This window comes from Chinchilla lanigera, unplaced genomic scaffold (genome assembly GCF_000276665.1).
Source record: "Chinchilla lanigera isolate Chin_1 unplaced genomic scaffold, ChiLan1.0 scaffold00081, whole genome shotgun sequence".
In the NCBI taxonomy this organism is placed as follows: domain Eukaryota; kingdom Metazoa; phylum Chordata; class Mammalia; order Rodentia; family Chinchillidae; genus Chinchilla; species Chinchilla lanigera.
Genome location: NW_004955482.1, coordinates 1,559,314 through 1,620,259, shown reverse-complemented (window position 1 = coordinate 1,620,259; position 60,946 = coordinate 1,559,314). Strand labels below are relative to the sequence as shown.

The window sequence follows — 60,946 nt, the reverse complement described above, 5'->3', positions numbered from 1 at the left end:
ACCTTCACTTCCATCACCGTTATAATCACCATCATTGCATCCCCACCATCATCATGACTATCACTTCTTCACCATCACCATCCTCACCACAACCACCACCACCACCTCTTCACCTCCTCCTCACCATTGCCATTGCTATCATCATCATCACCACTATGACTGAAGCTGTGAAGAAGAGAACACAATGAAGCCAAATTTTCCCATAAACGCCTTTCTCCTAGAAGCAGTTAATTTTTCCTTACCACCAACAATCAAATTTGCAAAAAGCAATACCAGCTCACAACCACATTCTATTTGCTCCACACAATGCAGCTATTCTTTAAAAAACATAATATTTCACAACTGAGAGATTTTGCATAAAATCCCAGCTTCTCTTGACACCGGAAGATGGAGCCACGTGAACTCCCACTTGGCAGCAGTTGGCTCCTCCTGAGGAATCATCTTCTCTCTCTTCAGATGAAATCCTGCTTCACCACAGACCCCGGCACACTCCCTGTTGCCCAAGGTCTGTGGGCTTAAAGAATTCATTTTGCCCGAGTCATTCTTGTTGGAGCATGGGTTTGCTACCCTCTATTTCAAAATTACTCAATTTAGAATTTTCTACTTGGCCAATGTCTCTGTTAAACGGAATCAGTGCTGCGAATACAAATAGCATTTAATATTTGAATAAGTTTTCAAATCAATCATCCTGAATACTTCAAGAATATATTTTTATATATTTAATATTTTATTCTATGTATTTTTAATTGTACGGCATTCAGAACTCAAGGTATTTGTTTTTCCCTCTGCCTCCCAGAGATAGGTGTCTCTGGAAGCCAATACAGCACTAATATTTAGAGGACAAAATACTCAGTGATTCTGGGGAAGAGCTGAATAGCTGTGCGGATGTGAAGGGGACTGGCTGTGGTAGTTCTGTGTCCTCAGAGTAGCGTGACCTTTCCAGTTTAGGCAACACATTGACCTGAGGTTGTGGACAACATCAAAAGGCAAATGAAGAAATGGGAGAAATTTATATTTTACAGATACAGACATAAGACTCATTTTTCCATACAGAAATATCTCCTACAAATCAGGAAGAAGAAAGGACAAAAAGCCCGATGAGGCTTCCTCACGGTGATGATTTAAAGGGGGTACATGTTCTTCATGACGACAGGTGCGCAACTCAGGCAAGTGTGTGCAGACACACACACACACACACAAACACACACACGGCAACTCTTGGCTTTGTGCCTTTGGACCTCTGGTTGTTCCAGCAATGACCGATCTCCCCTGGAACCATGGGGAGATGCAGAGCTGGAGCTGGAGTCCAGGACTGCAGGGTTAGCCAGGCTGTCCAAAGCCCAATTAAGACCGTGTCTCCGCCTGATGCAGATGCCGTGCGTGGAGACCGAGTCTGCGCCTGTGGGCGGAGGCGGGGAGGTGGTCTTCCACAGGCACAAAGCCAGAGCTGGCAGCAAGCCTCAGGAATTTGTCCTAAGATGTCCCAGTCCAACGTTCTGGACCTAAGCCGAGACGCAAACTGCTGGGTCCCTCTCCATTCCCTGTCACATGGAAGAAGTCAACAGACGTCAACAGCCAAATGCTGGCGCCAGGTGCTTTGTGTGACTCCATCTTACGGCCTTCTCGTCACCACCCGGGAGGTGGCTGCACCCATGACCCCCGCTTCCAGCTACAAACACAGACGACCTAGCAAGAGGCAGGATTTGGACTGAGCCTGCCTGGTCAAGGAGTCAGTGTCGCCAGAGATCTGACAGACGCCCACCCCCGTGGTGTCCGCAACTCTTTCTACACAGAACATTGAAACCCAGAGAGAACTTCCCACAGAGCGATGCTGCAACAAAATCTCCCCGGCGCAGACTGCCCCGACACACGCTGAGTGGGGCTGAGAGATCTTCACTCTACACACATCGCCCATGAACACACGCGCGGCATCCGTCCACACAAACGCACCCCGCAGCACTGGCCCCAGCGTAGACGAGGCTACCGTAAGGTGTCACAAGGCAAGTCCCAGAGCGTTAAGGGCCACTGTCCTCCACGTTATGATCCAAGCAGGATCCAAGCTGTTTTCCACAGCGCAGGCAGTTTTCAGGCTTGCAGAAACAGAGAGAAAAAGGAGTGCAGAACTCAAGTGTTTTTCTGGCCAAGCCAAATGATCAAGTCATGTCCACTCAAGCCCCTGGACAGGATTCGCCCTCTGTGCCCCCCCGCTGGGACAGAGAAGTGCGAAGACGCGCGGGCCTTTGATGCCCAGTGATGCAACTCGGGGAAGATGCGGGTCACAGCACTTGCTCTGCCTCCCAACGTGTGGAGGGCATGTGGGGAGGGCGGTGCTCTATCAGAGTCTCACCTGGGATTCTGGGTCCGAATGACCCAGAGAGCTGTCACAAAATCCAGATTCCAGTGTGCCACCCTGAAGTGTGGAACCGAAGTCACCACCAGGGCTGGAGCCTGTGCAATTCTGATCTTCAGCACGGGGCTCACCCCTCCCAGGCTGAGCCTGATCCTGCCAGGTGATTTCTACACCTTGCATCATTTACGGTCCTTAATTCTGCGGTCCCCCCTTTTAGTTTACAGCTAGAAAAACACAGAGAGGACCCATGCCCAGAGACAGAGCCACTCCTGCCCACCACATTCCAGTGTTTGAGATGAGGCCTAGGATCAGGAAACATCACTGAAGTTTCCCCCCGGGGCTCCTGGAATGACCTTGTCTTGACCTTGTCCTGCCTTTACTTTTTGCTTGGATCATCGGCTCTCTGTCCAGTGTCTCCCTGCCAGCGCCCCGACACCCTCAACCCCCAGAGCACCCTAAATCAATGCGCCTCCCTCCGTCCCCTCGCTCGGCTCCGCGATCATCAATGCGCATTTATCCCTCTGCATCTAAAATATTGGGATGTCGATAGCGTCTGGCTCCATGAAGCACGAGGAGCACTTTCCTATTATGCAGGTTCATAAACTGCTCGGACTGATAGATGCCCGTCATAAAACAGAGAAGGACGTCAGCGCTGAGTCAGAGGGGAACTGTGGCTTTCTATTGACCTGAAACTTTCTTCCTTTCCTCAAGAATCTCGCCGGTTCTCTTTGAAATCTTTCGTTAAACCATAGGCGATAAATAAACGAAGCGAGTGGGGCACCTTCAGGAAGGGGACTGCAGGCTGACGTGGAGCCATTTAGTCAGGGGTGCCCACCCCATGTTCTGGGGAGCACAGAAATTCAACCTGAGGACCTGCGGCGAGAGGGGGCCGGCAGGGGGCAGGCGCTGGGGCACTGGCCTGGTAGATCTCAGCCATCGACGCTGTGTGCCCCGCCAGCACTGCGCTGGAAACTCCACCCACCCCGCACCCGCCCTGCCGCCAGGCCGCCCCCCTGGGACACTGAGGGGCTGCAGGGCAGGCAGACGGGGGGCAGGAGGGGGCTCCTCTCTCCCTCTGCTTCTCTGGCTCGGCAGTGGCCCTGGACGGAGCCCACAGCAACATCGGCAACGTCGCAGCACAGGTGCCCGTGGGCGCAAGGCTGCGCAAGGGAGCCCAAGGATGGGAGCGGAAGACGCGGCCCTCCCTGGACTTGCACGGCACCCCCACTGGCCTGTGTCCTGTGGCCCTGGACCTGCAGCCCGGTGGGTGCTGCTCCTGCTCCGTGCTTCCCTGCCAGTCCACAGAGGTCACGTCTCCGTCTCAGACGGCGTTACGTCTCCGTGGTCACCCCAGAACCCCTCCATGTGTCGACTTCCCCAGTGACGTGTCAGTCAGTGGCACCCAGAGGAGACCACGGCCACTTCCCTGACTGCCCCACCTGGGTCCCCTTCCTCCCCTGTGATTCGGTGTCTCTGGGAGGAGGAAAGCTAGGCCCGCCCCACGAGAACCTCGGGGAGGCGTCACAGACTCTGCTTGTGGGGCCCTGCGCCCCGGACGGGAGCCCAGCAGGAGGTGGGCGCAGGCCTGTGGGGGCCAGGACGAGCGGGGAGATTCTGGGAAGCCCCCAGCGGGCAGCTCCCGTGGACTCCGCCTCAGACCCGGAGCCCAGAGCGCCCGGGGGTGAGGTCAGAGAAGAGCAAACGGGCGCCCCAACCCCTGAACCTGAGCAGGGCTTTGTGCAGGCAGAGCTCCGCACGAGACACCGCTGGTGTCCTGCTCCTGTGACCTCGCTCAGGAGCACAGAGCCGCCTCCCACGTGACCAGAGCCCATGTCCAAATGCCTGTGAATGCCAGCACCAGGTGGGGGACGCAGGCATGGCCCAGAGGAGAGACCACCGACCTCACAGCACGCCTCGTGGTCTGTCCGAGCAGGAGACAGGTCCGGAATCCCCCCACCACACCAGTTTGTTTCCTGAGACAGGGTCTCACTGTGTAGCCCAGACTGGCCTTGAACTCCTGATAATCCTCCTGCTTCAGCCTCCCAAGTGCCAGGATTATCAACACACACCACCACGCTGGGCTCGGAGAGGTGATTCTTCCCATGATGTGGACATCATTGAAGCCAGAAGACACCTCAGCAAGAAGCTTTGCTGCTCGGCACACCCTAGCCGCAGGCGACAGTCCCAAACAAAAGTGGCTCAGGGAATAAAATGAACAGAAAGGAAGTGCTGTGCCCCAGTCCTGCAGAGCCTTGGCCAGAGCCACCCAGCAGGGGCCCCCAGGACTCCTCCCTCCCGCTCCCCGCCCATCACCTGGGGCCTGAGGGCCCTCGTGTCATTTCAGTGTCACTCGCAGTCACAGGATCGCGGCCACATCTCCAGCTCACAGGGAAATGAGCTTCTGCAGAGGAAGATGGCGCAGGGCCTGCTTCCCGGGACAGAGTGGCCGCCTCCCCGAGCATGCACATCCCGCAGCACATGGCTCGAGCTTGGCCGAATGTCCACCCCGAGGGGGGACAGGACCGTGAGTGGCTGGGCGCCGCCCACCCCGAGCTATATGTAATTGAGGGAGGCTCTGTCTTCCAGCAGTGTTGGACAAAAGCACTTAAACATGAAATTAATACTATTAAATATTACAGTTCATGTTACTCTGAGGAAACCCCTCGATTTATCCTGTAAGCGTGGTACAGGAGCTACACTGACTTTCTCTTCCTGAGCACACAAAAACAAGGTTGAAAGCCGGACGTCTGAGAAGCCGTGCAGTGGGTCTGTGTAAACTAAAGGGTCCTTGAGGGGTGTGGTCTCCCTCCGAGCTCCGGGAGGCTCCTGAGTGACGGCACCCGAGTTCAGGGGCCCTCAGGCCTGCACCCTCGTCTCCTCCAGGAACCGTGCACGTTAGTGGCCAAGCGCCACAGACACGGCACAGTGGGCTGCGAGTCTCCCCTGCACGCCCGCCTCACGCCCTCCCTACCTGCTCGAGCCCCAGAAAGCCACCTGCGAACAGCCAGCGCCCTGGACCCACGCTCTGCGGCTGGTGGCTTGGCCAACGCGGTCACCAGCCTGAGAGTCCCGGAGGACAGAAAAGCTAGCTTGGGGCCCCTCTCCTGGCTCAGGAAGCAGGCACTCGGGGACCCCAGCCTGCCGGCGGAAGCTCCCACCGGTGCTGTCTGCGGGGATTTCACCGGCTCATCCCTTCCGCTCTCCTTGCTCAACTCCAGAGGTGAGAGCGGTCACAGGGCCAGCGGTCACAGGGCCAGCGGTCACAGGGCCAGCGGTCACAGGGCCGGCGGGCACGAGCAGCAGGGCTCTCACCCCCCCCACCCCCGAGAATGCGTCTCCGGGCTCTGCTGCTCCTCCCACCCGAATCTACAGCTGGGCTTGCACTTGGGAGGGTCTTACACGCCAGGTCCCGAATGTCCCCCTTCAGGGCCATTTTACACACACAACTGAAGCAATGGCCACAGTGGGAATGGACATTTTCCATCAATGACCGGAGAGAGCTGGAATCCCGGAAACACGTGGAATGTCCAGAAACAAGGGGCTTCGTAGTCCCAGCTGCTGAAGGGCCACACACCGCCTGTGGCCCCCCAGGGCCCCACTCCCCGGCTCCAGGGCTGCATGGTGCTCAGACACGAGCAGAACCAGACCCAGACCCCAAACACCCACCAGTCAGGGCCAGGGTGCCACCGCCTTCCCCGGGACCTTCTGGAAGTCACGCTCTTTCTCCATCTTGGTCTCCCTCCCCGGCCAGGGGCCCACAGCTATGGAGTCAGCCAAGGGCAGACACAGCCAGACCCGTTCCTTACTCCCGAACCACGCATCGCAGGCCATTCAGTCCCCTTGCTCTGGGTGTTGAAACTCACCCAAGCCAACCAGAAGCTGTGGCGGGTGAATGTGGGTCGTGGGTGGACCCTGCGCATCTAATATGAGGGCCTTGAGCACCCTCCAGCCCAGGTCCCTCCGGATCCTGGTCAGCCCCTGTGAACGCTGTGGGACAGCTGACCCTGAGCCCCGCCCTGGAAGCCTGGCACTCAAGGAGCAGCAGGCAGCCACTTTGGGGTTAGGAGGAACTGGGGGAGACTCTGAGTCCGAGACACAGAGGTGGGTCAGGGTGTCCTGGACTGCGCACTCACACCTGCCTTCCACTTGCATCCCAGAACCTCCTGCAGGGACCCAGGACCAGGAATGGAGAGTAAAGCACCAGGAGTGGAGAGTAAAGCACCAGGAGTGGAGCTGGGTCAGGACTCTGCGGGTCTCCAGCCCGGGGAGGGAGTGGTGAAAGCACGTCGGTGCTCGCACTCACGGGAGACAGCACCATGCAGTGCCACGTGGACCGAGGGCACCAGGGCGACTGCGAGGGACGGCAGTCATGTGCCTCAGAGCCAGGGGAGCTCAGCGTGGGCCGCAGACCTGGCCGGGCTGCTTGGTGCCAACCCCGGGCGGTGGTGACTCCTCCCTGACCCTGGCCCTCCCACCCCGGGGCCTTTCTGTGTGACACACAGTGGTCCCCATGTCCTAGGCTGGGAGGCACAGTTGTCATTGTGAGGATGGAGAGCCACGTCCCAGTCCGTCTCCCCAGGAAGGGAGAGCCCACCCTGCGGGTGACTGTGACCCGTCCACTCTCCCCTCCAGCACGGCCCGGGCCGGCCGGGAGCAGCCCTTCTCCTCCGAAGCTTTGGGTCTCGCCCGGCCCTGCCCTGCCCATGCTGTCCCTCGGAGTGGCCCCGTCTGCTGCTCCCATGCCAGCCTCCTGGGCCCTGAGGCACCTGCCACCCTGACCTGCTCGGCCAGTTGGTGCTGTAGTTATTCACCGTTTCCTACAGACCAGACCTCCAGCCCCACGCCCGGGCTTCTCCCTCACCCACTCCCGGGAGGATGGCTCTGCCGCCGGCTCGGCCACTGCCCCACCCCGTGCACATGGAGGCCGCGGCGTGGACGGCACTGTGCAGCCGCCTGGGGCCACGGGGACAGCAGCGTGGAGAACACTGTCTGGCTACACCGTGAGGGGAAGGCTGGAGGAGGAGAAGGCAGCAAACCTCGTGTGTCCAGAACAGAAGGACATCGCAGGTCCACCCTGGGCAGCGGATAGGTCCTGGCACTGCCCATCCAGCCCCCAGGAGCTCTCCTTGGGGCCAGGGCTACTAGGGGTGGCATTCTGGGACATGGCCCTGAAGCGACGCTTACTACATCCGTGTGAGCGGCCCCGGCACAGCCCTGATCCCCACGGATCTCCTCCTGAAGAGTGGGAAAGCAGCTCGGCTCTGCTGCCCCACACCCATGCCCACTTGCTGCTGCCCTAGCGGTGCTGGGGTCTGGAAGACCATGTCATCCTGACCGTCCCCGAGAGCACAGCGCCCGGTTTCCCTGCGGCCAGCGATGCCTACGCTAACGGTGTGGGCTGCATGAGGTCCCCGGCTCCAGGTGTGAGCCCGGCCTTGCAGGGCCCACACTGTCCATCCGCCTGGACCGTGGTGTCCAGGAAGGGGCCGCCCTGGACAATAGCCCACAGTGGAACTGGACGGGGAGAACTGGCAGCCGTGGCACCCGCAGGCCTCAAGTGTCGACCCCCGACCCGTTCAGGGCTCCCTGCCTGCTTTCCCCTAACCGGTTCCCCTGGGCTTTGTACCGGAAACCAAGGGAGTCTCAATTACACATTGATGGGTGCAGGGAGAGACCAAGGTCAGTACCCACCCGGAGCACGGGACAGGCCAAACCCTTCCCTCCTAAGCCACCTCCTCACGGGGACCTGGGCGCCCACATTCCCTCTGGTGTCTGTCCAGCCCATCCCCCTGGGTTCAGACCAGGCGCGAGTGCCGGGCCTGTGGCCCAGGCTGGGTGAAGCCCAGGGACACTGGGACAAGCTCGCCAGGTCCCCGCCCTGCCATCAGGCTTCGATAACTTGGCAGAGGCGCTTGGCGCCCAAGGCCCAATCAGCACCCTTTCTTGGGAAGAATGCTTCAAGTTCTCCTCTGTGGAGGGGAGAGCGGCCCGCAGCCGCCTCCACTGCCAAGCGCCTCATCAAAACTTAACTTCCTGCTTTGCATGCCAGGAATCGGGCAGCAGACAGGAGTCGTGCCCTCCCCAGAGCGCCTGGGACCCCGCGGGGCTCTCAGTGTGGAGAGGAGGAGAGGAGGGGTGCGGGTGGGGACCACCCCGGCCAGCCCAAACACAGGCTCAGGAAGAACCTGCAGGGACAGAGAGCCCGGCCGGGGGTGGGGGGCACCTGCAGGCCAGGACATGGGGCAGGGTGACCTGCAGGCCGGGAGGGAGGCAGACTTCCTCCTCCGGAGACCTGGGCTGTCCTTCTCAGAGCTGGAGCTGCCCGGACAGGCCCACGGGTCATGGGGCCGTCGGGTTACAGCGGCCCCTCGCGCCCGCCCAGTGTGTGGCCACAGCTGGCCTCTCCAGCCAGGGATGCGGACGGGCCATCCCTGCCCACCGCAGAGCGCAGTGTCCGGCCCGGAGTGGGCTATAGTTCCAACAAGAGGAAGGGCAAGCAGAGAGGCTGACGGCGCCTCCAGCCGGGCTCAGGAGGACAGCGTGGGGAGGGGCGCGATGCCCATCCCGCAGCACCAGGCGCCCTGCCCGAGGGGTCGGGTGCTGGTCCGAGGGAAGCCAGGGCTCCGGAGACCACCGGCCTCACACCTTCCGGTCTCCAGACTCCAATACCCGCTTTGGGCCGGGGCTGGGGAGAGGAGGAGACAGAGAGAAAGGCAGAGATGGTATCGTGGAGGACAAGGGCACTTCAAGGTCAGGACCAAACAGAACAGCTTGGGAAATAGCCAGACTGTCCAGGCACCAAAGGGGCCTCTGCACGGAGACCAGCACAGTGTTGAGAGGACGCGGTGCGCTGCTGCCCCCTCTTGGCCATGAAGGACATTGCTGCTGCCCGGTTTCCTGTAACTACAGTATGTAACGGGCTTGTCCACCCACCCATTCACCCATCATTAACTATCCACACACCCCTCTACCCACCCACCACCCAGACACTACCCACCACTGGGTACCCATCCCCCCATCCGCTCATCCTGTCCCATTCATACATCCATCCTCCCACCCATGTGACCTCTCCTAACAGCTCTCTGGATAGGCCAAAGGCACATCACAAACTAAAAATGTAAGAACGAAATGACAACCAAAGGCAGAAATACAGAGATGATGCCAGCTGGCATTGCTACCTCCTGCTGGCACCATGTCAGCCCTCTTCCCCGTAGTCCCTGTCCACTCAGTGTCAGGACCACAGAAACGCCACACCGTCAACACAGCAGGCCCTGAGGCAGGCGGGTCCCAGGGACCCTCTCACAGATGACAGAAGGGCAGCTCTGCCCGAGGTCTACACCCGGGTTTCCATGAACTCAAGCCAGTGTGTCACCAGTACCTGCTGCCTCCCCCTCCACACTGCCTCTCTGCTGGAGACCAGCGCTGCCCTTGGGAACATGGCAGGAGCTACATCTGGACACTGAACTTCCCATCCCCTTGCTTAACCTGGTCTGTCCCAACTACCACCGGGCCAGTGCGGAGTGGTTGTCAGCGGTGTTTCCCATGATGTCTCTCGAGGCTGAGCTTGTCTCACACAGAAGGCACCCAGCTGTGGACTGGCCTCATCTGCAGCACCCCTGTGATGCCCATTGGGAGCATCGAATGTGCCCGGGGCCCTTGACCTCAGCACCGTAGCTCCTGGGCCACATCATCCACCTCTGAGCACCAGTAGGACGCCTCCCGGCATCCCTGGGCTCCGTCCGCGGCAGGACAGTAATACCACCCGGCCCTCCTGTGACAGCCGGAAATGCCTCCAAGAGGCCACGTGTCCCCTGGGGGCCGCACCGCCCCAGTTGAGAGAGAGCCGCTGGCCTAAGGGGACACACAGCCCAGAGGCCTCGGCAACCGCGTGCCCAAGGCGCTGGGTCACCCGTGCCTGCCACCGTCAGTGTGCAGATCAAACCTGGGAAAGAGAAACAAGAAGGAAGCTGCCCATGCATTTCCTGTGCATGAAAACTAGACCCGAAACCCTTCGGCAGGCACAGCTGTTGCCTACGCAGCACGGGAGTCCCCTCTGTCTCCTCACCCGAGGCCGTCTGCCCCATGCATCGCCTGCAGTGACTGGACCCTAGCACTTCCATCCATGGACGCCTTCGCCCACTGGTCACTACTACTGCATCCAGTGTGGTGAGGAGAGGCCCTGGGCGCGAGGTGCCGGATTAAAGGTAAAGCAGCACAAACGGAAAGATGTGTGGAACAGACCCTCGAGCCCATCTCAGGAGGTGATACGGGGCCGAGGCCTGGTCCCCGGCCTTATCTACACAGGCAGCTGCTTCTCCGCCAGCCTCCTTCAGCCAAGCGGGAGGAGGGACCTGGTTTGTGGGATTGTCCCACTTTTCTAAGTGAATGTAGGATGCCTTGAAGCTTTAAGTGTTATGAAGTTGTTCCAAATTTGCCCGGACCCTGGACAGACCAAATAAGCCGCTTGCAGGCTGGACTTGGAATAAGAAATGCAAGTGCCCGCAGGACTAGATGGCATTCTGTCCACGCCGACTCCCTCGGACCCTGCTCCCTGAGCAGAGAGGGATGGGCTCCCTTCCAGGAAGACCCTGCTGCCCCTCACATCCCTTCCCCGCCCAGCTCTCTCGTCTCTGGCACGAGCAACAGGTGACAGCCTGGGCTCTGGGGAGAGCGCTGAGGTGGTGGACGTTGGGCCAGGCGTGGTGGACATCAGGCCCCGCCAACAAGGCGGCTGAGACCTAGCTCCGTGCACAAATGTGTGCTCAAGGCCTGCTGGGTCTTCTTCATTTTCAAGAGGCAGGAAGTGGATTTTCAGTCTAACATCCCTGATTTTCAAATCTTATCATAAAAACTGTTTAAACACCACAGGAGCCAAGCAGAGCGCCTCTGAGGTGTGAACCTGGCCTGGGGGCGGCGGGGTCCAGCCTCGGTGGCCTCTTTGTGCTGGTGTCGGGAGACGGGGTGCAGGGAGGGATGGGAAGCCTTTAGCAACCCACTCTCCTAGCAGGGCACACGCGTGGGGGACATTCCAGGTCCACAGAGGCCCAGTGCGACTGTCGAGGTGATCCTACTGAACACGAGCGGGCGGTGGCTGGCCACAGTGACACACTCTGTGTTTCCCAGGGAAGGAGTCGGGACAGTCACTTGACTCAGATGACAAATGCATTTGTTGAGGCAGAACACAAAATAAACGGGCTGAGATACCAGTGATAGAAAAAATAAAGGCAAAACACGGTCGTTCTGCAGCCCTGCTACAGAGCTCAGAGCAACGTTAACGATCATAATGCAACAGACCGCAGGCTGCATCTGTCCCCGACACGGCTCTAAATATTTAATACAATACAAATATCAGCGTCGTACTAACGGTGCGGTGCTCCCCATGTCCCGGTGCAGACCCAGGCTTCTTCACGCAGGTGGCTCACAGCTGCCTCAGAAGCCGGTGCTGTCTCTGGCTCAGGGTCAGATGGGAAAGTGGAGGAGCGGAGAGAGAGGTCGCTTGCCCACCTGCAGCAGGGAGCGGCAGAGCTGGGGCCGGAGCCCAGGGTGGGTCCCGAGCTCCACACTGGTCCCCGCGGTCACCCTCGGACACACCAGTGTGAGCAGGGGGGGGCGACTGGGGACACGAGGGAAGGACACGGAGAGGTGGCCCGGGCGCCCCTACCCGCCACCCCTGGGTCCGTGGAGCTGCCCCCCACGTGTCACCTTCGCTTTACCCAGGCAGCCTGCAGTGACTGCCCCCACACGCCAGTCCGACTCCGGCAGACTCTGGCCCTGGAGATGCAACCAAGGGCCACCCAGGGAGGACTTGGAGGACCGGGAAGTGGATGGCGTGACAAGGGACCCAGAGCTGCAGGACGCTGAGAAGCAAGGAAGGCCACTGCCTTGTCGCGCTGTTACACCACCGCCTCCTGCACACCACCCGCGGGGTTCCCTGTCCCTACCGCCCGGTGAGTCCCAAGGCTCCACCTGGCTCACCTGCGAGGAAGGGGGTGCAGTTCCCGCGATGGCCAGAGGGGGCAGCAGTCAGCAAGAAAGCCCTAGGTGCACACTTCCCAGCATGCCGTGGGAGCGTCCACGCTGAAGGACACCAGGAATTGCAGGTGCGGTTTGAAACGCAGCCCGGGCTCTAGGGCCCCCCGGAAGTCCACGCAGGCTCACTCTTCCGGCAGCTGTCCGTGGCCAGCGTGTTTAGCCAGAGCTCACACACAGCGTCAGCCAGAGAGGACTAGCGAAATCAGCAGCAGCGCGGGGCTGAAATGTAATCATCAATTTTTATTTGTCAATTAAAAATACATGAATAAAAATGTTTTAAAGCGTATGGTAATCGGCCTTGTTAGATCACAGAAGAAATCGACTCTTTTGCGACAGTAACCTTTCAAATTAATGCACACAGAACAAAATTTTGTAAAACATTGCCCAACCAAGATTATAATATCAATTGAAAATTTAAGATTTCAATGTGATCAACACGTTTTGGCTTGGCGTGGATATCCAGGGCAAGATGAAAGGACATTTTCATTTTTAAAAGACGAGACAAGCCTGTTCTGTAAAAGTTTTTTGTACAAAAAGTAGTCAGAGGAAATAAAATTATTCTCTCCAAAATTTCTATCCACATTCTCCTCTCAGAGGCAACTCAAAATAACAGATGCTGCGGTGCTGGGGACTGAACTCATAGTCTTTGTGCCAAGCTACATCTCCAGTCCTTTTTCATTTTTTATTTGGAGAGACAGGGTCTCACTAAATTGCCAGATTGCTCAGGCTTGGCTGAGATCCTGGGCTTAAGATCCTCCTGTCTCAGCCTTCCAGAGTGTTGGGATTACAGACATGTGCCACTATGCCTGGCTACTAGTAGATTCCTATAGATATTTCTAGATATATTCTACACGTATTAACATACAGTTCCCTTTTGCCCAAAATAAGTGCACTGCATATGACTGCACACCTGCTCTGCACACCTGGACATGCCAGCGTCCCCTGGAGACAGCGACGGTCTCCAGGCGTGACCTCCTTTGGAGGATGTGCTCTGCCCCACACACGCACCAGTGTGCAGCTTGACCCCTGTGGTTGGTGATTCCGGTGGTTTCCAGTAATTTGCTACCTCCGATAGGGCTGCAGTCCATGTCCTTGGATGGGTGTCTGTGATCCTGCCGGAAGCTATTGGTAGCGTAAATTCCTAGGGGTAGGATTTCTGGAACCAGTGTGAATGGTGCAGCATGCCTGAGGGGAGCTGTGCCCTGGGATCTGGGTGCGGCCAGGCTGACGGGTGAAGGAGGCAGATTGCGCCTGAGGTCCTGCCATCGTGCGTGATCAGAGCGGCTGGAGGAGCTGCGCTCAGCAGGACTCGTTTCTGCCAGCCCGGAAGAGCCCTTGCCAGGCGGGGGGCAAGCCATGGGCCTCCACTCCCTGGGCACGGAGCAGGTGGACAGAGAGCAGTTCTGGGGTGGGAGGAGCCTCTCCCAGGATGGACAGGTGCTGCTGGGCCTCCCAGAGACCACGAGAGGGACAGCTTCCCAGGGAGGCGACCTCAGCCCCTCCGAGGTCAAAGGCATGGAGCATAATTCCCAGAGCCGGGGGGCAGGAGCCAGCCAGGAGGAACCTGGCCTCCCCGACCTCCCAGGCCTCCGGGGGCAGCACTGCCCCCCACCCGAGGGCAGTGGGCAGCATTTCTGGTTGTCACAAATTGGGGGCCGGTTTGCTGTCGGCGTCTGACGGATACGGGGTGGGAGGGTGACGAGTCAGGGTCACAGCCGGGCCCGCACCACCTCCGCCCTCCACTCCTTTCTCCTGAGTGCGACAACAGCGTCACCAAAAGGCCCCTCTCAGCACTGCGCGTGGCTCAGAGACCTCTGAACAGAGGGGTCACAGAGACACGATAAAAGCCTGTGTTTGGACCTCAGGCTATGCTCAAGGCTTACGCGCAGCCCTACTAGTGCCCCAGCTGCCACCCAGCCCCAACCTGAAGCCGGGGCTGGCCAGTGGGGCACGCATGGTGGAGGGGGGCCCTGGCCCAGGACGGAGGCCTGCGACACAGGGAAGGCGAGGCTGCCTGCTGGGAAATAAACCCAGTCACGCTCTGGACTGCGAGCAGATTTCCCTCTCCCCCGAAGTAGGGTTTGGGAGAAACTGTGCCCCGCACCCTGCCTCCCCACAGCTGGGCCTCCAGAGCCACCCCGCCCCCACCCTCAGCACCCGGGCCCAGCGCAGGCACCTGAGTTCAGGGGCCAGGATGGCAGAAAGCAGGAAAAAAGCAAATCCAGGGGCTCCAGAGGCCCGATGGCTGGGCTTGGGGCTCTCATTTTGAACTGCAAAATTTTAAAACAGGTGAGGCTTCAACCCAGCAATGCGATTTGGACTGTCCTGTAAAATTAAAGGCATTTCAGAAGCTGAAGAGTGGGGCCAGGGATATAGCTCAGTGGCGTAAGTGCCTGCCTGGCAAGCGCAAGGTCCTGAGTTCAATTCCTGGTACCAAAAAAAAAAAAGAAGAAGCTGAAGAGTGAAGTTGTAAAGATGAGCCTATTCTAATTGCACATGGGGGTGAGAATACGGGATGGGATGTAATTAACAACACCGCACAATTACGTAAAGTGTCAGGTTTGGCTTACTAGACTCACAGATGAAAATGTTCGCAATGTTTGTAAGAGGAACTTGGAAAAGGTGATGGAGGAATTAGTCCTTCTGTGCCTTTGCCTATTCTTAATTTACAATGTAAGTCAGAAGGCGCCTCGGGGACGGACAGCCCCTGAAGCTCAGACCAGGCCGCATCCTGTCCTCCGTCCTGACCCCTCACTTCCAGTTCCAAAGGATCAGCCGGGTTCGGTCCCAGAGCGTGGCGGGCAGCTGCGGAGCTCAGGGCTGGCACCTCGGACCCCGCAGATTTTGAGGCTGCTGCTCCGCGCCTGGCCCCACCCTCCCCCAGCTTCCCCTGCTGTCTGTGGACGCTCAGCCTCCACACAGATCCTAAAGTAGCTTCATCTACTTCTTCAAGCTGTGATTCCCCAGACGCCACTGCCCACGGCCTGCCAATCGAAGCGATTCTGGGAGAAGTGCATTAAGCTCAGTGCCCCAGCATCCTCAGGGCTCCCCACGTTGGCGCCCTCCTTACCAGAGCCCAAACGCACCCTACAGGAGGCCGGTTCTCAACTCAGCACCCTCCAACTTCGACAGCTCTTTGCACAGTATGGGCTCCGTGTGTCGCTGAGACTGAAAATACAGCCCTGGCAGTGAGCCCAGGGAGAGCAAGGCAGCAGCTTGGGGAGGTGGAGGCGCAGGCTTTACGTGGGACCCAGGTGCAGAGGTGCTGGGGCATCCGTCAGCCCTGGGGGTGCAGGGCGGTGAAATAATGCCCTTAGCTTGTGAATCACAGTGTCTCACTCTCCCTATATCTGTTGGTCAGTGTTATGGTTGATTCAGCTCCACATAAAATATGGAGGATTGGAATGACTGCCCGGCTCACCGCGCCCTGTCTCTGGAGCAAGAGAGCCACGCTGCACGGACAGTCAGCACAGCAAAGAGCTCCACCATGCGGCTGGCTTCCTCCAGGAGCCTTCCGCTCCTGGGCCGGGCCTGGCAGCTGCTGCCTACATCAAGTCTGCAGGGAGAAGACCCACTGAGCACAGCTTCAGGCGGCCTCACAAGCAGGAGACGGGCAGCCGTGCCAACGCCGTCAGCTTTGAGGAGAGAGACGCCAGGCACACCAACACTGACCGAGCTCAGAGCGTTACCTGAGCAGAAGAGCCCGACCCCAGCCAAGAAATGTGCGTATCCCATGATTCCTTGAGCTCGGCATTCTGCAGAAGGCAGGGCCAGTCTACAGGGCGGGGTAACGGATTGGAGCTTCTCTCCATGAGGGTGGCCTCTCTTTGAGCCATGTTCCTCATCACTGGGACAAAACCCTCAACACCCACAGCTTAAAGGAGGAGAGGTCCACGCTGGCTCACAGCTTCAGACCATGGTCAGCGGCCTCCAAGGACGGGTGTGGAGGAAGGGGCTGGCGGAGGAGCGCCGCTCACCTCACTGCGAAGGGGAAGCGGAGAGAGGAGGGAGGACACAGGGAGGGAGACAGACCTTTCCAGACCACGCCCAGGCCCCGCCTCCTCCCACAGGCCCCGCCTCCTCCCACAGGCCCCGCCTCCTCCCACAGGCCCCGCCTCCTCCCACAGGCCCCACCTCCTCCCACAGGCCCCGCCTCCTAACAGCCGTCAGCCGTGGATCCTAGGATCCAATCCCCTTCCTCAAGCCCCGCCTGTGAGCACAGGAGGCCGTAATACTGGAGCTGCCGGGAGAGGAACACAAGAACTTGAGGGTGATACTAACGTTCTCTGCCCTTACTGTCTCCATGTTACTCAGGTGTGTGCAGTAATCACGGCATTACTCCCCAGACCAGTGCAATTCGTTGCACAGGGATTGTGCATCAGGAAAGTCTCCTTGGAGAAATCAGCAGGTCTGAGTTGTCACGAAGCCCCTAGCTCGCAAGCCCCGGCTGTGCAGGTGGAGGCCCCTGGACACCCTCCGAGCAGCACTGCTGCCGTCCTGGCCCTGCAGGTGCCCCACAGGTTCCGTCCACTCTTCCTGTGGGTTCGGGGGCTGTGGCTGTGCACATGAAAGCCTACCAGAGCCCTTGGGGACATCCTGGGCCCTGGAAGTCAGTCAAGGACGCCCACTGCCCACGCACTCATGGTTTTCTGTTCATTCGTCCACCCCTTCCCCAGGGCCGGCTGCAAGGGTGGAAAAGCAGGTCAGGGCTGTTGTGTGTACTTTGCACGCTCATCTACCTAGAACGAGCTAACCGCCATGCGTAGGAAAACGTGTGCTTGGGTGGAACCTGCTATTTGTGTGGGAGGATGTGCCACGGGCTCTCTGATCACAGGCTGGCGTCCTCTTTGATGTCCACGGCCACACTCTAATCCAGCGCCAACTACAGCAGCACGGAAAAGATTCTCGCAGATACGAGAAGGAAACAGGGATGGGAATGCCACAGGAAAGGTGCCGGCTGGGGCCTGGCTGACCTCCGGCCCTGGGGAATCAGCTGTGCCTCTGCCTGACTTTGCCCTCTGTCTCCCAGATCCAGAGATGTCTCCTGCATCCCCTGCCATCTGGCTGCAGCGGCTGGCTGGCTCCACCGCTGATTAGCAAGCAGAGCCGAATGTGCACTGAACGTGCTCCCCAGCTCCCACCTGGGTGGCAGCCGGATTCGGTCCCTGCCCTCACCTCGTGCCTCACGGGGAACGTGGGTGACCGCGCACATCCGCCAGCGCCAAGCAGGACTCCTCTCCCATGCGCCTCAGCCCCGCGGTCCTGAGGCCCAGCCTTCCCAGGGCGGATGTGTTCCTTGCAATACAGGAGCACGTAGGGTGGATGGTGGCTCCAAACAAGCAGGGGACACTTGGACACTGCAAACAAAGTCTGGCCGCGTCACTGGGGCTCCTGGCATGCCAAGGGGAGCGGCCTGGTGGCTTCGGCTGCCACTTGTGGTGCCAACAGAGGCTGTGCGGGGCCCCGAGCTATGGAGCTGCGCAGACAAAGGGCTCACTCCAGAGGAACTGGGTGTCCCTGCAGCCCGTTTAGCCTGGCCCTGGCCCCAGTAGCAGGGACCTCCTTCCTAGGGTCCCCCCAGGGTCCTCCTCCCTCTCCCTGGGTGGTGCCCGCCCCCCTTAGCCTCCCCACTGCCTGAGTTGGTCCGGAAAGGCGAATCCAGCATTGGTTTCTCACCTCTGTGGTTGTCAGGGTCCAACTCTTCCAGCTCCAGGAAAGCTGGTACGAAGCTGGCCCGACAAGAGCCGGACGCTGGGCAGGGGGAAGGCTCCACAGACAGCGTGCCCAGGTACCCAGCTCCAGGCAGGACCCAGGAGCCTCTGTTGGTGTGCTGAATGTCCTGGGCTCCAGTCCAGTCTCAGACGCCAGGACCCACTCCATGGAGTGGCAGGGCAGTTTTGTGTCAGGAAAGATATACACATGGGAGATATCTTGTAAGATATACACATGGGAGCCCCAGGGGTGGTGTAATCCCAGAGTTCTGGGAGGCTGAGGCAGGAGGATTGCAATTCCAGCCCAGCCCAGCCCAGCCCAGGCAATTTAGGGACTTAGCAAGAATCTCAAGTTTAAACAGAAGAAAAAGTTATATGCAGGGGAGGATTCTGGAGGCTAAGAAATTCCAGGGTCTGGCGTCAGGAAGCTGGGGGTGTTTGGGAATCAAGCCTGCAGGCCTGAAGACCAGGGAGTGGCCATGAAAGTTGGCCCACCTCTGCTCCCTTGGCCCCCAAGGTCCACCCACGATGATGATGCAGAGTCCACGTCACTCTATTTTGGGCTCCAGGCTCAAGGAGCAGAGCCAGGGACGTGGAGACTGCAGACAGCAGGGCCACCTCGGGGTCCCCCGCAGCGGTGGCTTCCTGCCTTCAGAGGCGCTTTATCACTTCCTGCTGGAGCTGCTCTGAGGCTTCCCACTGCTTGTGAGACAAATCCTGAGTTTCCTCCACAGAGCTGAGACGGGCCTGCCTCAGCCTCCCCTTCCCGGTCTGTCACCCCACCCCAGGACCTGCACCTCCTCCCACTGGGACACAAAGTCTGCGCCTCAGGCCGTGGAGCCTGCTGCTCCCACCTGGCCCCTCCAGGCCACATCTGCACCTTCCCATACTTCCCAAAGCCACCGTGGAGGGGCCTCCTCCACCCCTGCTGCACACGCCAAGAGAGAAGCTGCGGCCCAGGAGGCTGGGGACCAGCCGGCACCAGCCTGGTGCTCACAGCCGCCAGTGCCCTGGTCCTGTCCATGGTGTGCTGCCCAGGGGCTCCCGCAGGTCCCTTGCCTCTGACGTCCATCAAGGCCGCCCCTGCAGGGCACAGGGCATGCTGTCCTCCAGGGCCATGCGAGTGCTTCCTGTCCTGCGGGGGTGACCATGGGCGTTGGGAACCTGTGTTGGGGAGCACCCGGGGTGCAGGGCCTGGCCCTGAGGGTCTCCAGCCCAGGCCTGGCAGACCCCATGTGATGTGGGGACACGGGCAGGACGCTGCTTGTCACGGCGGTGACAGGGTCCTCCAGGACAGCTCCGGGCCCGCCGGGCAGCACGGGCACAGCGGAAGGGCAGCCGCAACACGATGCAGATGACACGCTGCAGACCTCGCCATGGCCGGAGCTCACGCTGGTCAGGGCCCGGCCGTGTGCAGCGCATCCCTTGGGTCAGACGCCGCGTCCCGAACGCGACGGCCAGTGCTGCCCTCTAGCGGCCATGCTCAGAAAGGCGCTCAGGGCCGGTGTCTGCTGACATTGTCCAGCGCCAGGGCTGGCGACCTGGATCCAAATTAGAGCTAAAACCGTCGACCCCTTGAGAGAATAAAGTGCAGTTGAAAACACAAAGCCCCCCTTTAAAAGGCACAGAATGAAGCCCAGCACATGTCTGCCCACTGGCTGGCATGCCGTTTCGGATAAACACGCCTTGCTTCGGCTTTTGTGATCAAGTCACAGGAGGGGACGGAGGGCTTTCTCCCCGCCCAGGTTAATTTGATCTTTCCTTCCCGGCCAGGGCTCCTGGGCTGCGGTCTCACGCCATGCCTTCCCCTGGGCTGATGGAGGGCAGAGAACCCCACTGCGTAGTTTTGCTGGGCTTAACGTCATTTTGTCCCAGAACACGGAGGAGTCAGATGAGGGGTGAGAGCCCACGCGTGGACATGCAGCCCCAGGGATGCACTCCTCGCCGAACCTGCAGCCCCGCCCTGGTCCGCATGGCACAGCCGGGCCCGCTCTGCTGCAAACGAGCCTGGGACGAGGGAGATTTGGGGAACTTGGGTCCCCCCCCATCTGCGTGGGCTCTGCGTGACACGCGCTTCACTCACAGAACCGATGTTCTGAGGGTCACAAATCTGCGCCTTCATTTAGAAGTCCGTCCACTCCCCCAGGTCCCCGCACTTGAAACCTGCCAGTCACTCCCCGCAGGGCGCTTCTCCAGGGAGACCTTCACTGCCGCAGAGCACCCGCCAGCCAGGACACAGGTCTGACACGGCCCACCCGCCCAGGCTGGACCCGCGCCCATGCGCCACCCCCACAAGGCCTCTGTGTGCGAGGACAGACAGGCCAGGGCTCACAGCACAGGGTCAGCAACTTCGTTCCAACAACTGCAGCAAATCCTTCCTCACAGTAATGGAAGATGCAGATGATTTTGCTAGCACTGGAGACTTAATCTTTTTTATTATATTTTTATGGCCCTGGGCTTTGAACCCAGGGCCTTTGCACAGAGCTCTATCACCACTGGTTTGTTTTTTTTTTTTTTTTTTTTTTGAGTCAGGGTCTCACTAAGTCACTATGTCACCCAGGCCGGGTCTGCGCTTGTAATCCTCCTGCCTCAGCCTCCCGAGTGCTAGGATTACAGGCGTGGGCCACCACACAGGATGTGAAGTCGTAGGTCTGCAGAACTAAGTCTCTTTTGCTTTTTCTCCTGAACTCCTGGCCAGGAGGTGAGAGGTTCGGCTCCAGCCCTGCCTTCCTGCCGTGTGCAGAGCTGCAAAGCTGTGACAGAGAAGTCCTCGGCCTCCACGGAGGCCATCCGGGTGTTTGGCTGTGCTGACGAAGCTAGCAGATGCGGCTTCCACAGCAAGTGGGCCTGAAGGGCAGGTCAGGACCAGCTCCACCACCTCACGCCCTGCCTCAAGGGTGCCCACGCCGCCGGGGGCCTGGCTGTCCCGTGCTCCCCAGCATGGTCCCTGCAGCCCAGCCAGGGCTCTCTCCTCCCCCGGGAGCCAGGTGGCGACAGCCCCGTTGTGCAAGGGTCGGGGTTATGACGTCTGTCACCCAGGAAGGAAGGGGCAGCCCGGCACCCAGTAGGGGCTGCCTGGGCATGGGGACCTGCTCCCTGGCAGGATGCGTCCCTGGGACTCAGAGCACGGCTCTCCGAGACGGGAAACGCCGCTGGCCCTTCCCGATCCTGCTGGGCCTGACCGTGTGCAGTCCCTGGGTCCACGGCGTCCCTCCAGCTGAGCAGCGTCCACCTCCTGTCTCCCCCAGCCCGGGCCATCGGCACCCTGCCAACCGGACGCACCGACACTGCCGCCCCGGGTCCAGGCGAGCAGCCCTGACGCGCCTGAAGCAGCCCCGGCTGCGGGCGGGTTTGGAAACAGAGTCCCAGGAGCGACCTGGAGCCACATCCCCACCGGACACGCGTGCCCAGAGCCCGTGTCCCGCTCCCCTCGACCCAGGACGCAGAAGAGCAGCGTCCCCGCAGGGCTCCTCGCTTGAGGGAGAAACCGAGCTCCGCTCTGCCCTTCGGCTGGAACGCAGCCGCCTTGACAGCAAGGCGAGAGCAACCGCAAAGGATAAAGGGGCGCAGCTGCGGGACAGTGGGAGCCCGGGATGAGCCGGGGCCTCGCCGCAGGGTGGCTCAGTACTTTCCTACCATGCTGTGCAGACTTTTCACACGTATTTTACAGAAAGCTACTGGAATTTTAGACCCAAATTCTTGCAAAGAAAGAAGAGAGTGAAATCGTATTTCCACGCTGCACTCCCTCGGGGACGGCCGTCTGGGCACTGATGGTGGGGAAGAGCCACACGCCTGTTCTCCCTGCATTCAGGAGGCTGAGGCAGGAGGGTCACACGTTTGACGCCAGTTTAGACTACAAGGTCAGACCCTATCTCAAAAGAACCCCAAAACAAAAAGCTTTCCACTTCCACCTATGCCTGGACAGCTTGTCCTTACCAGGGCACACAGCACAGCTGGGAACGGGAACTTGCCGCCTTTCCTCCCACACCCGCGGGGCCGCGTGGGAGAGTGCCTGGCGGGACTTCCCGTGCGGTAATGACAGGCCGCCTGCTCTCCTCTCTGCTCCAGCCCTCAGAGACATTAAGGACTCACCGAGCCCTGGCCGGTGCTCCCGCCCCTCTGGGAAGCAGTGAGGGTGCTCATCCGCCACAGCCTGGGAAGAAGGGCCTCACGGGGCAGCCCAGCTGGGGAGGTGAACGGCACCGACGCGCCCCAGATGTCCTGGCACAGGCTGGGGCACACAGGCTCCGAGTCCAGGGGCCCTCCCCGGGGACCCCAGGGCAGCTCATAGCCGGCCTCGGAGAGGTGGGCAGGGTCCTGCGGGGGGGCTGGGGGCGAGGGGCGAGCGGCGAATGGCGCCAGGGACAAGGGGCACCAGGCCCACCTAGTCCTCTTCCCGCCCCCACCTGGGTGATGTGGGCGGCTCCTCCACCGCTGGGGGCCACAGCGCCTGGCAGCCTGCCCTAGGGGAGAAGAGGGACACTGTCTCTCATGCAGCCGACGCTTGGCCAAGCAGGGGGGGTGGAGCAGAGCCCAGGGAGGGCGCCAGCCTGGCGGGCTTTGCCCTAAACCGAACTGCGGCGGTCACTGCCCGGGGACCGTGCACACAGCCTCCGCCGCTAAGAATGGCCCCACTGTGTGTGTAAACACACGCGTGTGCACACACCTGAGCACATCGCTGCACCACCCATCGCCATCTCTTGTGACACGCGCACACGTGCACACACGCACACGCACACGCACACACGCTCGCCTCAGGCAACCCGCTGCTTCACAGGGCATTTCCAGCGAAACCCGGACCAGACCTTCTGCCTCCTCTCTCTGTGGGGAGCAGCGGCGACGTCCGCCACCAGACTGGACAGGGCCCCTGGAGCCCCCAAGGTTGAGGGGGTCCGTGCTGAGCGTTTAGGTGCCCCAGCGCGCGAACCCCCACAGCACCCCCGCAGCTCACCACCTCTTCTGAACGGGGAAATTGAGGCAGCGAGCGGCGAGCCCACTGTTCCGGGGTGCAGAGCTGCGCAGGATTCTGGAACCCGGGCTGCACGAAGTCGGAGCCTGAGGGGATGAGCGGCGGCCCTGCGATGGCGCCTTTCCGAGGGTCTGCAGGCGGGGTGCTCCCTAGGACCCTACAGAGAGCGTGGCCCGGCAGGCCTGCAGTGCCCGCAGCCGCCGCCAGGGGGCGGTGTGCACAAGGCTACCTGCGAGCCTGGGGCCTTGGGTTCCGAGAGCTCCGCCCGGCACAGAGCCCGGCCCGCCTGCCCTGCTCTGTTCCGGTTTGCGCCCGCGGCGCCCTCGTCCTCCGACCGGCGGGGCTCCCTCACTACCCGCGGGCACCGCTGCTTCCAGGGGGCCTGGGGAGGGCAGCGCCGCTCCGGCCAGGCAAGGCTCAGGCATGCACACCGCAAACGCACGCTACACGCGCGTGCACACACATAGGCACAGCACACCCATGCATATGGTCACTGCACACACGGGTGTACACGTACGTGTGCTCACACGTGCCCCAGGCATAGCCAGGCACAAACACACGCACCCACCTGCATGCATAGACACACACACGTACACAAACACGCACGCACGCGGGTGTGCAGACACAGGCGCACAGATACACGCACGCACACCGGCTCCCGAGCTCGCCCTGGCGCCCAGCGGCCTGAGCCCGCGCCTGCAGTGCCCTGCCCGTGCACAGCAGGCGGCCTGCCACCTCCCTCAGCCTCCCCCTGGGCTGAGCTCTGCTCCCGCCAGAGGTGGTGGCCCGAGGACACACGGGCCTGCAGGCGTGTGCCCTGCGACGGAGCTGTCCACAGGCAGAAGCCCTGAGCACGGCCGGGCACCCGCTCCCTGGCGTGAACCTCTGCTTTGAGTCCCAGTGCCGCGCCGCAGGACCCCAGGACCCCCGCGTAGCGCCCCTGCTCTGCACCACTCCCAGGTGGGGCGGTGGCTGTGGGCCCAGCACACACTGGGTCTTCAAACAGTGCTGCCGGGGACCCAAGCCGAGGCTCACACAGGGCTCGACCGGGGCCAGCAGAGGGTCGGGAGCCCAGGAGGGGTGGGAGCGGGGTCTGGGTGCTCCCTGAGCTATGGGGTCTCGGGCAGCAGAGTCCGGGGTACAGGGATCCCGGTGGAGGGGGGGAGCCCTGCTGCGCACTGTCCTGAGCCCGGCCGTGCGTGTCTCCGGCTCCATGTGCTGTGTCCGGAACCCCAGGACCTTAGGCATGGAGGAACTGAGGCCCTCTCAGTGCGGCTCCCGTCCTCCAGAGCTCGGGAAGAGGGTCCCGAGTGTGACCCTCTGGGCAGCCCAGCTGCCTCAGCCTCGGCCTGCCGGGCCCCCAAAGAGCTGGCGTCTCTCCAAGGCCTCTTGCACCTGAGGCCCGGTCCCTGCTGCCACGGCGAGGCCGGGTAATCTGCTCACACACCCACAGGACGGCGGCCCCGGCGCATCTCCGGACGGCTTTGAACTCGGGGACCCAAGGCGTGTGCGCCAGCGAGGCAGCCTTTGAAGAGGGACTGCACGTGTCCCTGTCCCCTCCTGGGATCCTGGCACACACTGCCACTGCCCAGGGTGGGCACCGGGGATACCCGCCCCTGCCCCTGCCCCTGCCTGTCTCCACCGCCCCTTCTGAGGCTCCTCTCCCGGTGCCAGGACAGGAGCCGGAGCCACAGGCACCCAGGCCCGGGGTGCACCTCATCCTGAAGGCTTCGTAAACCCGGGCCGTGGTGATGGGATTAAGCCCCCACCCCGGGAGCAGCCGACACGGGTGGCAGAGCTAACACTCCCTGCCCGCAGCCCCACCAGGGCTGCCTCTGCCCCCACGTGCCTGGGTGTGCACAGCCCTAGCCACGTGCCAGGACAGAGGACACCCCGGAACCGCCCTGCCCGCTGCCACTGCCCGGCCCAAGGAGCCCACAGCCGGGAAGATCTCCTGTCCGGTAAGTGAAGTCGGCACTGCTCCTTTATAACCAGTGCCTGGGAGGAAGCAGGGCCAGAGGCAGGCGTCAGGCAGGCTTCCGTCACCTGACTGGAGGGCACTGCGGGCAACGGGAGGGCCGGGGGTGGAACAGGTGGAGCGGGCTCCCAAGGGCACAGCTGCTCGTTCAGGGCAAGGCCCCGCCCCTCCGCACCGCGGGGAATCTGAGGACACCAGGGACCTTTCTTGCAGCCTCGCCTGGCTGAAGAGGAGGGACCCACGAGGACTACTTTCAAACCACCTGTACTCAGGCCGCACCCCAGATTCTGTTGCACTCACCTGGCTCGGATGAGACCCAAACATCAGGAGTTTCAAAAACCGCCTGGGCATCCAGACCCCCTGCCAGGACAGCCTGAGGCCACGGGGACAGAAATGGCTCCAAAAATGACCTCGATGTGCAGCTTCCAGGGCCCAGAGCTCCAGGGCCTGGGCAGAGTGGCTACTAAGCCCCCAGCCTGTCCACTCCACCTCCGAGTCTGTCAGCTTTGCCCCTGGGCCGCAGACATGGGCCAGCTGGACAGCCCTGAGGAGCACTGTGGGTCCCAGTCCCAAATAGCGTTGGGAACAGACGCGTGGCAATCAGAGGAATGGCCCTGAGCGGGTGTTCACGGGACAGCAGCCGGAGAGAGGATTTCCCGAGGGCGTCGCAGTCAGCCCAGCTCTAACAGCAGCTGGCCGCTCCGACCCACGAGGGCAGGAGCAGCGCCTCGGGGCTCTGCAGTCTGTGCTGCTGGCGCGGACAGGGCTCCCTCTGCCCCCTGGTCCCCCGAGACAGGTGCTGCAGGCCCCTCAGGTCAGCAAGGCAGGGACCAGGCATCCACGGCCCCGGAGTTTCTGCCACCTCCCCGCGGGTTTGCCGCTGGTCACCGGGACGTGACTCCAAATCCGTCCCATACAGTGTCCCTGGAAATGGCATCCCCTCGTCCCAGCCTTTCCCGGCATGTGTGGGAGCCACCGAGCCCCAGGGCAGCTATGTCCCGGAAGCGGGGCCTCGGGCAGGGAGACGTCGTCCAGCACACGGCCGCGGACCCAGCATGCTGGCCAGCGCCAGACAGAGGCAGCAGGCGAGTGTGCCCGGCCTGGAAACCCTCCTGCAGCACCCGCTCCTCCTGTCCAGCCCGGGACCTGCGTGCACCCCACGCCCTGCGGTCAGTTGGTGGCGGCTGTGTCTGAGCGGCCTCCTCGTGTGCCTGTCCCCACCTGCCCCGGAGCTCACTCTCCGCGGCCCCTCTGTGCTGTGTTTGGTGGACAAGCGACGGGGGGAGGTGAGATGAAGACGGTCAGGGAGGGGACAGTGGCGGCAGTGGCCAGGACGGTGGCAGTGGTTTCAGAGACAGTCACACGCCTGAGTGCTGAGGTTTGCGTGCATTCGGCCACTAACACACAACACAACTCCCACTTTCCAAATGGGGAACTGAGGCTTGGGCTGGTTGCTCAGGACGGCAAGGACCCTGACCCCGACCGCTGTCAATGCACTCTCATCGGCTGAGGAGACAAAGGAGAAAGAGGCTCCCACGTGCAAGCCGCCTCCCGGGTGGGACAGTCACAGCCTGTGAGACGCCGAGGGCCACCACCTGCTCCAGGGTCGGGACGCTGCCCCGCGCAGGAGCCCCCCAGGAAAGCTTACATTACAGGCATTACAGAGCGACAGACAAGAGAGCAAAGCGGCCGGGAGAGCTCTGGCGGGCACTGTGACTCGCCGCTCCTCCGTCCTGGAGAGGAGGGGTCCCACTCCTGCCCAGGCTCCGGGCGGCCGGTGACCTCTCAGGCACACAGAGGCCCTGCGGCTCCGGCCCTCAGCGTCCCAGGAGACGCACAGCCTCCCTGCAAGCCTGGCACCGGGGCTGCCCTGTGTGGGCATCTGCAGGATGGTGCAGCTCAGCCGCGCTCCGCAGGAAGCTCTGGGAGCGAGGATGCCTCTTGGTGGGATCCGGCTGCATGCGAATGAACCCCGCCGCTGCTGGGCTCAGAGAGGCGCGGGGAACCGCCTGCCGACACCGCGTCTTGTGACTCAGCTGCTCAGAGCTCGTTCTTCCAGCCTCACAGGATGGACAGGAGCAAGGACTCAGCGCCGTCTCGCTCCTCACGCCCCTGCCCAAAGTGTGACTCTGTCCTCGGGATAGCAAGCAGACAGACCACAAGCCTACAAGAGGGTTCCGGGACCGCCCAATGGCTGCGATCTCACTGGTCAGTGTCAGTCACATGACCGCCCCTGCTGCAAGGAAACCTGGGAAACTGAGTTCCATCATGTGCCCAGAGCAAACGCGCTTCTGCTGTGAGGAGGAAGAGACACTGAGGACCGTTGCTCTGTCCCTGACTTCGGTCCACTAGAATCGGTGTTAGAGAGAGCCTGGGTGGACGGGGCTCTCGAGCGCCTGCTCGCCTATGAAGCGGCTGACCGGCGCCCAGCACTCAGCTGTATCCAGTCAGCACTTGCTGCGTTTTGTCAAGTGGATTCGTACTAAGCTCATCCTCACCAGGAGTCAGGACCCAAGGCCGGGAGAGAGAAAGCCAAACACTGAGCGGGGCCTGGCGTCCCCACCCCCAGACCCCGCAATTCCAGCAGCCCCTGCCTGTCACATCTTCTGACTCAGAGATGAAGTGGGTTTTGGTGGGATTGCTGTTTGGTTTGGTTTTACTAGTTCAGGTTCTCACTGAACTTTATACTTGCTTCCTATTGATTTTACTTTGAAGTAAAAATATGTTATCACATTTGTGCTTCGTAAGGGGCTTTGACATCGTTTTTCACGCTCATTCTCATGATCCGGGAGGGCACCCAGGCCACCTCACCACCAAGCAAGGCATCAGCAACCTCGGCAACTCCAGGGACAGCCAGGCAGCACGCCCCCTTTCCAGACCAAAGATTCTGCTCCTGCTGCTCTGGAGCAGAAGACCGGAGACTGCCTTCCGCACCCAAGACTCCCAATTCCCTGCCCGGGTGCAGCGCGCCCTCCCTCATCTGTCCGTGGGGCCTGGGCAGACTCGGCCCACTGGGCGCTGAAGGTGATGCAGGGCTGTCCCCGGCCTCACCACAGTGGTGGGTCAGCCAGACTCCTCCCAGGCTGCCCTGTGTCAGTGAGCGTTCTCGGCCCGCTGCTCATAGCAACATCCATGTGTAATTAAGTCAAATCTCATTGCCTGGGGCTGCGGGACGCCCCGACTCGGTGCCTCCTGGCAGGCTGCCTGGGACACAAAGGGCTCCAGACCCCCGCACCAGGAAGCACTCGAAGTGTCATCACCTCAAGTGACCGGCTTCAACCCCTGTTATTTTAACCTGTCCCGGAAAATGCTGTCCGTCCACCTGAGGTCCACGGCTTTGCAGGCAGCGGCTCTGAATTTCCCAGCCCCCTTTGCAAGTTGACGCATGGAAAGAGAACAGAAGCAGTCAGACCAGGCCTGGGAAACACCTCCACCACCGCCCCAACGCTGAGTGTGCCCGCATGGAGTGCAGGATGCCCAAGGTGACCTCATCTCAGGACGCAGGGGTCTCGCTTCCCAGGGTCCCAGAAGGACCTCAGGGTGGGCAGAGCACCCATGTCCCACCAACTTGTGCTACACTGGAAGGAGACGGATTTCACAGAGCGGAGCTGGTGGGGCGGGGCCGAGTTGCTCCTGCAGCTCCGTCTGTCTTGAGCAGTAAATGCTGCTAGCAGGTCTGGGTGGGCGGTGGCTCGTCTGGGCCGGAAACGCAGTCGGTGCCGTACACTGAGAAGGGAAAGCGAACCTGAGGCAGACGGGAGCTCCGCGGGTCTGGGGCCGGAACCCACGCTCCTCACGGGACCTTAGTAGCAGCACCGTGTAACTAGGACAGGGGCCCCAAAGGAGGCCGGCACAGCTGTCTCTGGGTCCCTCCCGCCTCCAGATGGTCCAGCCCTGGGCGGTCCCATCCCGCAGGGAGGCCGGCACTGCTGAACTTGCTGGTCCCTCTCCTCCTCCAGCTCCCTGTTTTGCTAAATCCAGGAATGACAGCAGCCACATGATCTGCACACCTCTTCCCTCGCCCTGGAGGCCACCAAGAAAGCACCCCTCAGGAAGATTGGCTCCTCCCAAGCTGATGGCAACCCAGAGAGGCGAGCTCTTTTTGAAAACATGTGGGAAAATCAGAATGAGGCGCAGCTGGCCCCGGCGGCGGTCCGAGCCAGAGGCAGTCACGAAGGGTGCACACATCGGTGGCCCTGACTGCTGCCAATCAAACCCTCGTGGGGGACACGGCCACTTGATGCCCCCAGTGCCATGAAGATGGGGCAGGGCACAGGGACCTTGGTGTGCCGACGACCCACGTCCTGCCCTCCACCCCAAGGTTCTCCCGAGCCCTTGTGCGGGCCTCGCTGGCTGCCCCGTGGAGATGGCACGCGACCGATGGCCTCGGGTGCCAGAGACCACAGACTGCATCACGGAGCTGCAGGCTGCCCGGGAGCCGCAGCATGACCGTCGTTCAAAATCAGGAGCGTGGCTTTTTCTCTTCCCCTTCTATAAAAATAAGGCCCTCCAAGGAGTGGGCATATAGACTAGTCTTATTTAAAGACCCAGTTTAGTAAAAGCAAACACTGGCCCAGAGTTCAGTCTCTGTGCTTAGCCGGCAGCCAGGAGACAGCAGGAAGAAGTGAGCTCTGCTCAGGAGAAGAGCCGACCGTGGCGTCTTCGCCCGGCCCAAGCTTCTGCTCTGCGCCTGCGCACAGCTGCCCTAGCCTCAGTTTTGCATCCATGAGGTGGAGACCAGGGCTCCGGGGGACACCCCTGTCACCTGCACTTCAGCAGGACCTGGCGTTCTGGGCAACTTCCGTGCCCAGGACACATGAAGCCCCCGCCACTGCGTGGTCCTGTGAGAGCCTTGCCTGGGGTGTGCCCGCTGGCCTCGTCCTGGGCCCTGACCCACACTGCTGTGACCGAGCCTGCAGAAGCAGGGAGGCCTGTGCTCAGCCGCCAGGGGAGAAGAGAGGGGGCACGTGCGAGGCCGGCGCTGCCTGAAAACTGAGCTTGGGACGGAGACAGCCTGGCCCGGGGGAGCCCAGCTCCGGCCTCTGCCCTACTCCTCTCAGGCCGTGAAGCAGCAGGCTGCTTTACCAGAATGAGCGAAGGGGCTTGGGGGGGGCAGGGAGGGGCTAGGGAATGAAGACGCAGCCCAGTGCGCCCCAACCCCACGAGGCATGGATCGCTGGAAACATGGACTAAGAAGGGTTAAAAATGAAATAAAATGACCCTCAGGAGCTCACAGAACCATCAGCTGGGCTGGAAAGCTGGGCCTGAAACTCAGCTCCCAAGACCATGCCTGCTGAGAGCAACGAGCCCGAGCTGCCGGCCAGCGCAGGAGCCCCAGACCGCGCCGCCTCAGCCTCCCTCCTCCTGCGCCCTCTGCCTGAGCCATCCCCGTCCACCTGCTGTCAGCCCCGGCACCCACGGGTCCTGACGGGCAGTTGGCCAGGAGACTGGGGGCTCAAGGTCTGTGGTTCTGCCGGGGGTGTGGGGCCCACGGTGGGGATCCCCGGGGTGACAGTGCAGGGGGAGGGAGGGTAGAAACCATGCCCGGTGCCCTTTCCAGGCCACAAGAAGGGCTGCAGGGCGAGGCATGATGGGCTGTCCTCACCGCTGGGACACAGGACCGACGTCCCCCCCCTCCCCCAGCTCTAAGGTGCAGAGGTTTATTTCAGCTCAATTTGTGGAGGTTTCAGTCCACGGTGGGCGGCTCTGGGCCGGGCAGTACGGCAGAGGGCAGCGGCCCATGGCATGGTGGACGGGAACGGGGTGTGCTGACTCCTCGGCCACGCCACGGAGACCGCCTCTTCCAGCCAGACGCCGCCTGTGAGCAGGAATCAGCGCTCAGCCCCATGGTCAGACACCTGCTAAGGGCCCCGCCTGTGAGTGCGTCTGGATAGAAAATACCCACGGCCCTGGACAAGGACACAGCCGGTGGTGCCATCCAGGGCATGCAGGGCTGGGACCCTCAGGTGGGGGTCGCTAGGAGGTGAGGTGGCCGCCGCAGATGCTGAAGCGATGCCCAGGAGGGACGCAGAGAGGGGGCGGTGGAGGAGGCCGGACCAGCGCAGGGGGGGCAGGTGCCGTGAGTGAAGGGCAAAGCTAGGACCATACGGCCAGCAGGGGGCGCGCGCGAGTCTTCCACACCACTTCCTCCCAGGTCCGGGTCTGGGGTGGGCGGGGGACCAGGCCTTTGGTGACCGATGCTGCAGGACATCAGAGCTGACATCTTCGCCCAGTGATCCCTGAGCACAGAGGAGCAGGGGCATTCGGCCACCTCCCGGCCTCCCCAACAATCCTGGGGCGTTTCAGAGCAGGCCACATGTACACCTGGGTCCACCCTGTGTCCGCTGATCCTAAAGCCCCGAGGGCCCCACGTGCCTTCCACGTCTAAGGAAGTGGTCTGACCCTATGGCTTCCTGTTCTGTTCATGGCATGGTTCGGGCACAGCTGCCCACGCTGTCCCCTCTGCCACCCTGAGGAGGACGCTGTTGCTGCCAGGGTCTCCAGTGACAGTGCAGCAGCAGCAGCAGGGGCATGGGCTGTCGGGCTCCCCTGGGCCGGGCCGTGCAGGCCGTAGAAGGTCCTGGGTCCCCTCGTCCCCTTCCTCAGCTGGCTGGACGCCCGGGAGCAGCCAGCTGCCCTGCAGGGGCTGGGTGGAACTGGAGCTGAGCCCCAGCCTGGATGCCACCTGCTTGCGGTGGGGCGGTGCCCGCTGCGCTGGGGTCTCTGTGGCTGAGCCAGAGCCAATGACCTTGGCACCTGCCGTGGACCCTTGGTGCCCAGTGAGGGAGGTGTCCCTGGGTGCTCCCAGAAGCCACACACCCACAGGCCCTGCGGGCCAGTGGGCCAGAGCAGAACCGTGGCTGCCAGGCAAAGCACAGGGCTTGGGCAGGACGGGATGGGGAGGGAGAGAGGCCAGGCCCCGTCCCGTCCTGTCCTGCGTGTCCGCTGCCCTCCTCTGGGACTTGCCATTATTACCCTGCTGCAGGCTGGGAAATCACCATTTCCTTCCTGGCCTGCCTGAGAAGGGCCCGGCGTTGCCACCCTGCGGTCAGGTCACAGCCTGGTTCCCACATTCCGCCTGGGGCAGGCGCGTCTTCCGGGAAGATAGCGGCAGGAGTTCAAAGTGGCTGACCCTGCGGCTTCCTGTTCTGCTCACACCTTCCTCCCTGTGCCTTTCAAGTCCCGACTGACTGCAGTCTCACAGGGCAACTGGAGCTTCCCTCGAGGGGAGATCAAAGCCAGCAGAGGCAGCCCGCCTTCCTGCACGGCCATGGGCTTCCTAACATCTGTGCGGCCAGTGTGCAGAGAGCTACTGGGGCACAGCAGAGGCAGCGGCGCTCCCAGGCCATCCTGGAGGTGGCCGTCCAGCCACAGGGTCCCAGCACCCAGCCCAAGGTGGTGGACAAGCTGCGGGAGGCGGGGCCTCGCAGCCTGCGCTGGGCCACAGCCAGCTTTCACTGCATTCGGGGTCAGGGAGCAGAGCCTGGGGCCCCCGGTGCCCGTGCGCACTTAGCTTGGCCTAACCTTTAGGAACTTTCGATTCTGTGAACGCAGACACGCCCGCCCTACCTGGGCCTCCCTCGCCTCTCCGGGTGAATGTCACTGGCTCTGGGAAGCCTCTGACAAATTTACCCAGTGCTTGGATAAACCGAACACTCACCACTTACTGCCAGAGCTCAGAAGCGTGAAGAAAAGCCAAGGAGACCTAGTCTGTGCTCTCTGCGGCTCTGGAGTCCCCGGGGCTTCAGCACCTGCCCTCGGGGAAGAGTTTTCCTTCCTCTGTCTTAGACCGGCCTGGCAGCAGCAGTGGCTGGCTTTTTCAGTCAAAATCAGAGCCACGAGAGAAACCAGCGGGGGATGTTGTTGCTGACTTTCCACCCAGAAGAGCCTGCATGGGACAGGGGACATCGAGGTCACTGGGCTTTCTCAGCCCCTCCCCTCCAGGGCTTCGTCCGCCTTGGGTCCCCTCCCCCACCATCTCCAGTCCCAACCATCACCAGCTCTCCAGGGACCTAAACTCCTGCCGGGAGCCAAGGCCACAGAGAGACCCCGGACATTCCATCCCCACTTCCCATAAGGCCCTGGGGTGGCGGGAAGAAAGGCAACCTGGCTGCCAGCAAGCACCCCATTTACCTCCCAGCGCCCTGGGGGCCAGGATGCGGACCTGGCTGACCAGTGGCCAGAACCTCGAGGCTCTGAGACAGGGGCATATGAGGCTGTGTGCACGGCGCAGATGGCAGGTTATAGCCTGAGGCCCTCGTTCGTGAAAAAGCTAAGACTATAAATGCAGACCTCCTAAAGGATAATCTATCAAGTGATAATGGTGAAGCATTTCACGCCATTAAGGGATGGTCTGACAATTCTAGAGTGGGAACTGGGGTGCATAGCATAATTAGGCATGGTGAGGCAGCCGGTGCTGAAAAAAGGGGTACGGAAAAACAAATACAGCACTTCAAAATGGTGACACAGAGAAACGGCCTTTGCTCTCAACAAGTTTTCAACTGTGGTGAAACTGGCCTTTTCTGGAAGAAACTGCCCAGGAGAACATACATTGCTCTGTGCCAATGCAAGCGCTGACCTCAGGATGAAGCCTGTCTTAGTTTATCGATCTGAGGCCCCATGAAGAATAGGCGGGGGTCATGTGGAGATCTAACAGCAAAAGCCTGGGTAACAAGAGTACTTTTTCTGAGTGGACCAGGGAGGCTTTCTGTCCTGTTGTAAAGAACTATCTAGAGGACAAAGGTTTATTTACCACTCAAGATTCTCCTTATCTTCGGCAATGCTCCTGCTCACCCATGAGACTTGGAAGAATTGGCTGAAGAATTTCCACGGCTCTCGGTCGAGTTCCTCCCGCCTGGTACAGCTCCTCTCCTGCAGCCTGTGGGCCCGCAGGACACAGCTAACTTTAAGAAGCTCTACACCGATGAACTGCTCCTGCAGTGCTGCCAGATGGTCTCGGACACAGATTTAACCCTTAAAGAGTTCTGGAAGGAACATTACACCGTCCTTTCCCATGTGGGGTACTGAGAAATCCTGTGCCAATATCTCTCTAAGGACACTGAGATCGGCCTGAGAGTGTGGCCTAAAATTATACAGGAGAGAGACTCTATAGGCTGTGTGGAGGAGCCTGAGCTGTCAACTGACCCTGTGGTTGATGTCACTGTCACTTGAGCAGAGTCCACAGGCTCGCAGGTGGACAGCGGTGATGTGGAGGAACCCGTGGAGGAGCTGTCTACAGAGGAACCTCAGCAACTTCTGGCTGAACCACAGAGAACAGCAGCTGAGGGGCGTTCCAAAGAGGAGGCGGGAGTGTCAGCATCAGTGCAGCGAAGTTCTTCTGAAATAAAGGAAGTCCTGAAAAAAGTGGACAGAGCTACAAACATTTGTAGAGAAGACCCACCCAGACAGAGAAAAGGCCAATCGTTGCATTCACTTGCTTAATGACAATGTCATGTCACACTACAGAACAGTGTTAAAGAAAAGACAGAAGCAGACAGCCTTAGGTAATTTTTAGTTCTGAAGACATTGAGATCTAGTGAGCCAGAAGCAGGCCCTAAAGGGCTACAGACCCTCCCAAGGAGAGAAGGACACCAGAGCCAGAGTCCTGATGTTCTATGGAAGGGCACTCTCCTTCCAGACAGTAGCCACCTTCCACTTCGTCCTCCCCTCCTGCAAGCTGACAAGGTGTCACCTTGAGTGGTGGGTACAGTATGAAATCGTTGTTTCTGGTAAACTAGGCACATTTGATAACTTTTTGGTGAATACACTAGGAAAATTATGTGTCCTCAGTAAGTTATGCACATTATATGACCCTTTTTATTATGAAAAGTTTAGTTAAGGGGTGCTTTGGGAGGTTCAGAATGCATTATGGGTATTTCTATCATTTCTTATGGGAAAAACTCTTGACTTACAACCAACTTGAGTTACAGCCAGCCCTCGAAAACACATTGAGTGCATAAGTCAAGGATCCATTGTATTTACTGGCAAACAAGAACAGGGAATAGGATAGCTCCTGAGTGATAGGAGGGTCCCTAATGCACTGCCAATGAACCCACTTCTCTAAGAATGTTTTATAGAGCAAAATCACAAGGTGGGTACAATGTGGGCCAAAACTATAATCAACCAATAAGATTGCAAGGACAGGGTTGGGGATATAGCTGAGTGGCACAAGCACCTGCCTGCCAAGTGCAAGGTCCTGAGTTCAATTCCCAGTACCAAAAAGAGAAAAAAAAAAAAGATTGCAAGGACAGCCACTTGGCTAATACTGACCCAGTAGTAGCAAGGCCATGTGGATGATGTCATTGACCCAGGTCAATAATCTGTAGTGTAGTCTTATTTTTAGTCTCAGTAGTCTTGCTCGTAGCCTAGTAGTCTCAGTGGGTGGGAGAGAATGGCCCGCCCCAATGAGATAATGGCTTATTTATACGGGAAATCTCAAAAGGGTGGTACCAATGATCTCACTAAGCTTCCGTGTATCCCTCATGGAAGTGTGTAAACCTGGCCATGTGATTTTAATCTTCTTCAGATGCACCTCTAGCCATGGTTTTGACGCATTCTCATCCTCTGCGCTGACTCCCTGGAGGGCCCAGCCCTGCCTGACTGCCGTGACGTTGCTGTCTATGGCAGAGTGATAAGCGTCCTGTAGACGGGATGCGGGGCCATGGACTCTGACATTTCCCAGAACCCACTGGGTCTCAAGTGGCCTAAATCACCTCACATAGAAAACACATTTCACCCCATACAGCCGTCCTCCCTGCAGTTACCTCAGAGAGAAAATGCAAGGCAGGTGGCAAAGTGACCTCAGGATATGCCGGAGACAACCTCCTAGAGCTCACGGATGCGGCCTCCCTGTGCCCTGCTGCTTGTTTCCCCAGAAGGAAGGAAATGAGGGGCACGGTGACAACCATTTCTCAGTGTGTCTGGCCAGCACCAGGACGAGCCCCTGCATGGGCACAGCGGGTCCCTGCACGTCACCCACGTTCACTGGCACTGCCATGGGATACAGACTCCCCACAGGGAGGCAGAGGTGGCCTGTGGGCAGGGACAGGCCCTTGGGAGGTCTCCAGTGCAGAGGAGGATGCCTGGAGGGGCTGTCTTGTCCCCAGGGGACACTTGGGGACGTCTGCGGACATTTGCAGCAGTCACACTAGGGCAGGGCTGCCAGCATTGTATGGGCAGAGACCAGGGATGCTGCCTGACACCCCACAGGGCACAGATGTCTCCACCACTCAGAGCCCCCGGCCCCAGGGTGGGTGGTGCCGGGAGCCAAGCTGTGCGAGTGACCAGGAAGAGGGCCCACAGCCTCTACCAGGGCCGATCTCCGAGGGAGGCCCCGGTGCAGACCTGTGGGTCCCGAGTCCCAGGACGGTGTCCCGGGCAGGGCATCCTGTGCCCCGTCCACACCGGGGCTGTGGCAGGGTGCACACACAGATGGCCACCTGCATGCCAGCCCTGCTCCTGGACAAGGCAGACCCCACAGGGTGGCAGGCCCCCTCCTTCCTGGTGCTGTGGCCCAAGCCAGGCCTGGGAACAGGGAGGCCCAGCTGTACACTCACCAGGGGACATACACTCTCATCCCATAATGCACTCCGGCCCCATAGTGCATCTGATGCACACGTCCAGCGCCTGGACCTTGGCCCACAGCAGTGGACTCAGGATGGCCAGCCAAGGCCTCACGTTTATTCACTGCAGCCTGTCACCCACTCCCAGTGGCCAGGCTCTTATGGTCTCGGGTGAAGGCTTCAAGACCGGACGTCCCTGGACATTTATCTGCTTGAGTATGAGAATCTGTGCCACAAATCCAAGTCATCCCTTGTCCTTGGGAATGTCATTTCTGGGTGTGCCCGTGTGGAGAGGGGCCGTGCTGTCCTGGGGCTGGGCCGGGGACCCGGTGTGGGAGGAGGTGCTGTCCACAGTGCCCACTCGTACACTCGTGCTGCGGCCGCTGTCACCCCAAGGGTCTCCGCAGGGGCAGTGGCAGAGTCCACGCTGGACACTGTGGTGAGCCTAGAGCCGCTGGTAGTGCCAGTTTTGTTTGCTTTTATTTACTTTTACCACGGGAGCGTGGGTACTGGTGGCAAGGTACTGACACTGTGTGGTGGTGGCCCTGGCACTGGTGGAGACGGTCACCTCCCTGGCCTGTGGGTGGCAGTCTCCTGCGTCCATGCTGAAAGCAGGTCAGAGGCCGACGGATTTGCTGTCAAAGGTCAGGTTGCTGAGATACCTGGGGTCACATGGAGGCCGACACCTCCTTTAACAAGCGATAGATCCCAGGTCCGTCCTGGAGCTGCCACACCGAGCACCTCTGGCCCCGCCTCCCAGCTCTTCCTGGCCCCTGCCGTCTGGTTGCTGAGCAGTGCCTACATTATCTTCCTTTTAATCTGAACTATGTGCTAGCATCTTTAAATCAGGGGATTTCATGAAATCCAGAGTTCCAGTTTCCCTTAAAATATGGCAAGTTTGGCAAGGTCAGGTCACGATTGACTGAACAAGTCTTACAGCTCTCTCTGAACTGTGGACAGAGACATGGGGCTCGAGCTGCCGGCCTGGGTGGAACTGGGCCCTGGCTCTGTGACATCCCGGCTCCTGGCTGCAGGCTCTGAGTCCCATGGGTCTATCTGGGGTGCTGCTCTAAAACGAGCTGGACACACGGTGGGGCCACAGTCCCAGGCCAGTGTCCCCCGTCCCGCATCTCCTTCCAAGCCGGATGACAGTGCAAAGATGCGGCCACTGGAGAAAACAGGGTTCAGCTCTGGGGAAACAGCTAAGACACCAACCCCGCAGCGCAGCTCCTCCGCCGGGTCCACGCCCTGGAGGATGGAGAGCAGGGTTCAGACGGTGCCAGAACCCAGGGCCTTGCACGCCCAAGTTCACAGCCTTGCGTTTTGCAGCAGCTGGGAGGGACAGCTGCTCACTCGTCCACCAGCAGGGCCCCGGGCAGCACGGATCGCACCCAGCCTGGGCATTCCAGGCACCGTGGTGCCCTGGGCGTGCGAGGGGCACAGAGGACCTGGGAAAGCTCCCCTCCTGGAACTCGATCGCAGCTTCACTCTGGAACTCCAGCCGTGGTGCTCGTATGACTCCGAGTGTCCATTTCTTCGTAAATAATATGAAGGTGATGACAGCAGGAAGGCAGGCTGTGAGCAAGACGGGAACAGATACCTTAACCCGGAAGCGCCCCTGCATGCTGCCCCGGGGACCCATCTGGGTTTGCAGTCTGTGCCTGCGAGGTGAGTTGGGACCCATCACTGTGACCAGGGTGCCTCAGACACAGCGTCTATGCGTCACTGAGCTTGCGCCACCCAGGGGCCTGGCGCAGGGCGTCCTGGGGGGGCGGGGGTGGCACAGCCACTGAGCGCCGCGCCTGTCCCACGGGCCTGGAGGAGGTGAGCCCGCGGGTGTTCCCCGGCCGATCTTGGGGTCTGTTCCCCAGGGTCCGTCCCCGCTGGCAGGAGCCCCGAGTGCGGGAGGCGCCGCTGCACTTTAGCTTCGTCAGCGGCCCCAGCACTGAAAAGCTCTGGGCGGGAGCGCAGGGGACCAGACTTCCCCCACCAGGCTGCTCGCGGCACAGATACTGAGAGGCTTCCAAGGTAACGAGAAGACGCGCAAGAATCTCTGCCAGGCGGAGTCGAAGCCTGCAGTTTGCTCTCACCAGCCCTGAACTTGGCAGCACCTGCTCACACCTCACTCGGGTTCTGCTGGCCTCCGCTGGCGCCCTGTAAAACACCCTACGGGGCTTCCCACCCGGTGCTGCCCAAGGCCGGCCCGGGAGCCCGTGGCTGTGGGGGTCAGGGGTTTTCAGGCCCCGGGCAGAGCCCTCTCGCGCTCAGCTAAGACTCACAGCTCCTGGCCCCGCCTGTCCAGTGGCCCCAGGAGGGGCGGGGGAAGTCCAGGCAGGACAGCGGTGGGCAGCGGGCCTGACGAAGCCTGTGGGGAGCCCTGTCCAGCTTCCACAGAGCAGTGGCGTACGTGTCCGTCGCAGTCCGCCTCAACAGTCCTGGGCCCGGAAGTCCTTCCAGGTGCCTGCCTGGTGGGGTGCGGGAGTTTGCAGACTGCAGGCGGGCACTCATGTGTCTGGCAGTCCCCTGGGGCCCCTTCAACAAGGGGCAGCGGTCTCCCTGGCAGCCCAGGCACCCTCCCCGATGCCTCCCCTGGGGGATGAAGGTGCCGGCAGATTTGGGGAACAGCCTGTGACCTGCTGTCGGCGTTTGGACAGACAGAGGGTAAACTGGCCGACTGCGACACTGCGCTCAGTAAAGACACGGGCAACACAGGACGGACCAGCACGAGACGCGGGCCCAAACCCCGACAGCACCCCGCAAGTGAAGGAGTCGACGTCACCGGGGTGCTCGAGAGAGCCTGGGCGCTGCAGATGCTCTGGGCAAGGTAGGGACTGAGCTGAGCCCAGACGGTGGGTGGAGCCCGCCCTGCCGGCCTCCGGAGCACACTGCCCGCCCCAAACCCGCTCGTGCTAGGGCCCACTGCTGCCGCGGATGAGGGAGCCGTGGACTCCGTGAGACACGTCTGACTGCGTGCAGACTCCACAGGGAGGAGGGGTCCTCAGAGCCTCCCGGGTCCCAGCTCGGGAGCCTGGGACCTTTCCCAGCCTGCCTCCAGGCCGGGTGACCCAGGCCAGGCCAGGGCAAGCATCCGGCTGCATCACTGCTCTTCCTTCTCGCCTCCTCAGAGGGACCCTCCCAATCACAGGTTCTTTATTTTTGTTTAGTCACTCATTTATTTATTTGCCGTCCTGGGGATTGAACCCAGGACTTTTGGACTGAGCTACTACCCCAGACCTTTTAATAAAATTCTAAATTTTGAGACGGAGTCTTTCTAAGTCACTACACTGCCCAGGCTGGGCTCAAACTTGGGATCCTCCTTCCTCAGCTTTCCAGAGCACTCCAACCACACCCAGATGCATAATCTTTTTTTTTTTTTTTTTTGGTCTTTTTGAGACAGGGTCTTACTATGCAGTTCAGGCTGCCCTTGAACTCACTATGTTACCCAGGCTGGCCTTGAACTTGCAGCAATCCTCCTGCCTCGGCCTCCTGAGTGCTGGGATTATAGGCATGCACCACCACACCTCCCCAGGTCATTTCTGGCTGCCTCTATAAATCCCATTGGCCTTTGGGATTTTTTTTTTAGGTGTACAACCAAACATGGTTCCCATGGCAACAGCCTGAAGAAAGTAAACTTTTCACTGTGCCGCGCTGAACGGCGTCTCTTCTACCGCAGACACAGTCCTGGGCTCCGTGGGCGGCCTCACTCCTCACCGCTCCGGGTGTGGGTGCTCAGAGCGGGCGAGGACAACCCGGCCCCTCTCTAGTGCCTCCCCGGGAAGCCCCAGTCTCACGCTTTTCTAATCCTCCAACCAGAACCTTTCACGTTCAGGAGCGAAGCGACCGCATTGAAGCTTTGATCAATAACGGAAAGTTCCTGCGTGCCACGCGCGGAGGCCAGGAAAGTATGCACAGAAATCAGGGGGGCTTTGCTGTGCCAGACAGCAGCCACCACGAAGCAGGGGCCTGGGCCCAGGGGGAGGGGACAGGGTCACGTGTGGCAGAGGTCACATCTCCCCACTCCAGTGCCAGCTGCCACACAACCCAGGTCACTGGGCTCAGAGGGGAGCCTTCTCCGGGGCCTTCTGCTCTGCTTGTGGGTGGCACACGTTCCAGACCCAAGTGCCTGAGCGGGCTCAGAGCTGGCACTGGATGTGCTGGCCAGGAAGACGGCTGGGGACAAGTCAAGGCTGGGCCCTGGGGACACCTGGCATCCACAGGGAGGTCCGGAAGGCAGGAGGGCATCATGTCTCACTTCTCAGGGTATCCTGGGGTCTTCCTGTGCCTGGCGCTCGGCTCACCCAGGCTGCAGGGCCATGGTGGCACAGGTGACCTTCCCAGGGAGAGCCCTGCCTGGTCCTGCTGGCATCTCCTGTTGTCTACTCCCTGAGAGGGCTTTGCTCCAGGGTCCCTCGGTCCCTATGTCTCTCTCTCCTCGGTCACCTGGGGCCTGGGGCCATGGAGGGGCCATGGCACTGGGGTCACTGAAGTCTGCTAGGAAAGGACAATGGGCAGGAAGGAGGCCCCGCACATGTGCTGTAGAGGTTGATGGTGTCTTAGTGAGGGGAAAGTAGACAGGATTTCTTCTGGAGAGTAGGTGCTTTGTCCAGGAAGTGTGACAGCAGCACTGGGCAGCTGACTGCCATCCCCCACACCTTGTGTCACAGTGCCACGGACGGGGTGACTATAAGCCTTATTCTGAAGGGTGCCCCACTCAGGAGGCTGAGGCAGGAAGATCCCAAGTTTGAGGCCAGTCTGAGCAACTTAGGGAGATCCTATCTCAAAACAAAAAATGAAAAGGGCTGAGGGTGTGGCAGTGGGCCGTTCGGGGCCCTCTCCCCACGAGCAGCACATGCTGGGGCCGGGTGCAACCTTGTCTGGGGACAGGAGCATGTTGAGGCTGGGGCGAGTTCAGGACATTGGAGAGAAGGACAGCAGAGGTGCCCTCCTCCTCGGGAGCAGAGAACATTCTAGAAGAGTCTGGAGAGCCTGGAGGCGGGGCCCAGACCCTATGGTGATCCCAGGAGCCAGCCCCAACTTGGCCTCTGGTCACAAGGGGATTTGTTTGTGTTTTTCCTTCCTGGGGAAAACTGCTATTCCCAGCAGCTCCAGAGGCCCAGGCCACCTGCCCCGGGAAGCGAGCTGCCTGCGGTGGACTTAAAGTAGACTTGATCCTGCTGCGAGGCCTCACAGGGCCCCACCCTCCGCACCCCCCTTCACCGCGCCCTGAGCACGAGCCTGCAGTCTGGCCACAGGGTCCCCAGGGCTGGGTGGGGGGACCCACACCCGACTGCGGGCACAGGGTGGCAGGCGCTTGGCGAGCCGTCCTCCCCTGACGGCTGCTGTCCTTGTGGCCTGGGGCCCCTCCAGATGTTCCAATGCTGGTCGGGGCTGTGAGTGTGACTGCGTGGCACACGCGACTTTCTGCTGGGACTAAGCTGGACGCCAGCCGTTGCCAGGGTCGTGTGCAGGGGAGACAGGAAGTCGGCATGGAGGTGGGGGCAGGGCACCGGCCGAGGCCCCCCCCATTCCCTCCACGCCCACCGATGTCCCGAAAGCTGCCTGACCAGCTCTGCACAGCCCTGCTTGGGCTCGGGGGCCACTGCTGCCACAGATCCCAGGGGGACAGCCGTCCCGGAGCCGAGCAGGGCGGGCAGGTGCGCAGGGTCGCAGGCCAGCTCAGGGGAGGGGACTCCGGGACGGGTCCTGAGGCCCAGGCCTCCCTTTGATGCTCTGAGACTTCCCGACACTTCCGCACTGCAGGTTTCCTGATGTGGGCCCGGGGGCTCCCACAAGTTCTGGCGAAAACCAGCGTCTGGTTTCCCACGTGGCTTCAGGAAACGGAGCAAACGCCCCAGATGCACAAAGTAGCAGCCTCCGCGCGCGGTGCAGAGACGAGCAGCATTCCAGGCTGCTGACAGCTCAGTCCCGTTTCCCGTGAAAGCCGCAAGTCCGATCCCGCCACCTCCCGCCAGGGACTGAGGGGAGGAGGCAGCCAGTGTCCCCCGCGTGGCCCTGCAGTCGCTCTCTGTGTGGCCCTGCCAGGCAGTGTGGACTCCGCGCTCGGGTTCTCAGATCACACCACAGGGAGCCGGGGCAGCCCCACAGAAGCCTCCCCGAGCTCCCCCCAACGCACCGGCACCCACAGGATGGCAATGGCGCCCCCGCACAGGCTGAGAGTGGGGACAGAGGCAGCCAGGGGCATGGGGGCACTGGCCAGTGACCTGCACCCCACGCCCCGCCCGTACTGTGCTTGCGGCGGGCGCACGCTCCTGAGCCCCAGCATCTCACACGCTCGGCCAGGCCCCCTCCTGCCGGTCCCCGCCCAGGTTCAGCCTCTGAGGCCTGAGTCCAGCAGCCTCCCTCCCCTGCGTGCCGCTCGGCGCTGGGCCTGGGTGGGGACGGGGGTGGCTGTCACGGGGTCTCCACAGGTCTGGAGCTGTGCACGGGCACACGCGTGCTTACTCGCTCACCTGACCACGGGCTCTCTCTCTCACACACGCGCGCGCACACACACACACACACACACACACACACACACACGGTCATCCAGACACTAGCATCAGTGCTCACACAGGCTGCGCACACGCTCACCCGGGTCCTCCCACACCGGTCTGCACACCTGCTAGCCACAGTCTCAGGTGGCCAGAGGCCTCTAGCGTGGCTGGTGACAGCCGGGCCTGAGGAGGGTCCCAGGAAGCTGAAGGGAATTCCTCCTTGGCCACCGCCCCGCCCCGCCCCGCCCTGCCTGCCCACTAGTGCCGCAGGAGGGCGTGCCAGGGATCTCACGCCCTCCACAGGTGGGCAGTGCCGCCTCTGCCACTACTCAGAGGCCCCATGTGCAGCGCTGGTGGCTGGAGGACTCCCCTCCACCCCGGCCTGGTATGTGAGGGCCCCCTAGACCCTGTGTGAAGCATCTCAGGGCAGCTCCAGGGTCCCAGCTCTGAGGGCAGCCGCTGGTGGATGCCACTCTCCATCCTGTGACCCTGCAGGCCCCTGCCATCGTCCCCAACCTCAGCAGCTCAGGTGCCTGTGTCCTGGGGGCAGCGGTAGCCTCACTGCCCGCCGGGCCACGATGGCTTCTAGGGTGAACTGGATGCCGGAGTCCATGACAGGCCAGTCCTTTGGCCAAAGCTTTCCTGGGTGGTGAGCTGGCTCCCCAGCCCCTTCCTAGAACCGGCCTTGTGTCCTCTAGGAAATCTGTGGGGCCAGAGGCTGGGGACAGGCTCCCTGACACCCGTGTGCCCCGAGGTCCCCTCTGGAGAAGGTAGGCACAGGGAGGCCCCCCAGAACTCACCCAGTCTGGAGCATTTCTAAAGTGACCTCAGGGAAGCAACCCGGGGACTGCAGTACACAGATGGACACATGAGCCCTGCATCCGAGCGAGAGGAGCTCATCCACTGCAGAGAGGAGAGAAGGGCCGGTCTGGGCAGCAACGTGCAGGAGCTGGGCACATGGCGGGGCAGGAAGGCCTCACGCCATGCGGTCTCCTGACACGCACGTTCCGGGCAGGGACCCCACAGGAGGCAGGAAGCGGGTGCACACCGCACTGGGGCAGGAGGCGGGAGGGCCTGAGGAAGGGAGCCGGTGTTCCTGGGACACAGGCAGGAGGTGGAGGACAGGCCTGCTGCCGACAGGGGACAGGAAGGTGCTCAGAGCTGAGGAGCCGGGGCTGGCGAACTTGGGGACCACAGCTCCCGGGGACTCGTGCCTCATGCACTGGGGCCCCAGAAAAGGTCCCCAGGGGCCTCACCTTGGCATGTAGCCAGGGCTCCTGCTGGGGACACTGGTTCCTGCTCAGTGCCAGCTGCAGCCCCTTCTTGGGCACTCACGGTGGCCCCAGAGCCCCTCACGCTCAGCTGGGAAGACTCCAGCAACTCTGCATATTTCAGACACATCTTTTCTAAAGCTCGAAGAAGAAGGGTGACTCCTACTTCAGCTGTCAAGTCACCTGTCAGTCACCGCAGAAAGCTAAATCAATTCAAACTGCAAACCTTTGGGGTGTGACCCCGTACCCACCCTTCCAGCTTTCTTGGACCTTGTAAACATTTGCACAGCCTTTAATACTCAGTAAATACTACTGTGTGGAGGAAAGGCTTGCTAACTGTGACCATGGCCAGCAGAATAACGCTGGCCCTGCTGCCACACGTCACATCTCGCACGGGAGCCGTGACCCAGACGCGCACACGGGCTTGGCAGGTGGGTCCAGGCCTCTGCCGGGGATGGGGTCCTGAATCGGCCCGTGAGCCTGGCTAACCACGCAGGCAGGTGGAATGTGGGGCCCCTTTCCTGCTGCGGTCACCAGGAGACACCAAGACAGAGGGATGGGACACAGACGGTGGCTCTAAAGATGGAGGAAAAAGACCCATGGTTCGAGGACTGTGGGAGCCTCTGGCGCCCTGAAGGGCCTGGAAGCCTCAGAAGGGGCACCCACTCCTGAGGTCAAGACTTCCACCCCAGAACAGCAGGAGCGGTGTCCCCTGCTGGCCCCCACCTAGGGCTTCCGGCTCTAACATCTCTGCCCCAAGCCCCTTGGAGGTGAGCCTTCTTTCCTCACCTGTGTGAACCAGTTCTCCATCTGATGGCTATTGGCTGAAACAGGTCACGTGCCTACCCCCCCAGCCAATCACTGCAGCCTCAGAGATCTGTGCTCTGATTGGCCAGCTCTGGCCCACATGACCAGCCCTGCAGCCAGGATGGAGCGTGAGAATGAGCTGGGGAAGTGCAGGATGCTGTGGCTGGAAGCCGGGGACGGGACGCAAGCGTCACAGGAATGTCCCCTGCAGGGGTGCCGGGGAAATGCGGCTTTCCAGAGGCCAGCGGCTGCTGCACCCAGGGCGAGCTGTGGCTGTCCCAGCCTCGTGTTCCCACGGGAAAGCCTCCCCGGGCCTGGGCACAGCCTGAGCCCCCTGCCTCCCAGGTCCCCACGCAGCTGCACAGCGCAGCCTGGGCCTCCCATCTCCCGGTCCTGCGGGCCAGGAACCTGCTTCTTGTGTTTGTTTTCGTGGAGTTTGCAAACTTGGGTCTTGGCTTTCCATCCGGGCAATACCCGGTTTTTCTCACGCACTCCCGCTGGCCTGTGCGGGGCCTGAAAGGGCGCTGGTGGGGCCTGAGAGGCGTGAGGACCCCGAGCCAGCAGAGCCTGCCGTCCCTTGGCCCCAGCTCCCCTGGCCGGCTCCCTGACTGTCAGCCTCTTGGACACCCCGCGGCTCAGGTCCACCCCATCTTTCCCACGGCCCCTGACCCTGCGCCCCCACCTCCGGGTCACGGCGGGACTGAGGCCCAAACGCACAGGTCCAGGGGACAGCTGTCCTCCCAGCCAGCAGCGGAGGGTGACTCACAGCTCATTCTGCCCGGGCAACGTGAACTGGCTCAGCCAGAGTGGAATACTTTTGGCTAATTCATTTGGCAATCACATCAAAGCCCAGAGGGGACGGAGTCCAAGTTTCCTCCTCCTTTAAAAATAAAATAAAACAGAAACAAAAACAAATCCGGGCATGAGCAAAGCAGGGCTCCGATGATCTCTCGTTCCCTGGCGAGGTGGTGCCGGGCGGGCGGGGCCGCACCAGGCTCTCCGCCCAGTCCTCCCCACTGCCCAGCACAGAGCGTGGTTTGCAGCGGGTGCCTGGGGAGCAGCCGAGGGTCGCCTTCCAGTTCCTGTTGCAAAACAAGGAAACACCCTCAGTTTAACAGCAGAGAACGAGCATCTTCCAGGTCTGCAGTTCCGGCAGGGTAGGGGCTTCGGCAGGGCGGGATGTTCTGTCACCAGGGCAGGGTGAGTCTGTGGTCCACTCACGTGTCCGGCAGTAGCTGCTGGCTTTCTGTGCCTGAGCTGGCTGCTGTCCACGGCACCTCCACGGGACCTCTTCATGGGCCAGTCTGCGGGTCCTTACCTGTGAGAGCACAGTTCCAGGACAAGCATGCTTAAAAGAGCCACAGGATGCTTCCCCACCACCATTTCTGAGTTATTCTCGGGTATCACACAGCATCATTCCCTCCGCAGTGACAAGCCCACTTGAATTAAGAAGCACCGTAGCCCTCATCTTGATGGATAGGTTGGGGTCAGGGTCACACTGTAAGACATGTGAAAGATGGATGGTGCAGTTGCAGCCATTTTGTGACATACACTCGGCCTCAGGCGACCGGTGACTGGCTCCTGGATGGACCACTCAGTCTTTGAGGTGACTTACCAGCCTCACTACAGGTTTTCTAAAGGGTACTAGGCATCAGTAAAGCTGGACAGATGGACCTCAGAGTCAGAGCTGGATCAAAAACATCTTTCTCTCGAAAACGCCACATCACCCTGTGTGGCAGAACAGGGTCCCGGTGACAAGTGAAGCCAGATGGGCCACATCCTGGCCACCATTTTCTGTTTCAGACTTTGTAAGATGAGATCATCGTGGAGGGCACATGGGGTCGGTGTTATTTTTTATGAATCTGCAGTTATTTGTCTAAAATTTCCTATTAGAAAAACATGAAGCCGGGCCGCCTGGATCCACATCTGCCTGTCGGTCGCAGCGTCCCCTGGAAAGCCGCCCGGAGCCAAGGCACAGGCGCTGCTTCGATGTCAGCAGACAGGAGTGGGGCGAGGTCCCAGCGGCCCAGACAGACGCCCGGGGACACGGAGCCCTGCGCAGAGGGTCCCCAGGCGCAGCCGTGGGCGACGCGTCTGCACAGACAGGGCTCACAGGTCCTAGCGCTCACGCGGCAGCCCTGCCACCGCTGTCGGGGTCTTGGCCGCAGGCCAGAGTCCCGGCTGCGGCTGCCCCTGTGCCGAGGGGTGGGACACGGGAGCCAGGACAGCAGGGCGCTGCCGCCCCGAAGTGGTGCTTCTCATCCTCGAGGGGACCGTGGAGAGACGTGGGATGGCTGTGTCGCCTTCCCAGAAGAGGCACCGGGGCTCGGAGGTCAAGCTGGGTCTCCACCCTTTGTACTCACAGACAGGGACGCGGCTCACCTCTGAGGAGCAGCTGGCGAGGTCGCGGGCTGGAAGACATGTCAGCACCCATCGTGTGAAGAACGGCAGAGCGAGCCCGCCCGCACCCGTGGCCCTGGCACAGCAGAGCCTGTTCCGCCAACACCTTCACAGGCCCCCAAGGTCAGGGCGTGGATGTCCTCAGGGCCCGTTACAAGCCTGGCCAGATCGCCTTCCAGAAGCTTCCCTTTTATCATGAGTTGGAGGAGAAACAAAGAGACCCTCGAGTGCAGCGGGGCCCGCGGAGTCTCAGCTGCCTGGAGCCCTCCGGCTCCGTTTCCAAATGAGGCTGAAACAGGGACGCCCCCTCCATCCTGGCCTCCGGGATTAGGGGCGGCTCTGCCACCCTGGCCCCTGCCCCGGGCAGCCGACTGTGTCCCACACAGCCGCCGTGCTGCCTCTGCCCCGAGGGCGAAGACACCGGCTCTCGGCATCCGACCTTCTTGCCTCCTGCCCTTGCGGCCTCTGTCCGGTTTTCCAGTAGGACTAAGAAGCCCACACTTGTCACCATCCAAGGAGATGTGACGTGTCATGGGCTGAACTGTGCCCCCAACACCCACGTCCTAGGGAGCCCAGGGACCTGCAGGGGTGGCTTCCGGCGGAGACAGTGCTGCTGGTCACAGGTGAGGGGAGTGGGATGACCTTGTGCTGCTCGTGAAAGTTCCACAGACTCTCAGGGAGGGACGGGAGGACACAGCCACAAGCCAGCAGCCAGGGACGGGCACAAGGGCCTCCCCGGAGCCTCACGGGGAGCAGGCCGCCCGGCTCCGCCGCCGCAGGGTCTGTTCCTGTGAGGTCGCCCAGTTCATGTGCGTCATCTTCGTCCTCGGGGTGGCCCGGCTGCCGTGTGCCGCTGGCACGGCTGTGGGCACAGCGAGGGAAGACCGCCAGCCCTGAAGGCTGTGGGAGCCAGCAGGGTCCAGACTGCGGTCAGGCTCGGCCGGCCACAGCTGGTGCCACATCCCCGGGCCAGATGCAGAAATCTGAGAGCAGCCTCCAGGGCAGGGGTCCCGGGTCCCATACGGCCCTCCCGGGATTGCGGTGTGCAGGTGAGCAGCGAAGCCAGGACACCCACGTGCACGTCGGCTCCCTGTTCCCCCTCGGCTTGGCCTGGGCACCTAGCAAGGCATCCTGAGAGTTCATGGAGGCCACGTGGACAGCAGCCGACCCAGGAGGACTCAGTCATGGTTCTCAGGAGGCCTCAGGGCCAGTGAGGGGTCGCTGTGGACCCTGCGCTCAGCCCCTCCACTGGTCCTGCGGGCTGCGCTCCACTCACAGCTGCAGGCGTGTGCGTACAGGTGCCGGGCTCCATGTCCCTTGGGAGAGCTGAAGGAAAGCAGACAGCCCCAAGAAAGAGCAAGGGAGCCGCAGTGTGGCCCAGCGAGGGGGGGCCAGGCAGGGGTCCCACAGCAGCCCAGGGCCACAGAGACGTCCTGGACCCATGACGGTGGTCCCCAGGTGAGGAGATCCAGGGTGCAGTGTCCCCTCACCCACACATCTGGACAGTGCCAGGTGCTCACACAGAGGGAGGGGGACCCGGTGATTCCCACTGCCACCTGTGCAGGGGGGCCAGACCTCGGGGAGGTCATCAGCAGGGTCAGAGACAAGGGGGCGGGGGTGGTGCACAGGTGTGGAGACAGAGAGAGATACACAGACAGGGAGCTTGGTAGAGGGATAGGAAAATACACAGATGGACAGACAGACACAGAGATAGGTATGTGGACACCAGTAGGTAGAGATAGATAGATGCACACATACACAGGGACTTAGACACGTAAGTAGGTAGATAGACACACCTAAGCATGTGGGTGGACTTTTAGATAGCTGTGTCTACGTATAGATAGATCATACACAGATGACAGTTGTGTAGCTGTGGAAGTAGAGGTCAGATAGAGTAGGTAGATGATGAACAGGTCCGAGAGTAGACGCGGAGGCAGAGGGCAGGCAGCGCACAGCAAGTGGTGCACAGCGGCTGGCAGGCGTGCACACCGCAGGCTGCGTATTTGCTGCGTTGGAGGCCTCAGGCTGACTGCAGCAGGGAGACAGCCGGGCCCCGGGCCCTCCCAAGGTGAGGCCCACCCAGGTCGCGGGCGGCCCCTTTACCACTGCAGGGGCCAACCCAAGGGCGGTGCCACCCCAGCATCCCAGCCAGGCCAGGCGGACTGGCCCACGCTCACCCTGGGGCTCTGGGAGGAAGGGGGCACCCGGGGAGGCCACCAGCTTCGCCGTCACAGAGCTGCAGAGGGGCCAGGCCCCAGCCTTGGAGCGCCAAGGGAAAGCGCGTGCGGACAGAAGTCCCAGCAGAGCGGCTCCGGCCCTGCAGGAGGCTGGGGGACCTGCGTCGCGGGAGCGCTGGGCTCCTGGGCCCCTCGACCCTCCTGCTGAGCCCCGGGGAGGGGCGCGGGCTGTTCCCAGTCGTGTTTGTGGTGAACGCAGCTGTAAAACGCCGACTCTGAGAAGAGGGAGCCGGGCAGGCAGAATAAAGGCAACGCAAACACTGAGCACAGCGAGGAATTAGCGGGCGCAGGCGCGGAGGCAGGGCGGGGGCACCGTGCCCAGGGTGCGCTCCCTCGGCCGCCAGACCCGGCTGCGGAGGACAAGAGCCTCTCCACACACAGGCGCCGCTGGCCCTTGGGAAAGCATCCTGCCTCTCTGCCCCACCCGGCCTCCCAGAAACCTGTCCATCCAGACGGGGACTGCGGAGGTGGGGAGCCCACCCTCCCACACTCTGAGCCCAACCCAGGAACGGGATGGGCCGCCAGCTCCCACTGTGCCTGAACCGAGTCTGTGTGTGTGTGACACACCTGACACACCTGACACACCCGAGCCCAAAGCCGGGCCCTGAGTGCAAAGGAGCAGAACCGAAGACACACGGCCTTCTGGGGGTGCTCTGAAGACAGGAAATGCCCCCCAAAGGAAGGGAGGAGCGGGACACAACCGGGAAACAACCGGAAACCAGCGCGAGGCCTGATGGAGGGTTGCCGATGCCAGACCGGGAAGGGTCACGGTGCGAGGGGAGGCTGGCCGCAACGGGATCTGGGGGATTTCAAGACCAGGGTCCTCCCCACGCCTGAAGTGACAGGAGAGCAACCACGGGACCCGTCCGCTCCGCACACGCGTGCTGCCGGCCTCTCTGAGATGCATCCTGAGGACCTGGCTCGCAGGGAGGGGGCTCGGGTGTCACTGCCATCTCCGCTGGTCTTGCCAGCTTTGTACCCTCCACGTGATGAGCGCACGTGCATTCCGTGACCAGGGGAGCTGGTGTCCTGCCTCCGGGCTTGGGGTTCAGGTGAAGGGCAGGCCCCTGCTGCGTCTGGAAAGTGTAGGCCACGGCTTTGTGGTCAGATCCAGTAGGCAGCAGACCTGCACTCCGCCAGGTGCCCCTGAAGCCAACACTCACTCACCAACCCTGGTGTGGCACCATCTGCTACCCTCAGAGGCTCCGTGTGACCCAGAGCAGTGTCTCCAATGCTGCTGCAGACCACGGCTCCAGCAGGCAGGCGTGGAGGACAGGGATGGCCCTGGGGGACGCAGGGCTTGGTGTCTGTTGTAACCACGCTCCCCATGTTTCCTGCAGCCAGTGAAGGCCACGGTCAGCGTTCCGGGAGCTGAGCCGGACACAGCGGCCCAGGGAAAACCCTTTCCCCCTGCACGAGGGGTGGGTGCGTCTGGGAGAGCTGGGGCTGGGTGCTGAGTCATGGGGGCAGCGCACGGGAAGGGCACCCGGGACCCCGGCCGAGAAACCACGCCATCCCCCACAGCCTCACCACCACCACCGCCCTCCACAGTAAGAAAGCCGCCACCAGGAAGGCTCGGCTCCCACGGGAGGCTCAGGGGCCCAAGGGTGGCTCTGCCAGCCACAGCACCGTGCTTCCCTGTGTCCCCCGGGATGGGGCTGTGAAGCTCTGTGTCCAAGGTGACCCTCCTGCCGCCATGGAAGTCGCTGGTCACCCTAGTTACCCTAACGGGGACAAGCCAGGGACCCAGGAGAGTGCGAGGCCGGCTGGAGACCCTGGCAGGCCCCTCCCAGGCCTCCGCTGCATGACACCTGCACATGTCCTGCGCCTCAGGGATGGAGTCTGCAGAGCCCCCACCCTACCCCACCCCCAGTGTCCTGGGGAAACTTCGGGTCCCGGCCGGCAGCCACTCCATTTTGTCCTCTGGGTCGCCTTGGCCAGCGACAGCCACCTTCACGGCCTCCGCCCAGCTCCCACTTGGCGATTATCCACCTCCTGTTGGCACATATAATTATGCTCGCCACCTACACAGGGAAACTGAGGCGGGTGTAACTAGGCCATCGCCCGGCAACCTGGCTCCATCCACCTCCTGACCCAGACAGCCTGGGAAGCAGCCACAGTGTGAGGCCTGGATCCCGCCCCACCTGCCCTCCGCCCTGCAAACCACGAGAGGGAGGGGCCGCGAGTCTCGGGGGAAGCTGCACATTCTGCCTTTATGTGGAGCAGGGCTGCTCTAAAGTGCGCAAAACCCCGCACAGTTTTCAAAACCAAAAATGCCTGGAGCAGATTCTGTCCCTCAGACCCAAATGCAGACCTGGGGGCTCAAGGCCTCAGCTAGAGATCCAACCTGAGCTGAGCTGAGCTTTACGTGCAACTTCAAATATTCCAGTAGCTACTTTTGAAAAAATAGAGGCTGGGCATGATCGTCCATACTTGTAGTCCCAGTGCTTTGGGAGGCTGAGGCAGGAGGATCTCAAATTGGAGCCCAGCCTGGGTAACTCAGTGACATAGGAAGACCCCGTCTCAAAATTTAAAAAATAACAAAGGGCCAGGGATGGAGCTCAGTGTGAAGGGCCTGGGTTCAATCCCCAGTACCAAAAGTAAATAAAAAATCTTTAGCAGCCAGCAGGTGCAAAGAGGCTCCGTGCGGCTGCCCAGGCGCGGTGAGGGGCCAGGATGCACCCCCTTTGCTGGCGGTGTGCTGGGGTTTCCAGTCAGCAGCCACACTGCACCGACCCACCGTGCCAGAGAAATGCAGTGCACCGGGAGCTTGGCCTGCCAAAGGTAAAGTTACCTGGTTCTAAACTGAGTTTAGAAGGTCGGGTAGGTGCGGCATTTCCTCGGTTTTGTTTCTGGGGGCCGGGTAGCCACGGTTATTTGAGCGTCTGGCGAAGCAGCCCGCGGCCCTGCTCACTGCTCTGCCCCGGTGCCCAGAACCTCCGCACAGTCTCTGAGGCTCTGGGTGCCGGCCCACGGGGGGGCAGCCCCGGCCCCAGCTCATCTGACAGACGATGCGCAGCTCAGAGCGCAGGCGAGAGGCGGCGAGCTCGGGCCCCCCTCCTCCCCCAGGACTTGCTGGTGTCACGGCAGCGACTCCACATCCACGGCGTTTCAGAGGAGCCCCTCCCCGGCCCTCTGCTCACGAGTGCAGCTGGCAAAGTGGGACATGCGGGCTCCTTGGGCGGGGCCCGGGTGGCCTCACTCCTGAACCCCCCAGGTGGCTGCTTCTAACCCTCACAGCCGCCCCCGTGCAGCAGGGCGGCACTACCTTCTGAGACTGAAGCCTGGGGTGACCAAGGCCGAAGACCCTCTCGATGTCTGTCTGACCTCCGGCCCCGCCTCCTCCGCTGGCTGAGCCGCAGCTCTGCTGAGGTACCTGCCTGCCCGCTCCACGCACACACCCAGCCGGGCCTGGTGGCCTTATCCCCTCCACTCACGGGCGCAGTGCAGACATGCAGACATTCAACCCAGTGAGGTGAAAGACGAAGGCCCTTGCAGGGCTTCTGGAAACTGCTCTCACTGATTAAAGAAAAAGATCTCATACGGTGAATGTGGCTTGTCCTTTTTCTCCCATGGAATAGGTACCATTTGTACATGTGATGGCAGGAACAGGGGCAGTCATCATGAGCACAGGAGGAAAGCTGGCCCAGGCCAAAGCAATAGGCTCAAAATGGCAGAGCAGAGAGATGAATGAATATTGGCCCTTAACAAGGCTTTCAGTCACCAACGAACCAAGCCAGGCCCCGTCCTCGCTGCCGACGTGTGGTTCTGACAGGTGTCAGCCCCGTATTACTGAGGGCATTCCCAGTCAAGTCTTCTGCTCTGCCACTGGCCAGCCCGCCCTGAGCCTTCCCGATCTGACTTGTGAGAACTGCTCAGACTCAGTGGCTTCGGAGTCAGTCATCAAACATCTGCAGAGGCACAGTCAGCCTTCTCCGGCCTCTGCCTGACTGCTGCAGGCCGGGGGAGAGAGGACAGCCTGGAGCAGAGTGAGGCCCCACTTCCATCCAGGGCCAGCTGCCGCCCACAGGCATGGCCCTAGCCCGAGACAGTCCTGGGCATCCGGAGGTCACCTGGCAGGGCCACCCTGCCCCACGCTGCAGGCAACTGGCTAGACAGGGTCAGCCCACCTGGAAGGGCAGTGCACAGCTGCGCAGGAGGCCCCGGGGGCACTGATGACACGCAGACTGGGTCCCTGCAGACCATCCCAGGGGCCAGGCATGAGGAGGGCACGTCTTAAAGCCGGCCGGCCCAGGATGCCACTGCACCAGCCCTCACATCTCCTCTTTCTTCTCCTTCTCCATGGCCTCCTTGTGGGCTTCTGACCTCCACATCCGAGACGCCTCAGCTGAGGCAGCTCCCCTGGGAGGGGCACTGGCCGAGCCCCCTGCCTGGGTGGTGGTTCCAAGGCCCTAGGGACACTGGAACACACTTATGACGTATCATCAGTGTGGTGGGTCAGGGCGGGGACTGTGTTCCCCACAGAACTCTCCTCCTGGAAATTCGGGCTCTTTCTTCCCAGAGACACCTGTGCGGGACACATGAGATTCAGTGTGTCCCCCTTCCCTCACACACACGTAGGCACATGTCCATGCACACACGCACGCACCCACACACGTCTAAGGTCAAGGCCTGACCAGCCGGGATGGCCTCAGCCCCAGCAGCGTGCAGAACCTGACGGAGAACACAAAGGTCTGTCTGGTCCCCAAGCTCACAGCTCAGAGGATGCTCGAGGCTCGCGGGTCCCTGGGGCAGCTTCGCTGGGTCGGGGAAGGTTTGGAGAAGCCGGACCACGAAGGAGCAGGGCGGGCGCTGCGTGCGGTGCCTGCCCCTGGATGCAGCTGTTCCTGAGGCTCCGTCCCTTCCACCCCGAGGAGACGGAGCTTGGGGTGGCTTAGACAATCCCAGCTGGGTTCCTCCTCTCACCAACGAGCCCCCCACAAACACCATCCTTGACCAGTGCACCGAGGCTGACACGGGGAGGGTGGCTATCGGGGCACAGGCAGAGCAGTGGCTCGGGGGCAGGACTCGTGGATCCCTGGAGAGGCGCACATTTTGTACCAGTCCAGGTGCCAGGGGCGCAGACTCGGGATCGGGCCAGCCTGAAGGAGGCAGCACCTGGAGAGGGCCGAAGACATGCAGATGGAACAGCCTGCCTCGGGGCACCCTGTGACTTGAAGGGGCAGGGAGACAGGCGCACCCAGTCCCACAGGCCACGGGGCCACCGCCACAACGCCGTCAGCTCTCCTCCTGCCTCGGGCAGGTCTAGGTGGTCCCGGGTGGCCCCAGCATGCGGGCTTCCTGTCCCAAACCTTCTTCTTCTGACAACCGTCTCTGGATGAGCACCCGCTGGGTAACTGCGGAGAGTGCTGGCTGGAGACCCGACGCACAGCAGCAGAATCCGGATCTCTTTCCGAGTCTGCGGACCCGGCCTTGGACACATCCTTCTGAAGCCCTTGAGGCCCTGAGGGTGGCGGCTGTGGCCTGACCAGCTCCTGGCCTCTGTCTCACCCAGGGAGAAGCCTTGCTGCGCAGGACTCCTGGCCTCCCCCTCAGTGGTCTCTGGCATGCAGCTGAGAGGCCAGAACCCGTGGCATGTGGACTCGCAGAGCGGAGATGTGCTTCTGGGTGGTGGGGTCCACGGAGGCGTGGGCAGTGGGACCGTGGAGGTGTGGGCGGCAGCGGTAGGTTTGCTCACCTTTAGGGGCAGTGGCAGTGTGGGGGGCGGAAGGAGCCCCAAGGGGAACTAAAACCGCAGGGACAGCATAGACAGCGCGCCTTCCAGGTCCCGAAACAGCCCCGCCCTCCCTCTGACCAGAGCCTCCTCTGCTCCGTCCTGACTGGGGCGGCGGCTCCTCGCGGGCCTCCACGGTCCCAGGACAGCCAAAGTCAGGTGGTGGCTCCCCTTCCTCCAGCCTCCTCCACAGTTTCCGGAAAACAGAACCACCTCAGCTGCGGCCTCTTCACCCCGCACCTCGCGCACCCTAACGGGTCCCTGACGCCATTCTAGGCCCGCTGGTTGCAGGGCACCCTGTGTCCCGTCTCCCAGCTGAGCTGCGGTGGCACAGAGCTGCCCGGTGGGGCCCGAGCCAGCCCGTGCTGGGTAGAGGAGGGGACACGGGGGCCCTGGGCCAGATGCTGGGGAGCAGGACGAGCAGGAGGAAAATTCACAGCTGGTGAAGCCGGGCGCGGGGACCCTGCATCGGACACGGTGGCCCAGGACAAGCCGAGGTCAGCCGGCACGTATTCCCCACTGCCACCACCGTCTCGGGCCTGCGGGGTCTCTTCAGGTAAGAACTCAAGATGCCAGACGTGAGGGCTGCCTGCCCAGGGGCACCGGGAAGACCCTGAGCAGAACTGCGGCTGGGCCCCCTGCTGGCTGCCGTGTGAGGCCCGCGCCTGCGGGACCCCCCGTGGAAGTTCACGCGGGCCCTCCGTGTCTGTTAGGACCAGCACTCAGGGGCCCTTCCAGGTCTCATCTGGAGCCCTGGGAGGGCGGTGGCCTCACCCAGGCCGTCAGCTCCCGGTCTCGGATGTAGCACCCTCCTGCCACCGTGCAGGGGCCAGGCCCGCAGGGGTGTGTGCTTCTCTGTGGTTCTGGCAGCCTTTGTCACTGAAGTTCTGCCTGTGTCACCACGTGTGACCAGGGTATCTCCACGCCCCTGCCCTCGCCTGGCCTGCCCAGTCCCTCTCCACTCCATGGACCCTGCTCCCGTCCACCCGGCTCCTGTCCTCCACCACAATGGGCCTGCCCTGTGCCCCCATGTGTCCTCAGCCTGTCACTCTCCAGGTGCCTGGCACGTGGGAGCCCTGCAATCCCATTTCTCAGGGGGGGAAACTGAGGCACAGAGACAGGAAGTGGCTCCGAGTGGCAGAAGGTGGTGCTAGACAGTGGGTCCGACCCAGCATAGGGGTTCAGGCCTGCCCAGCTCGCCTCGGGGTGGGGACCCAGCACACCAACCCCACGCTTGGGAAGTCTAGAGCAGGAACCGCTTCTCCCTAAGGCAGGGTCAGGCTCTAGGGTGCTTTGTCACTGGAAGGACAGTGTCCCTACCTCATCCCAGCCTCCACAGCCCCCGTGCAGGGGCACAGGCCTGGCGTGGACCGGCTTCCCTCCTGGGCAGCCTCGTGCTCAGGAGGACACGGAGGTCCCAGAAGGAGGAGTGGGCAGAGACAGACGGACACAGAGGGAGCAGAGGAGTCAAGCACAAAGGCGGCCGGCGTGGGTGACCCCGGCTCTGCCCCGCTCCCTCTCCCTCTGCCTCCTGTGATTTCCCTTTTCCGAGTAACCCTGTGAGCATCAGCCACACACAGAACTTCGGGTCCCAGTGCTGGGAACAGGGCCAGCTCTCCCCTAGCGGACGTCCACCAGATCCGCTTCCGAGCCGGCACGCGTGGAGTCTTCCGTGCTCAGCACAGATCGCAAGGGTTCGCAGGCAGTCAGAGGGGGTGCTCAGTCCCCCACGCCCCCTCAGGTCACGCTGGCTCCCGTGCACGGCCGGCCTGTGGAAAGGCAGCGCTGTGTCTTTAAACAGGGCGGAGGCGCTGCCCAGGAAGCCGGCAGTAAAAAGGCTAATGCGCTGCGGAGGAGAAGGAGTTTAATCTAATTTAGTTGGAGGGTGTCTGTCTGCGGTGTTGTTTTTTGGAGTGTGGGAATGGAGGAGGGAAGCTGGCCCCTTGAATGGTCCCTTCTGCGCCAGAAGCAGTGGGGAGCCGCTGGACGCCAGCGAGCCCAGGCCCGGCCTTGAAAGAGGATTAAAGAAACGCTCTGATTTGCAATTCACGGGAATGCACCCCGCGGAACCTCTGGTAATATTTCAATCCACATCTCAAGGGAAGTGGCCTTAAAATAGCAACCTAAATTGTTCTGCAGCCTCGGAGGGTGCTGGCTCATCCAGTTTATGACGAGGGGCTTTTTTGTTTTTTGTTTATTTCTTACCTCCCCTTCCCCTTCCCCCATCTTACAACCGGCGCTTTTTAAGTGTAATTAAAACTTTTGTGCCTGCTGAATCTGCTGGGACCTGCCTGCCTCTCCAGTACGAAATATCCCTCCCGGGGGCTGAAGGGGTTTTCAGCGGGGTGGCAGAGGACAGGCTCGCTGGGTGAGAAAGCGGGGCTTTCTGTACATGTTTATATCTGCGAAGCTTCTGGGGAAAGCCGACACAAGATAGGTCAGGAGCGCAGCCCGCACACGGGCACCCACGCCGTGTGCTAGGCCACGGTGCGCGGAGACCACTTTCGCACTTCTGCTCAGGCGGGGTCCGGCAAGTCCTCGCTCACACCCAGCAGCGAGGGCACCAGCAGGTCAGACAGAAAAGACCAGTCTTGCTACCGGCTCACCAGTCGGGAATGTGACTGAAAGGCCACTCCAGGGGAACCACCGCAAGGCCCCCGGACAGCCGGTACCCTCTCAGTCTTCAAACTGCCCCACGATGTCCTCTTCCGGGCCCACTCCGCTCAGCTCGCACAAGCTTACCGCTGCAATTAGCTCGTAGCACGCTAAGCTTACGGTTCAGTTTCTCTTTACTGCTGAAAGTCTCAGCACTTTTTATCTTAAAGAGATTATTTAGGTTTTTCTCTAATCCCGTTTCAAAAAACCTCGCACAGGGCTTATAATTTCCATTGACTGTTACATAATAAGAAAAGATACAACTTTGATTGTTGGCAATATCCGTGTCAAAGTACTTTATACTTCTGACTTGCTGCTTCAACAGAGGGAAAGTGGGCCTCCCGCTCAAACCCTTCCGCCCCCAAAAACCTTCGTTCTGCACCAGAGGCTGCCTGCCTCCCGAAATCTTCCCTCTCAAAAACTTTCCACTTTCCCCTGCGAACATCTGTAGGACCTTAGAGACAGTGTGATGATCGAGGGAGGCCTTCTGCTGTGTATACATTTTTAGGTAGTGGAGGCGGGAAAGAAATCCTTCGCCCTGTACGTTATACACAATCGTGTTTAATTATAAAGTTTCATTAGAAACCTCTGCTCGCATTTTTAGAGGCCTAATAAGATTTCCATTAATTTAAACATATCACTATTCCCATGACCGCCCCCAACGCTTTCTCTTCCCCCTTTCATCCATGGTTAAATATGTAAATAAAATGTCTAAAGTCATTCTTCAAAGAAGACAAAAGAAAAAAGGGCTGAGGGAGAGGCAGCCATAAAATTCTTCCCCATTCTCCATAACAGTTGCCAGAGGGGGGCCGGTTGCAGCTCAGCCTAGCAGCGGGGAACCGGCCGCTCCTCAGACTCACAGCGCAAATCCCACACACAGGGAAAAAAAATAAAATAAAATATCTTTTCAGCTGGAGCATCAAAAGGCCCTTTTCATTTATTAGTTACAGAGTTATCTTCCAGTTGCTGGTTTCTCAGAGGCCCTTTCTGGGTAATAACGTCTATTTTGTTGGTCTGGGTCGCTGCTGGCCACAGGGACAGGATACTCTGTGGACATATTTATAAAAAAGGAAGAAAAAAGAAAAGCAAGAGAGAAGAAAGCCATCTGAAGTGGCCGTGGCTAAAATAATAGGCCTGAACATGGTGGAATTAAAACCGCACATAAAAGATCAATTAGGCCATACTCTCGCACCCCACTCCAGGCTTTGGCACTGGGAAAGCAGACGCCGGGGCAGAAGGGGACAGGGTACCCGGGCGACCTTCTCAGGGGAACTCTAGAAGTGCCAAGTGACATCTACAGAATCTTTTCTAACTTGGAGGTTCTGAAAGGTAGCTCAGGGGCCGGAGGGCACAGGGCTCACTGTACCAATCACAGCGGCAGTTTTCACACACCCACCTTGCTGGCTTCCACCGTGCCCGACCCCCTGGCCCTCACCCAACCCTCCCAGGGGTCAAGGACTCCATGATGGAGGCATGAAACACCGGTCTGCCGCTTCTGGGACCCAGGGCAACCGCGGGCTCCCACGTCTGAGGAAGGAAGGGATGGGTGAACGGCGGAGGTTGTCGCCGTGTTCTAATTAGAAGCCGATCCTCGCAGTAAGTGTGGGGGCCCCCGCCACTGCGCTGGGGGCTGGGCGGTGCGAGGCGCCTGGCGCCCTTCTCCTGACGTCCTGGGGGCTTCCCAGAACCAGCTAGGAATCCGCCGACCCCGCACGGGTGAGAGCTGTGGGTGGAGCCCCCTCCCGGGTTGGTGCCGCGCGTGAGCCTGGGGCGCGGTGGGGACCGGGGCCGGGTGCGCGAGGCCCCTGCCCTCGCCTCTCCGCAGGTGGTCCTGGGAGTTTCCCAGGCACTTCAAAGGCCCGGCCTCCGGGGTGACTACGGGACACCTGGGGACTGTTTATCCAAGGGTTAGTGCGGGAGGCTGTCGAGACCCGTGTGCATTCCTGGTGCAGTGAGCTGGTGTGCGCGCCCTGCGCGCGGGGGGGAGGGTGCAGGGAGGGGCGCTGCGTCCAGAGTGGCTGCCCACGAAGGGGGTCGCAGATCCTGAGGTCCCGCGGCTACTGCACGGTGGGTGTGGACCGCGGCCTGCGTCTCCAGTTCCTTCTCCGCCAGCGGGATCCCTGCTCGCCACGCCCCACGTCGCCGCGCGACCCTCACCAAGTAACTCGAACAGCGGGCGGGCAGCGGAGGGTTTCCCACACCAAACGACCCAGACGCAGGAGTCGGGGTTCAGCCTGCGGGCGCGGCTTCCAGACCCGGAAGGTCCCCCAACGCCGGCCCACCCCGCCTCCTAGAGGAGACCTCGGCCTTAAATCCAGGCCTGAAGCCCTTCCGCCCCTCCCGATCCCTTTGAAATTTCAAAGCCAAACCCTCTCCGGAGCCAGACCGCGCGCCCCAGGCTGGTCACCCGGACCCCGGGAGACGCGGGCAGGCTTACAAGCCAAGGGGCCACTTTATGGCCAAGGCCATAAAACGCAAATCTCCCTTTTCTTTGAAAGCGCACTCCGCCCGGGACCCATCATAAAAGTCGGGGAGGTTGCGCCCTCACCCTGCGCCCACCCGCGGATCGTCCCCAACCGCGGCCCCCGAACTTCCCGTAACCTCGGCGTCCTTGGGGTGCGGGGCACGGTGGCGAGGACCCCGAGACCCGGGGAAGGGAGGCCGAGTCGAGGCGGCGGGCTTGGCCCGGCGGGGTGTCGGGACGGGGCGCCCGGGGCGCACGGCTTTCTCATGCAAAGCGCGCGGGG

The 60,946-nt window shown here is 61.2% G+C and overlaps 1 protein-coding gene and 1 long non-coding RNA gene across 6 annotated transcripts; one reads left to right on the top strand and one right to left on the bottom strand.

The window, feature by feature from the left end:
* Nucleotides 1-40,143: 40,143 nt before the first annotated feature.
* LOC106146522 lies at nucleotides 40,144-46,312 on the top strand. Of its 2 annotated transcripts, XR_001230995.1 has the most exons (3): nucleotides 40,144-40,503; nucleotides 41,969-42,255; nucleotides 42,362-46,312. It is a non-coding gene; the product is annotated as an uncharacterized LOC106146522 (long non-coding RNA). The 2 variants fall into 2 exon arrangements; XR_001230994.1 differs by having other exon boundaries at nucleotides 40,144-42,255.
* LOC102004709 lies at nucleotides 45,986-52,325 on the bottom strand. Of its 4 annotated transcripts, none has more exons than XR_263821.1 (4): nucleotides 50,978-52,325; nucleotides 46,789-50,886; nucleotides 46,395-46,491; nucleotides 45,986-46,255 (listed from the first exon to the last, which is right to left on the bottom strand). XR_263821.1 is itself a non-coding variant. In XM_005402995.1 (2 exons), the coding sequence occupies exons 1-2, from the start codon at nucleotides 51,627-51,629 to the stop codon at nucleotides 50,576-50,578; spliced, it is 963 nt and encodes a 320-aa protein (XP_005403052.1). In that variant the 5' UTR covers nucleotides 51,630-52,325; the 3' UTR covers nucleotides 45,986-50,575. The 4 variants fall into 4 exon arrangements, 1 of the variants encoding a protein (XP_005403052.1); XR_263822.1 differs by having other exon boundaries at nucleotides 47,556-50,886; XR_263820.1 differs by having other exon boundaries at nucleotides 46,395-50,886.
* Between the last annotated feature and the right edge of the window lie 8,621 nt (nucleotides 52,326-60,946).

Bases quoted from the DNA above. Each gene is read 5' to 3' on its own strand.
- LOC102004709 (XM_005402995.1), bottom strand. From the start codon at position 51,629: ATGTGCAGGTGTCATGCAGCGGAGGCCTGGGAGGGGCCTGCCAGGGTC. The intron at 50,887-50,977 runs GTGAGTGAGTGT...TACACTTTCCAG, and splicing joins ATGGTGCCACACCAGGGTTG to ACGCAGCAGGGGCCTGCCCT.